General features: G+C 35.4%; 7 protein-coding genes across 11 annotated transcripts; 4 read left to right on the top strand and 3 right to left on the bottom strand.

Moving 5' to 3' along the window:
- Positions 1-13,997: 13,997 nt before the first annotated feature.
- On the top strand, positions 13,998-16,609 carry LOC131624060 (serine carboxypeptidase-like 27). Its single transcript, XM_058895054.1, has 7 exons — positions 13,998-14,574; positions 14,676-14,771; positions 14,888-14,980; positions 15,089-15,174; positions 15,334-15,695; positions 15,767-15,862; positions 16,018-16,609. The coding sequence occupies exons 1-7, from the start codon at positions 14,202-14,204 to the stop codon at positions 16,268-16,270; spliced, it is 1,359 nt and encodes a 452-aa protein (XP_058751037.1). The 5' UTR covers positions 13,998-14,201; the 3' UTR covers positions 16,271-16,609.
- Positions 16,610-30,228: 13,619 nt separating this feature from the next.
- LOC131624051 (17.9 kDa class II heat shock protein-like) lies at positions 30,229-31,169 on the bottom strand. Its single transcript, XM_058895048.1, has 2 exons — positions 30,578-31,169; positions 30,229-30,287 (listed from the first exon to the last, which is right to left on the bottom strand). The coding sequence occupies exons 1-2, from the start codon at positions 31,043-31,045 to the stop codon at positions 30,282-30,284; spliced, it is 474 nt and encodes a 157-aa protein (XP_058751031.1). The 5' UTR covers positions 31,046-31,169; the 3' UTR covers positions 30,229-30,281.
- A 2,416-nt stretch (positions 31,170-33,585) lies between these two features.
- Positions 33,586-34,723, bottom strand: LOC131624046 (17.9 kDa class II heat shock protein-like). Its single transcript, XM_058895042.1, has one exon. The coding sequence runs from the start codon at positions 34,573-34,575 to the stop codon at positions 34,096-34,098; it is 480 nt and encodes a 159-aa protein (XP_058751025.1). The 5' UTR covers positions 34,576-34,723; the 3' UTR covers positions 33,586-34,095.
- Positions 34,724-40,070: 5,347 nt separating this feature from the next.
- Positions 40,071-42,581, bottom strand: LOC131645002 (PHD finger protein ALFIN-LIKE 4-like). Its single transcript, XM_058915649.1, has 5 exons — positions 42,322-42,581; positions 42,153-42,185; positions 41,101-41,329; positions 40,884-41,019; positions 40,071-40,498 (listed from the first exon to the last, which is right to left on the bottom strand). The coding sequence occupies exons 1-5, from the start codon at positions 42,419-42,421 to the stop codon at positions 40,166-40,168; spliced, it is 831 nt and encodes a 276-aa protein (XP_058771632.1). The 5' UTR covers positions 42,422-42,581; the 3' UTR covers positions 40,071-40,165.
- Positions 42,582-61,958: 19,377 nt separating this feature from the next.
- On the top strand, positions 61,959-63,404 carry LOC131624034 (protein BIG GRAIN 1-like B). Its single transcript, XM_058895039.1, has one exon. It carries the CDS (start codon positions 62,137-62,139, stop codon positions 63,208-63,210), a length of 1,074 nt encoding a protein of 357 aa, XP_058751022.1. The 5' UTR covers positions 61,959-62,136; the 3' UTR covers positions 63,211-63,404.
- Positions 63,405-65,412: 2,008 nt separating this feature from the next.
- LOC131597178 (pyrophosphate-energized vacuolar membrane proton pump 1-like) lies at positions 65,413-66,226 on the top strand. The gene is made up of 3 exons (XM_058869889.1): positions 65,413-65,480; positions 65,675-65,761; positions 65,857-66,226. The coding sequence occupies exons 1-3, from the start codon at positions 65,413-65,415 to the stop codon at positions 66,224-66,226; spliced, it is 525 nt and encodes a 174-aa protein (XP_058725872.1).
- Positions 66,227-66,347: 121 nt separating this feature from the next.
- Positions 66,348-70,030, top strand: LOC131624007 (probable WRKY transcription factor 21). Of its 5 annotated transcripts, none has more exons than XM_058895025.1 (6): positions 66,348-66,644; positions 66,748-66,798; positions 67,418-67,543; positions 68,032-68,267; positions 68,384-68,424; positions 68,672-70,030. In XM_058895025.1, the coding sequence occupies exons 1-4, from the start codon at positions 66,409-66,411 to the stop codon at positions 68,108-68,110; spliced, it is 492 nt and encodes a 163-aa protein (XP_058751008.1). In that variant the 5' UTR covers positions 66,348-66,408; the 3' UTR covers positions 68,111-68,267; positions 68,384-68,424; positions 68,672-70,030. The 5 variants fall into 5 exon arrangements, with proteins under 5 accessions (XP_058751008.1, XP_058751004.1, XP_058751011.1 ...); XM_058895021.1 differs by having other exon boundaries at positions 68,384-68,443; XM_058895028.1 differs by having other exon boundaries at positions 68,127-68,443.
- The last annotated feature ends 2,059 nt before the right edge of the window (positions 70,031-72,089 follow it).

Genomic DNA, 72,089 nt, shown 5'->3' with positions numbered 1-72,089 from the left:
ACTTGTGAATAAACACTGGACATCAAGGAAGATCAAACAATGAACAACTGCAGAAAAGTTGATCGATTCCATGAGCCATTCACTCCAAAGGCTGATTACTCCAAGGGGCAAGTTGTGTGAAGACTCTGTCAACTGAGGCATCCATTCAAGTTTCCATCAATCTGGGGCAATCAAGTCGAGGAATCTCTTGGGTTCGACCAATCTGGGGCAGTTACGTCGAGATTTGACAAATCTCTCCAAGGATCCTTTGGGGCAAATCCCTTCATAATTCACGAATCTTGGGGCACAATCTTCTGAGTTGTATTGATTCTTCCCGATCATAGGAGTTTATTTCTCCTGGAACTATGGTTTCTCCCCAAGCACATGAGTTTATTTCTCATGGGAGTTGTTCCACTTCCCCAACCTGGTCTCCTTGTCTGAATTTCTCATCCTCAACATGGTGAATCGAGGGAATCTCCTCAAACTCACCATCCCCAAACAGTTCAAGGTGTAGGGAAAGTCAAATGAAGTCACTTCCTCCCCAACAAAGCTACATTCCAACCCTCAGTGTAGTTGCCAATGATCTTTGGTACTACAGGGTTTCCGACACCGATTCATGTTGGTAGCTCAAGACAACAAGCAAAGGACCCCAATAACCATGCTTCTCTATTACACTGATGCCTTTATTTGGCACTTTGCATATAGTTTTCATTGCATACGACATTGCATCCTCAAAAACGTAGCATATCCATTAAGGTGGATCATTACGCCATACAAAAATTCAAACATACATCAATGCATAAGCTAGTTTGTGTGTGCCCAAAAGGTACGAAGTAACATATATACCCTCAGAAGAAGTGTCATCTTCTCTCCCTAGTGTGGATCAGACACAATGTCTTTCTTTGTCAGAATCGTTGTCTCCGAGGTTATTTCCCGCGTGCTGCATGAAGATTAGAGTGCGAATGAGGGTGGGCATTCAACCCATCTCATTTTTCAACCGTTTGAATAACCATACTTGGTGTGTGGCAATTCGAACGATTGCCACTCTTGATGAGTTACACCCCGCCTTTGGCCTGAGGGATTAATGTAATTCTTATGCTTCGCCAGCATCAACATCTTCGTGAATCTCCAATGTTTACCGATGTCCTTTGATCGAGTCTAGTCGTCACTAGTCTCCGTGGTCCCTTCCCCCGTACGGAAAAACTTTTTAGACCCAACCCCCGTGTTGTGAACCATTTACCTTCCAACTTTCGAACAATTTCAAAGCCCAGTTCTCGCCCTGGCAAATCAAGTCAAAATCCAGTTCCCGTCCTGGTAATCATTTTCAAAATCCAGTTCACGTCCTGGTAATCATTTTCAAAATCCAGTTCACGTCCTGGTAATCATTTTCAAAATCCAGCTCACGTCCTGGTAATCGTTTCCCAAAATCCAGTTCCCGTCCTGGTAATCATTCTTCAAAGTCCAATTCTCGCCTTGGCAAACTTTTTTCAAAGCCCAATTCTCGCCTTGGCAAACTTTTTTCAAAGCCCAATTCTCGCCTTGGCAAACTTTTTTCAAAGCCCAATTCTCGCCTTGGCAAACTTTTTTCAAAGTCCAATTCTCGCATTGGCAAACTTTCTTCAAAGTCCAATTCTCGCATTGGCAAACTTTCTTCAAAGTCCAATTCTCGCCTTGGCAAACACTTTTCAAAGTCCAGTCCTCGCCCTGGCAAATCATTTCTTTCATTTTTTTATCCTCGGTGAAGTCAGTTCTCGCCTGACAACCACCATTCATCCATAATTCCTTACCGTAAAACCAATTCCCAATCCCCAGCAAGTCATTATTCTCTTTCCCCATTCAACCATTACATCCATAAATCCTTCCACCAAAAAAAAAAAACAAAATTCTCTTTCCCCAGCAAATATCAAAATAAAAAATGAGGATAACATTTACACCTTCTTCTCTTTAGGACAAATTTCTGGTACTTTGATATTTAATCTTCTTCTACCTCGAATGTTCGAAAGGCTAACGCCAATCTCACCTTCAGGTTTAAGACGATTAAATAGGGGCAGCTGTCATACCCCAAATTTGTCATATCCCTTATTTTTAACTGCCTTATAATTCCCATTTCATCTGCATACCTCCATTAGGGCATTAACATGATTTCGCATTGATTTCACATTCATCCATTAAATAAACATCTAAAAGCATGGGATCAGAAATCCTCTGGTGAATCGGGTTCTTACTGGTTTAAGGTTCCTACTACAGATAAGTTGGTTGAAATATGGAATTAGGGTCTTTGGCTCATGAATATTGGTCTCTTTCAATTACAAGTTAGTGACCCACGTTAATACTGCTACATCAGGGGAGAAAGGTGATTGCTTCTGAGAGGTTAAAAGTGCGAGCACGGATTGATTATCAATCGGGTACACTCATTCATTGAAGATTGTATCTATCCTCTATTTACAGTACAATTCACCTGGATGAAAGTTTGAATCTAAATATTGGAACACCTTAGTTTCAATTGCAAAAGGGAGACAAGGAAAATCAAAGCTACATGGGAATCAATATTCATATGGGGAAATCGACACTTGCATTCAAAAATCAATATCATTCCTTCACCATTCAAATGTCCAAAGAAAATCTCATTATTCAAACTCGTTACAAAAATCCGATTCATCTTACATTATTCAAAAGTTCCTATAAATCACATTGTACATATCATTCTATCTCAAATTCCATCACAAGCCATTACAAGTTATTCTCAATTTAACAAAAAAAGAATCATTCTCTAGTTCCATTACAATGTCGTTACAAATCCACTATACATATCCGTTACAAAAATCTCATATCATTAAACCATTACAATTTCAATCATTCCCATTACATCAAATTCCTAAATTCTAAAATTTCTAAACCGATGTTCTTCTTTGATTCTAAACTTCATGTTGATCTTCATCCAAACACTTTCAAAAGCATCGCTCACAAATTTCCTCCATGAACAAGCACCTGCATACAAGAAAACCAGTCACAGCTACTTCAGTACATACACAAACAAATACACTTCTTGAAAGAAAATCCTGCATACCAAAAAAAACAGTTACCATTCTAACTGCAACCTAACAGAATTTTATAACCAAAATCCCTAACCATGTGTAAACCTAACTAACTTTCTGACCCTCCCTAACTGTCACTAGCATAACAGAACTAACCCTAACTACCAGCAACTAACCTGTAACAGAATTGGGACCAGTTCATAACTAACCCAACCATCTCATAACTACCTTCTAGATTTCATAACTAACCCAACTGAATTAACAGAATCAGAGAGAACCAAGTAACAGAAATTCAGAGGAGAAACTAACCTGTAAAACTATATAACAGAGTCTCATCACTACTTCGGCTCTCTCTGGATTCATTCTTCTTCACCACACCTCTTCAACCTTCACCTCCATCAATCACCGATTCTTCATTCTGAAAACTCTTCCTTCTCTGACTCTCTTCAATCTTCAACAAACTCTCTCTCCATTCTCCCATCTTCAATCTTCCACCTTCATCACCTTCACCGTAGCCTTCAATCCGAATCTACCCCATTCACAATCTCCATTCATCTTCTTCCTCTGCCATGCTTCGACCTCCCTTTCCCGTTCATCTTCACCACCATGAACACTCTTCAATCACCATAAAACAACTCTACAAAAAAACAGAGAAAGGGGAGGAGATTCATAACAGAAGGTAACGGAAAAATATCCGAGAAAAAAATCACAACAAACCTGTAACGAACTTCTCTTCTTCCGCGAGTTTCTCCTCCAATTCACCACCATCTTCGCCAATTCTCAACAACCGAAATCACTTCAATCTTCACCTCGAATTCACACAGAAAGTCACCGAAACCTCCTCATTCTTCGCAAGCTCACACCATTCAACATTCTTCAAAGAAATCTCCCTAAGAACCAGCAAATCTTCACTCATCTCAGCATCATCTTCATCGCACCTTCGTTCTCGCCACTCACGATTCTACAATATCACTGCAACTTCAAAACAATAACAACACAGAGAGGAAATCAAGAAAAGAAGAGACGCATTCAGAGACCGTGAGATGAGAGACGGGAAATGAGAGTGTTGTGGTTGCGTAGGTTGATTCACGACGAAGAGAAGAGGCTTTCATCGGAGAGGCTTCGCCGGAGAAGAAGAGCCTCAGCGCCGCCGTTACGAGTGAGAAGAGGGAGAGAGTTTCGTCAAGGAATTTCAATAGTCACACCAAGTAAAACCCTAATTCCCAATCTCAATTGCTTTTTATTTTTATTTTATTAATTAATTGTTAATTCTCTACTCTTAATAAAATCTGAAAACATGATATTGGATCAGTACAAAATCTGTTGGGCCATAATTATTGTTTATACCCCCGCTAGGCCCGTCACATCATTTTTTTTGGCCATAGAGGAAGCTGAAACAAAAACATCACCGTGGGCCAATTCTGGCTGGGCTTTAGCGCCCAAAGTGTTGTATAGACCACCATTTCACATATTAACACCCTGGATCCATCCCTTTGAAAATGTTAGAATCAGGACTTACTTTAGTTTTTTTAGATAATAAAAAAGGCGTATAAAAATCACATTTTGGTTAGAGTTTTAGATATTAAGAACAAAAAAATCTCTTAACTTTTGTTAGATTTTTAGGTAATTGTTGATATAAAAAGGATCATAAAAGTAGTAGTTTTCTAGTTCAATTTTGCATTGATGTTTGAATTGTCTTCATACTAGTTCCATGTTATTTTTGTATGATGCTTGTGTGATTTTGTTACTTGTATCTTTGGCCATATCTTGGCCTATGTTGTTAATACTACTTTAATGCTTCTTTTAGAATCTATTCCATGTTAACATTAGGATTTAGACTTGTATAGACAACTTAGACTAGAATTTAGAAATGGTTCCCTTTTGCATTCTTTTTCCTTTCGACTTTTAAAATACTTAATAAAAATCGATGAAGATCATACCGTTACTATATTTCATAGTAGGAAAGAAATGATTGGGGTGCAGGCCCCGATGTATGTTCTTTCCTACTTAGCGGAGAAGAAATGATTGAGGTGTGAGGCCTTGATGTATTTCTTAACCGTTGTTTAGAGAAACGATCGTGGTGTAGGCCTCGATGTGCATTCTCTAAATATTCACAAAAGAACTCTTTTTGCATCTCCTTTACTTAGCGGAGAAGAAATGATTGAGGTGTGAAACCTCGATGTATTTCTTAACCGTTATTTAGAGAAACGATTGTGGCGTAGGCCTCGATCTGCTTTCTCTAAATATGCAAAACAAAACTCTTTTTGGTATGATCTAAGTCACAAATTAAAATCCCCATAAAAAACACCAACCAAAAACACATAAAGCACTAATAAATGTTTAGACTTAAAACAAAAGTGAGGAAGCGATGCGAGACCTTGTAGTGGGTTCTCGTCATCATGGAATTACCCTTAAAAGATACAAACCAATCTCTTTTTCTCCTTTCTAAGGGCAAGTTATTTCCGCTCCATTGCATCCTAGGCTGTCCCCTTGTGCAAGAGCGTGAGCGTTAACGCCGCCCAACTAAAAAACACAAAAACAAACAAAAAAACGTGAGCCGAGCTACGGTAACTCTGATTCCTGAAAAGGATACGTAGGCAGCGGGGTAGGGCCCGTGCGAGTACAATTCTTTATTTTCCCTACATTTTGCATTCATTTCGCATTTGGACATAGACATAGTTATACACCCTTTAGATAGAAACAGACATAGGTGGATACCATCGAGTACGATGGGCGCGAGGGGGGCTAATACCTTCCCCTCGCGTAACCGACTCCCGTACCTTGATTCTCTGGTCGTAAGACCCTGTTCCTTCCTTTGTTAGGTTTTCTGATATCCCTTTCCCTTATGGGATAAATATATTGGTGGCGACTCTGTTCATTTTTCGCGAGCGTGCGACAACTGGCTGCATTCATCTTCATTCGAATTTAACTCTTCAAATACGAAATCTATAGCCTTACCTGAGTTTTCTGCAGCCTGTGTGTTGGAGAAGACATCAGCCACCAAGGATGCTATCTTAGACTTTGATACCTATATTTTACTTGTTTTTTGTTATTACGAAAATATTATTAATGGCATACTGCATAACTTTTAATCTTAATTAAATCACCTAATACAACATCTATGGTTATTTCAACTCTCACTTTAGAGCACAAGTTCACGTTCCAGTTGACAAACATGTTCAATAGTGGTGGAACAATTCTTGATTTGGAATATGTTAAAAATGGTGCTAATATTAAAGCTAAAGGTTGAGGGAGTTTTCTTACTTATTCTAGTGAGTCACCTTAGAAGTTTGAAGTGAATGGCTGTGGTGTGGATTTTCCTTGGATTGAAGAGGTGCTGACAGAATACTAAGTGTTGCAGAAAACTATCATCAAAACTATCATGCTGGGAAAAGAGTAAGAGATATAAATGATAGCTTGTTATAATAATGGGATGTTCCATCAAATTATCTCTCTTATAGGTGTCGTGGTGCTGCAGTGTTAGTTTTTTTCAAAATGGCCTTGCTCGTTGAAAATGGTGCTGCAGTGTTATTTTTTGTAGATGATGTCCCACATCGTTGGATATAAAAACATAATTAGTGTTTATATACTGAAAAAACAAATAATTATATGAATAAAAAATAATGTGAGGATAAGTAGGGCACTAGGGAACTATGGAAATATATACAAGTTTGGACCTCAATGTGATATTTTGATAATTTTAAAAAATATTAATAAAAATAATTTAAGAAAATATAAAAAAAATATATATTAATAAAAAATATAGAAAAATTTAACAAAAAATTAAATAATTCCACGTGGCTTTTAAAAAATTAATCAAAAATAAAATAAAAATCCAGCATGATTGCCAGGTCACTCAGAATTGGAATCTAGGCTGAAATAGTGCATTCAGGGACTATAATGATAGAATCTAAATATTACGAGGGATGTTTTACAAAAAAAACTTTACCAGGGGCTAAAAACAAATCTCGCTAACATTACAGGGGGGTTTGTATATTTAACCCTAGAATTTACAAAGGCCATTAAATAGTAGTTCTCTTTTCCTCAAACAATTGCGCCTAGAAAGAAACTCTACTATTCAATTGTGAATTATTTAACTATTAAAAGTTTGTCATATAATCATATTTGACTTTTGGGTTTGACTGAGTCCTAGTTTTTTTTTTTTTTACAGAATCTTAGTTAGTTACTATTCATTTAGTTGTTGTTATGAACATATTTTTTTAGGCTAAGAGAAATAGAGAGAAAATACACTAAAAAATGTCAACAACTCTAAAATTAACTTTTTCATTCATTTCATTGACGATAAATACATTCACCAATCATCTATTTATAACATTGACATACACCAATTACTTACTATCTAGATTATTTTAAAAGATAGTGACTAAACACTATTAATCATAATGGACTTATAGATTTGGGCCTAATTCATTACGGTTGTTATGTTAGTTTATAATTAAATTCTCTCTAATGAATTAATAGAATTTTTAGTTCAATTGCTTTCTATGCACGATTTATTTAATGAACAGATGCTTGAAGTTAGATTGATGAAATTAGATTGATGAAATTAGATTGATGAAATTACTATCGAAAAATATGTTAATTAATCAAATTCAATTTACAACTAGATGCTTGAAGGAAATTATTGTGACAATCGCCACACCAGGAACGAAAAAAGACTATGAGAAAGATTGAGTTTTTTTAACAAACGCAAGAAACCCTTCGGTTTAGAAGAGAGAGAAAAGGAAAGAAGAATAACAAAAAATCAGGATTGGTTAAAACCGTTTTACTATTTACTTTCTCAATTAAGGAAAATTAATTGAAGCAAATATCAACTAATCTTAACTCTTTTTCACAACCTGAGAGAGCAGTCTATTTATAGACTACAAGCTAACTTAAACCCTAAGCTAACTTAAGCAACAACCTAACTTATACAATTGCATGCTAGAACACACTTAAACTACAACATGCACACCTTCGACACCTGCATGCTTGAACAAACTTTGACTACAACATGCATTTATCCTTGTCGAACCATGAAGTTATTCATATCGTGTCTAGAGTTCGATCCAGTATACCATAATTCTCCACCTTGGAACAAACTCTACAACATGAAGGAAATAAACTAGCTTTCATTATGTAGCTTTATCAACTGCAGAACTTGCTACATGATGATCATATTGGTAGCATTCTTATATGTCAACACCTTCATCACTTTAACTTATCCACTTTCAAAACTGTGATAGGTTGAATTCTTCGACAAATGGATAGCACTTTGACTATCGCATTTAATAGTGATAACTTGACCTTGAAATTTCAGTTTCTTGACAAACCCTCCAAACTACAATGCATCTTTCAAAGCTTCAGTGAAGGCAAAATATTCAGCTTCAAAGGTTGATAACGCAACAATATTTTGAACAGAAGTTTTTCAACAGATTATTGTACCAAACATAGTGAAAACATATTCAGAAAGAGTTTTCAGATATCCATACATCCTGCATAGTTAAAGTCGACAAATCATTAAACTTTGGCTCCGCCATCAGTTACTCCACCATAAACTAGGCCCCCTACTCATGGATCATTTTATCTATCTCAGAGTCCACTTCAAAGTTTGTCAGTATACCTTTCCATAATTGCCCATATACCTACTTACATGGCTCACTTTGTAGGCACTCTGTAGTCTAGCCTCGTACAGACCACAACATTTAAAACGCTGGTTGCAGTTATATTTTAAGGTTTTTGTGAAGGAAAATTCTAAGGTGAAGTCATCAAATTAACTTTTTTGATGAAGTCATAAGTTTGACCAATCAAAAAGCAGTATTGACTTAGTCAATGCCAGGATTATATGGTGCGCATCATTACCTCCGTGTACCTCATAGATCAAAATCTTTAATTTTCATCTTCTACATCTAAATCCAGATTTTCATGTTCATCTTGTACATCCATAAATCTCTAGATCAACCATTGCATGAAAAACACGTTTAATTAGGATTTTAAAAAAATCTGTTCAAGAACTTTCATGAACTCAAGAACACAAAAATGGAAGAAAAAAAACATTATTCTTAACTATTTCAAGCAAATGAATACACTCTTAGAACCAGAATTTTACAACGAGCATGATTCTATAATTAGTTTTTCATAAAAACTCAACCAAGGTGAATCGAGCATGTTTGTATTCGAATTTCACGCCACTTTTTTTCTTCGATTTATTAAATTCACGACATGTTTTGCAATTTGAATTCATATTTGAAATCAAGGTGAATTATGGTTCCAACGGTATATGATTTTTGAATTAATTTGTTGATTTTCAAATTTTTTGTTCAAAAACTCTCATGAAATCAAGAACACAAAAATGACAAAATCATTATTCTTACTTGTTTCAAACAAATGAATACACCATTAAAAGCATAATTTCACCGCAAACTCGATTTTATAATTAGTTTTTCATAAAACCTCATAATCAAGTCGAATCGAACGTGTTTGTGTTCGAGGATCACACCACTTTTTTCGCTTCGATTTGTCAAATTCAACGCTTATTTTGCAATGTTAATTACATATTTGAAATCATAGTGAAATTCCGGTTCCAACGGTATACAATTTGTGAATTAATTAATTGATTTGGTGATATTTAAATTTTTTGTTCATGAGATGCAATTGGGTTGAAGTGACCGGCTAAAAGTTGAAGATATTGATTAAGATTTTTTTATTATAAATAAAATATAAATAATAAGCTCAACTTTTGATTAATCCAAAGAATGAGAATTACACACCCTCTTATAACACATAATTCGTTCCTAAATAACTTTTTTAAAATTGTCATATTTACAATTTCGTCATAGAAGCTCCTTTTTGTGAATTATGGCAACTTTCTTTTAATTAATTTGCTTCTTTTGCCTTTTTTTTTAAAGAAAAAATAGTTTATCTAATAGAGGAGGTTTTCTCACTTTGTGGTTAGAAAAACTTCAATCTTTCTCCAGCCTTATATTTTCTTTTGTGCTGCCTATCAATATTATAGATTCCTTCTACAATGAAACTGCTTGCCATTGTCAACATATCAATTTATTTTGTTAGTGCAAACTTATTCATGGAAAAGATGCAAGACAGAGTGAACACTACATCCAAAATTGAACCACAAAAACAAAACTCCTAAATTGTATTACAAATAAAAGTTACACTCAACTCCCCAAAGATCCATGTAGTAGTACATCAAATCAAATTTACTACTACAAAAACAAATCACAAATACTAAACATAAAAAAGAACAACCTTGTACTTCTCAGTCCCAAAGATCATCACCACACAAACACATTATATTATATCATTATTCAAAACTAGGTTTGAAGCAACCTTAACCTCAATAGTTATGGGCTTCTTCGATTGAGGAGGAGGCAATTTCTCAACAGTAACACTCAGCACCCCATCTTGACATACATCAGAAACAGCATCAGTATTAGCATTTTCAGGAAGAACAAATTTTTGCATGAATTTTCCAACTCTTCTCTCCATTCTCAAATACTTAACACCTTCTTTCTCTTCTTCCCTCTTCCACTCACCACTTATCACAAGACATGAGATATTTCGAAGATGCATCTCCAGGATGCTTTCAAGGCAGTAACATCGTCCTTATATTGATATTTTTTAACAACTCATATTTTAAAAAATGGATATACTAATTGAGTCAAACATGCATTAAAAGAGTCGTACATTAATTAAAGTAAAATTGAAATGAGCAATAAATACATAACTTATTCTGAAAAACAATAAAATACAACCAAACATTATATATTGGTTCTATCGAACCCCCAGCTACTCCTCCGCTTGTACTGCAAGGCATTATGTTCCTTGATAATCATGCCTTCTACGAGGGTCAACTGGGGACTGTCTTCCTTAAAGAGTCTTGCCTCTATGCCTGATATTCTTATCTTCACAATATGCCGACAGACCACCGACACATCCTCGGTGTGGTCATCCCTATACTCAAGTACCTCCGTATTAGTTTGTCTATGTGGTCTTCTAGACGCGTCTGGTGATATGATATGGTGTGACACCCTATAGAACCATGTCATGAAGCATTCTGCATAAGCATAATATATAGGAACTGGAACCTAGCGATACTCCTCTAGTATCAAATAACTCTCGAAATCATCAAGTATTGCATCAATATATCTGCGGTGGACGGAAGGAGGAACAAACTCAAAGGGGGTCTCCAAATAATCTACAAATAGCCAAACTGGCGCATCACTTGCTAGTAAATATAAGGATGCATCAGAGTTGACATATATGTCAGTCATCCGGAATATAAGGATATTACGCCCAGTTGACGCATCTCGCAGTGACCGCCATATGGAAAGAAGGAAATATCATCCGGTACATGACGTTAAAAATACACTCTAAATGGCTTGATCTCATTATTACCCATGTATGAGGTAAACACGACAGCACGTGGCCAATCCTCAGTGTAGCTAGGCTTAACTTCCGACCCATTGATGCGAGGGAAGTGAGTGAGAATACATCCCTGAAAAGGGTTCAGATACAATATTAATAATAAAAGTAACAATGAATTACAAAAGTATTAGTAATAGTAAATTACCGTAAGCAGTGTGCAGCTTCCTGTCATCTACTTTGTCTTCCAAAGACAACACTCAGCTTCGAGGAAGACCAAATAGACGGTCCCCAGTTTTACTCGTGAATCTTCTTTAAGCTAATGAAGTACTTAAGATAAACCACATCGACGAAGGTTGCACTTTTTCCACTAAAATGGACATGAAAACCTGAAACAAGAGGTAAAACCTCAATGCACAATTCTGGTGGTACTCAGCCTGCATATCAGCGCCATCGGCCTCCACAATACAGCAGATGTGGTCATTATAGAGCTCTTACATAAATTTAAACCTAGCATGAGCACCCCTGGTAGCAACCTAATTTGCAGGCTTAGTTGGGTCAGCTCCAAAATGAGTGACCATCATTTCGACGACTTCTTCTCTACTGAGCCTTCAGTGGCCCAGTAATTTTCCCCTGATTGGAAGATGCATGAGGCACGAGACATCATCTAGGGTGGTGTTCATCTTGCAAATAGGAAGGTGGAAAATGACGTCTCTGAATTCCATTTCTCAACAATTTCCATCTATATGTCATGGTTTAGGGTCATGTATGCAGCATCACATAAATCGACAAGACTAGAATATCAGATAACATCCCTAAACAAATCAGCATTGGGTTGTACAAACTTCAATATCTTCCTATAGTGGTTTATCGATTTCAAACATGGACGATCTTGTAAAAAAATATCACCATCAGTCGCTATTTTATTAGGTTAAAATAGATGTATTGCAAAAGTAAATGAATATACCTCTCATTCTTAGACATGTCTTGCAGTGTGGTTTGCATAAAGAAGAAGCAAGAAGGTGTCATATAGGCCTCCTAGTTAACTCTTTAAAGGGGCATTAGCAGCGGATTCTTCCTGGGCTTTAGAGGCATTAGGGACTTCACGTGCTGCTTCATCATTTGGGAACTTGTGGTCCTTTGGGCGGCCCTCTCAGGTCGTGCAGAAGCGGTTTGGGACACACGGTCGAGCGTAATTCTGTGAAGGTTTTTTCAATCATTGCACCTATGTTACAAATAAACAGTCACATCACAAATTTATCCAGAATTCAGTCAGACACAAATTCGGATATGTATCTCCGAAATATTTTAGACAAAAATCGAAGATGCATCTCTAGATAAAGTTGCAATTTTCTCCGCAATGACAGAAACACAACTATTGTCCTAACCCTCCAAACAAATGTCAATCCATGTCCATTTAGTCTACCTATTTTGATTCTTCTACTATCTAATGTAGCTAAAACAACTTATGTTTTCTAAAACATCAATTGAACCACAAAGAAAGAAAGAAGTTTGAAAAACTTATCAAATCAAATGGATGAAAGAAAAGCTTGAATGGATGAAAAACTTGAATGAACGAGAAAGAGCTCCATTGGTATAAGCTTGAACAGATCAGAACCTTGAATGGATGTGGGAGCTGAAATGGTCATTTTTTTAGTACTTTTTAGAAAAGGAATGAGGAAGAGGGAAGGGAAATGTTTGATGCGAGTATACGAAATAAATATCCATATCACCCATTGAATTTTGAATTAATGATGTGTATGGATTTGTATCTCCGGACTCACCTTTTACGCATACGGAGATACATCTCATAATTAAATTTTAGTAAAATTAAGGTAGTTCATCAACTTATGATAAGGAGTGTCTAAAAAAAGGTGCGCTCGAAGTATCTCCAAACAATGTAGACAGTTGAGACTTTTCACCATGATGAGGGAGCACCCCTAATGATGAAAGAAATAACTCCTAAATTTTTGGAATAACAATTTTATCATGTATTAAAGTCCTCCCGACTTAAAGTTTCTATAGTGTTGTTGTGTAACTACTGAAAAAAATTACCATTGACTATGATAACGACACAATCACAAATTGAAATGTCAATAATGATGTTATTACCTCACCAAAAAAAAATACATCTTATCCCCAACAAAGACGGAAACTTGAGAAATTCCATCTACTCAACTTAATGAAACACGGACACAATAAAGATATTAGATACGATATGAATTTGATACGGGAATTGAGAAGTCATTGAAAATTCAATAATACAATAAATATATAAAAAAGTTAAAATTCAACATTAATTAAATGATTCTATAAGAAAAGTCAATTGAACTTGCAAAATTTGATAATAATTTATAAAGGAATTATGAGGAAAAAAATATCGTTGAAGTTCATAAAAAAGTAATTAAAGAAAATTTTGATTGTTGTAATAGAAAAAATGAAAATGTTGAGCTAATTAAAGTTGAGAAAAGAAAATTAAGAATGAGAAAGAAAGATTAATATTATAGAAATATGAATAGTCATAAGGTATGGTTAACTAGCCGTATACGCATTGCAGGGAAGACGTGTCTCTAGCGTATGGCGACGTATCATCGACGTGTCTCCGGTCAACATGCAACAGTGAGTCGAGAAACAGCAAAGAAAACTCAAACCATGCACAATTGATTTCAAAGACCAAATGGTAAGAACTCATTGTCACAAACATAAATTCATGCTCATTCTTGTTAATAAATACAAAAGCTTATAAATTGATTGGTTCTCTTCTTTTTTATTTTGGATTTTACAAAACTATTGATCGATAGAATAATGGGTTATTATTATTATAATTATTCCATATTGTGTGTTGTTTTGTTTTTATCCATTCAAATTTCTTTGGCTTCTTCAACTGAAGATCAAAAGAGAGATAAGATAACTGAGTTACCAGGACAACCAAAGAATGTTGGATTTGATCAGTATTCAGGTTATATAACTGTGAATGAACCGAATGGAAGAGCACTTTTTTACTGGTTGACTGAAGCACCACTGAGTAGCGAACCCGATTCAAAGCCACTAGTTCTATGGCTTAGCAATGGTCCCGGTTGTTCTGCTATTTCTTACGGTGCGGCCGAAGAAATTGGCCCTTTTCATATTAAGCCCGATGGCAAAACACTTTACTCAAATCCCTATGCTTGGAACAAACGTAAGTTAAATTGTCTGATTCAAGTCCTTGTCGTTTCGATTCGTTTAAAAAAAATAATTTTTCCCTGTATTGATGCCTATTTATTATTTTGGATGTTGCAGTGGCAAATATATTGTTCCTTGAGTCTCCTGCTGGTGTTGGTTTTTCTTATTCTAATAAAACATCAGATCTTTACACATTTGGTGACAAGAAAAACGGTAAAGTTACTGAGAGTCGAACTCAAAGACTGCTAACATTATTGAATTTAATTAGTAGTCCAATTTTTTTTTAGTAATGAGATTTTACATTTTAACTTGTATCCGGAATATTGCAGCTGAGGATTCATATATTTTTCTTGTTAATTGGTTGGAAAGATTTCCTCAGTATAAGCATAGAGAACTCTACATTGGTGGGATAAGTTATGCAGGTGAATCTATGTTTGATAATTCATACATCAGTTTTCTACTTTGCACTTTATTTATGAATTCAGTGCTTTGTACAATGAAGAATTTCTTAAAAGTTAAATGATTATCAGGTTATTATGTTCCTCAATTGGCTCAAATTGTTTACGAGAGAAACAAGGGAATCAATAATCCAGTTATCAATCTTAAGGGATTCTTGGTAAGATTGTTAGGTTCATGTAAAAATGATATACTTATTCAGTCGTTTATGTTAACATAGACACAATTAGAATCGTTCATGATTCGCTTCAAGAAGAAAACTGAACCGTTACAGCTTTCGGAAAATACCTATATGCTTATTAGTTGTTTGTTGCCACAGGTTGGAAATGGTGTTATTGATGATTATCATGATTTAGTCGGAACATTTGAGTACTGGTGGACACATGGTTTGATTTCAGATTCTACGTATAAACTTCTAGGAACTGCGTGTGACTCTGGATCTTCTTTGCATCCATCAGCGCAATGTACGCAGGCTCGTAAAGTTGCAACTGCTGAGCAAGGAAACATCGATCTATATAGCATTTATTTTCCGCTTTGTAACAATACATCATCGCCATGGATGTCTAGAGTAGATGATCCATGTTTCCAAACGTATTCTGATTTGTATTTCAACCGTCCGGAAGTTCAAAAGGCACTCCATGCCAATGTAACAGGGATTCCATATACATGGAAGGGATGCAGGTATGTTCTATTGAGGTCTGTGATTCTATCAAAGTTTTGATTTAAAATGTTTTTATTTTATTTCTTGACAGTGATATTGTTGGGAATAATTGGGGTGATTCGGCGTTGTCTGTGCTTCCTATATATCGTGAACTTATCAATGCTAGTCTAAGGATATGGGTATTCAGGTAACAACCTTAACAAGACATTTCATGTTTTTATAAACGACATTTGAAATCATTGACGCTCATCAAATTTGCTCGTTAGTGATAGCGCAACTTGTTGCCTGTTTGCCTTCTCTTTGTAACTGGAACTCTTGTTAACTCTCATATTTTTGTTGTAGTGGAGACGCTGATGCTATAGTACCACTAACCGCCACTCGGCGTTCTATTAATGCATTGAAGCTTCCAACCATCGTGAATTGGTATCCTTGGTATGACAGTGGCAAGGTTGCTGGATGGAGTCAAGTTTATAAAGGGCTAACATTGGTGACAGTAAGAGGAGCTGGACATAAGGTTGCTTTTCATAAGCCTCGCGAGGCGTTTACTCTTTTTAAATCATATTTGGAGAACAAGAACATGCCATCCTCAACTTGATCAGATGCATTCTAAAGAATAACTTCAATGTTCATATATAAATACATGGAACAGCAGGCGGATACAGAATAAGGAATGCATTTCTAATGAGTTCCATCTTGAATAAATGTACCCATACCAATATTTACATATAAAATAAGACCCTTTTGAGAATGCACATAATAATTTAAAGTGAGCTAGTTGAATGAATTAAACAAGCCATAGTTAATAATGGGTCAGGTTGATGTGTAGAAGGTATATCCTTATGCACGGTGCATAAGTTTCTACGAGTAATATTTAATTTGTTTCGAGTAACATTTTTATTAGAAACGAGTAATAATATCATAATCTATAAATAATATATGCATTATTTATACACATTTATTAATTATGAGTAATTATTAATTGTGATTAATGAGTACACTATTTAGAGTAATATTTACACAATTCTGAGTAATATCGAATTTTAACTATTTTGAATAATATATTCATTGTTCGGAGTAATATTTATACTATTTTGAGTAATCTATATACTATTTCGAGTAATAAATATAATACTTTGAGTAATATAAACAATATTTGAGTATTTATGCACCGTGCATAAGGATATACCTTATGCACATCAACACATTCCGTTAATAATCATTTTATGAGAATAAAAAGTTTTACTCCTCGAGAAAAAACCTATAAATTTTACAAAGTCCATAGCCAATAATATCAGTTGCCGAATTTAACAGTTAGCGGAGATAGCATCTAGTAGTTTTGAATAATAGTTCTCTTTTCTTCAAACAATTGCGCCGAGAAAGAAACTCTACTATTCAATTGTGAATTATTTAACTATTAAATCATATTAGAAGTTTGTCTTATTTGACTTTTGGGTATGACCGAGCCTTAGTTTTTTTTTGTTGACAATGAGTCTTAGTTAGTTAACTATTCATTTAGTTGTTATGTTGATATGTTAGTTTATAATTAAATTCTCTCTAAAACGAATTAATAGAATATTTAGTTCAATTGCTTTCTATGCACGATTTACTCAATGAATAGAACAGAAAATGCAATGAAATTAGATTAATGAAATTGTTATAATTAGATTAATGAAACTACTAACAAAAAAAATATGTTAATTAATCAAATTCAATTTACAACGAGATGTTTGAATGAAATTGTTATGACAATCGCCGCATCAGGAACGAATAAAGACCATGAGAAAGATTGAGTTTTTTTAGCAAACGCAGGAAACCCTTCAATTTACAAGAGAGAGAAGAGGAAAGAAGAATAATAAAAAATTAGGATTGGTTAAAACTATTTTACTATTTACTTTCTCAATTAGGACAAATTAATTAGAAGCAAATATCAACCAATCTTAACTCTTTTTCAACAACCTGAGAAAGCAGTCTATTTATAGACTACAAGCTAACTGAAACTCTAAGATAACTTAACTAACAACCTAACTTATACAATTGCATGCTAAAACACGCTTCGACTACAACATGCCCACCTTCGACACCTACATGCTTGAACAAACTTTGACTACAACATGCATTTATCTCTATCGAACCATGAAGTTATCCCTATCGCGTCTAGAGTTCGATCCAATATACCATAATTCTCCACCTTGGAACAAACTCTACAACATGAAGGAAACAAACTAGCTTTCATCATGCAGCTTTATCAACTGCAGAACTTGCTACTTGGTGATCATATTTGTAGCATTTTGATATGTTGACACCTTCATCACTTTAACTTATCCACTTTTGATTTTCTCCATAACGAAAAGCATCTTAAAGAATAATGTGCTTTGTTTTCACATGATAGGCTGAATTCTTCGACAAATGCATAACACTTTGACTATCGCATTTAACAATGATAACTTGACATTTAAGTTTCAGTTCCTTAACAAACCCTCCAAACTACAATGCATCTTTCACAGCTTCAGTGAAGACAATATATTCAGCTTCAAATGTTGATAACGCAACAATCTTTTGAAGAGAAGCTTTTCAACTGATTATTGTACCAAACATAGTGAAAATATATTCAGAAAGAGTTTTCAGATATCCATACATCCTACATAGCTAAAGTCGACAAATCTTTCAACTTTGGCTCCGCCATCAGTCACTCTACCATAAACCAGGACCCATATGAAGGATAGAAAAACACTTAGAAAGGGGGGGGTTTGAATAAGTGTAGCTTTAAAAACTTGACAGATAAAAATAAATTGCACAGTTATTTTTATCCTGGTTCGTTGTTAACTAAACTACTCCAGTCCACCCCCGCAGAGATGATTTACCTCAACTGAGGATTTAATCCACTAATCGCACGGATTACAATGGTTCTCCACTTAGTCAGCAACTAAGTCTTCCAGAGTCTACTGATCACACACTGATCACTCCAGGAACAACTGCTTAGATACCCTCTAAGACTTTTCTAGAGTCTACTGATCCACACGATCACTCTAGTTACAACCTGCTTAGATAACCTCTAAGACTTCCTAGAGTATTCTGATCCACACGATCACTCTAGTTCCTTACAACTTAATGTAATCAATTCAAGAGTTTACAAATGCTTCTTAAAAGCTATAATCACAAACTGTGATATTTCTCTTATCGTTTAAGCTTAATCTCACTAAGATATTACAACAGCAATGTAGTGAGCTTTGATGAAGATGAAGATTCTGAGCTTTGGATTTGAACAGAGTTTCAGCAAGTTAATAAGCGTTGTTTTGTTCAGGATCGTTAACCTTGCTTCTCATCAGAACTTCATATTTATAGGCGTTGGAGAAGATGACCGTTGAGTGCATTTAATGCTTTGCGTGTTCCGTACAGCATCGCATTTAATGTTATACGCTTTTGTCAACTACCTCGAGCCTTGTTCACGCTGTGTCTACTGACGTAGCCTTTAATAGCTTTTAACGTTCCTTTTGTCAGTCAGCGTAGCCTGCCACTTGTACTTTCTTCTGATCTGATGTTTGTGAATATAACGTTTGAATATCATCAGAGTCAAACAGCTTGGTGCATAGCATCTTCTGATCTTCTGACCTTGAAGTGCTTCTGTTGCGTGATACCATCTTCTGAGCTTCAGTGCTTCTGTTCTCTTGTTCTTCTGATGCTTCCATAGACCCATGTTCTGATTCTGCTTCGACCATCTTCTGATGTCTTGCCAGACCATGTTCTGATGTTGCATGCTGAACCCTTTGAGACAAAGCTTCTGAGCGCTGAATTATGCGTACTCTTTTATATATTTCCTGAAAGGGAAATTGCATTGGATTAGAGTACCATATTATCTTAAGCAAAATTCATATTATTGTTATCATCAAAACTAAGATAATTGATCAGAACAAATCTTGTTCTAACAATCTCCCCCTTTTTGATGATGACAAAAACATATATAAATGATATGAATTTGCGATCAGAAAGAACAGACGGCAAAAGACAAATTACACAGCTATAGCATAAGCATATGAATATGTCTCCCCCTGAGATTAACAATCTCCCCCTGAGATAAATAATCTCCCCCTGAAATAAATACTCGAAGAACTTTAATAAAAGACTTCCCTGATTATTTCGGTAGAGACGATCATATAAGCTTCTGCCTTCAGAGAATTCATAGCTTCTGACTTCTGCTTCCATTGGACAGCTTCAGAACTAGAATTTCTTTAGATCCTTAGAACACTCACAGCTTCTGATTCCTGCTTCCATCTAGGACAGCTTCAGAACTTGAATTTCTTTGATCTTCAGAACATTCACAGCTTCTGATTTCTGCTTCCATCTAGGACAGCTTCAGAACTTGAATTTCTTTGATCCTCAGAACATTCACAGCTTCTGATTTCTGCTTCCATTCAGGACAGCTTCAGAACTTGAGTTTTCTGGATCTTTTAGAACATTCACATCTTCTGATTTCTGCTTCCCTCGGATAGCTTCAGAACTTTGAATGTCTACTAACATCACTTCATGCTAGATTTGTATCAGAACATTGTTGAATGTACCAGAGCATCATCAGCGCATCTCTACATCCTGAAATGTTACAGAACAAAAACTAAACGACAAAAGTCAGCATGAATGAGTATCAGAGCCATATATATATCAGAGCTATATAGGCTAAAATAATGTATCAGAGCAAATAGAATTTTGTCAAAACAAATAGACAAAAAAATGGATCAAATTCTATTATCAGTGCTTCTGATTCATTCTTCTTTCTTGCTTCTGATCTCTGAAGCTTGACAGCACTCAGCTTGCTTCAGTTTCCATGAGCTTATTCTTTTTACAGAATAACGCTTCTTATGGTTTTGCTTCTTGTGTTTGCTTTGAAGATTCTCTTCACTTCTTTATACCTGCAAAACACTTAAACCATATAGAACTTGCAGTTCTTGTTAGTAAATGTGTGGGAGCTTTACCCAGCAACTGATAGATTAATCAAATCATTTATCATTTATCTTCTCCCCCTTTTTGTCATAACATCAAAAAGCAATATTTCAAAAGATTCAGATGCATAAAACGACAAATAGAATCACTGGAATGTAAAAGCAAAGAAACTTTTCATTGATAATCAAAAGATATTACATGAAGATGTTTAACAAGCAGATGCAACAAGAAAAAGAAAACTACAAAGACCAAAACCTAAGACCCTAGCTAAGACAAAGTCTGTGCCAGCATGCCATGAAGGAGTGAAACGCCTCATTGACTGCTTCTTGGGCTTCCAGGCGAGGGGTCAAGGAGACTTGGTTCTGATGCAGATCTTCCACAATCTTTATCAGAGACAACATTCTCAGCGGGTGAAGATGAAGAGATTTCTTCGGAATGGGTTAAGGGAGAGGAAAGGTTAGATGAAGAGGAAGTTGAGTCTAGAAGGAAACAAGATGAGGAAGAAGATGGAGATGATGGAGGGCTTTCACCAGGGGGTTGAAACACACGTCTGGAATAGTTTCCAAATAACATTGCTTCGAATGGATTCACCTTGAGAGGATCATAGGTGATTTTTATCTTTTTGGGTTTGGAAGGTGATGTTTCAACAGCTTTTCTTTTGTTGTTTTGATCATATTCATGATTTCCTGGGCTTGATGAGGAGTTCATGATGGATTTGCAGAAAATGAACAGGTAGGGTTTGATATGAATGCAAAAAAAAATAGAGTGAATAGAGAAAATATGAGAGAGAAGGAGAAGTGTTTGAAGAGTATTTAAAAGAAAATAAAATGAAACGACTGATGAATAGCATTTAATGTTACGTGACGTGAGGAGAGATAATAAAGACAAATGAGGTGACTAGCACAGTTACCTATGGTCGGCGTCCCTTCAACTGCACGCACGTTTATCCATGAATAGTAACGACAGGTTTACCATCCCGAGACAAAAACGTAACAGCTGTTTTGCTTTAAAAGAGGTTCTGAATCAACTTAGACAATGAAACGTTAGTAATAACCGAATCATAATTTCTAAAAGATTTCAATCAGAACTTCTGATATATAAAAAATAATCCATTTTCATTTCAGAAGATACTCATACATAAGAACTTCTCATCTTCTCATTCTGGGCATAAATCCATACTGATGTTCTTCAGAATGAACTTAAACCTATCTTCAGCCAGGGGTTTTGTAAAGATATCAGCCCATTGATGGTCTGTATCAACAAAGTTTAAAGATATAACACCCTTCTGAACATAGTCCCTTATGAAATGATGTTTAATCTCAATATGTTTAGCTTTTGAATGAAGAATAGGATTCTTAGATAAACATATAGCAGAAGTATTATCACAGAATATAGGAATGTTACTCTCAAATATCTGATAATCTTCTAACTGACTCTTCATCCAGAGCATCTGTGTACTACAACCAGCAGCAGCGACATATTCTGCTTCTGTTGTTGATAGAGCAATAGTTGCTTGCTTCTTGCTATACCAAGAGATCAAATGACTTCCAAGAAATTGGCAACTTCCTGAAGTACTTTTTCTTTCAATTCTGTCTCCAGCATAGTCAGCATCGCAGAATCCTACTAAGTTGTATTCTTTAGATTTTCTGTAAACTAAGCCAACATTAGTAGTACCTTTCAGATACCTTAGAATTCTCTTAACAGCAGTTAAATGAGATTCTCTAGGATCTGATTGGAATCTAGCACACAAACAAACACTGAATAGAATGTCAGGTCTAGAAGCAGTCAGATATAGAAGAGATCCAATCATACCTCTGTATAACTTCTGATCTACCTTCTTACTTACCTCATCCTTACCTAGGATGCATGTTGGATGCATAGGAGTTTTGGCTTCTTTGCAGTCTAGAAGATTAAACTTCTTCAGAAGTTCCTTCACATACTTGGTTTGGTGAACATACGTTCCTTCTGATGTTTGATTTATTTGTATTCCAAGGAAATACTTGAGTTCTCCCATCATGCTCATTTCAAACTCAGCCTGCATAGACTCAGCAAACTCCTTTCCAAGTGTAGCATTAGATGTTCCAAAAATAATATCATCTACATATATTTGACAAATTAAAATATCCCTTTTAAAGGTTTTACAAAAGAGAGTAGTGTCCACTTTTCCTCTAGTGAAACCATTATCCAGAAGGAAAGAACTTAAGCGTTCATACCAAGCTCTGGGAGCCTGTTTCAATCCATACAATGATTTTTTAAGTTTAAAAACATGATTAGGAGACATAGAGTCTTCAAAACCAGGAGGTTGATAGACATAAACTTCTTCATCTATATAACCATTTAAGAAGGCACTCTTAACATCCATCTGATAAAGAGTGATGTTATGTTGAGTGGCAAATAAAATTAATAGACGAATAGATTCTAACCTGGCCACTGGTGCAAAGGTTTCTGTATAATCAATCCCTTCTTGCTGACTATAACCCTGAGCCACCAGTCTGGCTTTGTTCCTTACCACTTCACCTTTCTCACTGAGCTTGTTTCTGAAGACCCATTTTGTACCAATTATATTGAATCCATCTGGTCTAGGAACAAGATCCCAAACATCATTCCTTGTAAACTGATTCAGTTCTTCTTGCATAGCAATTATCAAGTCTAGATCTTCTAGAGCATGATCAACAGAAGTTGGCTCGATCAAAGATACAAGACCTAATTGACAGTCTGCATTGTTCTTAAGGAATGCTCTTGTTCTGATTGGATCATCCTTCTTTCCAAGAATGACATCTTCTGAATGACCAGAGATGAGTCTGGATGATCTTCTGACAGATGGTTCTTCAGAAATGCTTAGATCCTCCAGAGAAGCTGATACTTGATCTTCAGATTCTTTGCTTCTGAGAAGCTCTGCTTCTGATGCGTTGCTTCTTGGCTCAACAACTTCTGATATATCAATATCACAATCTGCAAAATTATTAAACTGCTTTGGTTTTTCAGAACCAAGCTTATCATCAAACCTGATATTGATTGATTCTTCTACAATCAATGTTTCAGTATTGTATACTCTGTAGCCTTTTGAGCGTTCAGAATATCCAAGAAGGAAACATTTTTGTGCTTTGGAATCAAACTTACCAAGATGATCTTTAGTGTTCAGAATAAAGCATACACATCCAAAAGGATGGAAATATGAAATGTTGGGCTTTCTATTCTTCCACAATTCATAAGGAGTCTTATTTAGAATAGGTCTGATAGAGATTCTATTCTGAATATAGCATGCAGTGTTTATTGCTTCTGCCCAGAAATGCTTAGCCATATTGGTTTCATTGATCATGGTTCTGGCCATTTCTTGCAGAGTCCTATTCTTTCGTTCTACAACCCCATTTTGCTGTGGAGTTCTAGGACAAGAGAAATCATGGGCAATACCATTTTCTTTGTAGAATTCTTCAAAGGATCTGTTCTCAAATTCACCACCATGATCACTTCTGACCTTTATGATTTTACACTCTTTTTCAGATTGAATCTGAATGCAGAAATCAAAGAACACTGAATGAGTCTCATCCTTGTGTTTTAAGAATTTTACCCATGTCCAGCGGCTATAATCATCTACGATGACTAATCCATATTTCTTCCCTCTAACAGATGCTGTTTTGACTGGGCCAAACAGATCAATGTGCAAGAGTTCTAATGGCCTTGAGGTAGACACAACATTCTTGGACTTGAATGCAGGTTTGGAGAACTTGCCCTTCTGACATGCTTCACAAAGAGCATCTGATTTGAATTTCAGATTAGGGAGTCCTCTGACCAGATTCAGTTTGTTAATCTGAGAAATCTTTCTCAAACTAGCATGACCTAATCTTCTGTGCCAGACCCACTGCTCTTCAGAAACAGACATAAGACAAGTCACCTTCTGACTCATAAGATCTTGCAGATCTGTCTTATAAATGTTGTTCTTCCTCTTGCCTGTAAATAGGATTGAGCCATCCTTCTGATTTACAGCCTTGCAAGACTCTTGATTAAAGATTATATCATAACCATTGTCACTCAATTGACTGATAGATAAGAGGTTATGTGTTAATCCTTCTACAAGAAGTACATTAGAAATGGAAGGAGAGTTACCAGACTTTATAGTTCCAGAGCCAATTATCTTGCCCTTCTGATCTCCTCCAAACTTGACTACTCCTCCAGACTTAAGCACCAGGTCTTGGAACATAGACCTTCTTCCTGTCATGTGTCGTGAGCATCCAGAGTCCAGGTACCATGACATGTTGTGCTTTGTCCTTTTTGCAGTCAAGGATATCTGCAATAGGAATAATCTTATCCTTAGGTACCCACATTTTCTTGGGTCCTTTCTTGTTAGATTTTCTCAAGTTCTGATTGAACTTGGGTTTAACATTGTAAGCAATAGGAGGAACAACATGATAATTCTTAATGTGAGTTTCATGATATTTCCTAGGTTGTGTCACATGCTTTTTGGTGTGTGTTATGTGAAAGCTTTGAGCATGTGAAGTGTGCCTAATATCATGGGAGTGGCCATACTTGAACTGATCATACAATGGCTTGTATGTGAATTTCATTTCATCAATAGGTTCAAGTTTGTATGGGGTTTCACCCTCAAAACCAATGCCTACTCTTTTGTTTCCAGACACAGCATATATCATAGAAGCTAGCTGTCTTCTGCCAATACTTCTAGATAAGAACTTCCTGAAACTTAAATCATATTCTTTCAGAATATGGTTTAGACTAGGAGTGGATTTTTCTGAATCAGACGGAGATCCAACATTATTGGATAATTTTAAAAGTTTTTCTTTTAATTCAGAATTTTCCAACTCAAGCTTCTTTGTTTCAAATTCAAATAGCTTTTTCAGCTTTTTGTATTTGAGACTAATCTGAGACTTGAGTTCCAGAAGTTCAGTTAGACCGGAAACTAACTCATCTCTAGTAAGTTCAGAAAATACCTCTTCAGAATCTGATTCTGATGTAGATTCTGATTTGTCATCTTCTGTCGCCATCAGCGCACAGTTAGCCTGCTCATCTTCAGAGTCTGAATCATCTTCTGACTCATCCCAGGTTGCCATAAGACTTTTCTTCTTATGAAACTTCTTCTTGGGATTTTCCTTCTGAAGATTTGGACATTCATTCCTGAAGTGTCCTGGCTCATTGCATTCATAGCACATGACCTTCTTTTTGTCAGATCTTCTGTCATCAGAAGATTCTCCATGTTCGAATCTCTTTGAACTTCTGAAGCCTCTGAACTTCCTTTGCTTGGTCTTCCAGAGTTGATTTAGCCTTCTGGAGATCAAAGACAGTTCATCTTCTTCTTCAGATTCTGATTCTTCAGGATCTTCTTCTCTAGCCTGAAAAGCGTTAGTGCATTTCTTGATATTAGATTTTAATGCAATAGACTTACCTTTCTTTTGAGGCTCATTTGCGTCCAGCTCAATTTCATGGCTTCTCAAGGCACTGATAAGCTCTTCCAGAGAGACTTCATTCAGATTCTTTGCAATCTTGAATGCAGTCACCATAGGACCCCATCTTCTGGGTAAGCTTCTGATGATCTTCTTTACATGATCAGCCTTGGTGTATCCTTTGTCAAGAACTCTCAATCCAGCAGTAAGAGTTTGAAATCTTCAAAACATCTTTTCAATGTCTTCATCATCTTCCATCTTGAAGGCTTCATACTTCTGGATTAAAGCAAGAGCTTTAGTCTCCTTGACTTGAGCATTTCCTTCATGAGTCATTTTCAAGGACTCATATATATCATAGGCCGTTTCCCTGTTTGATATCTTCTCATACTCAGCATGAGAGATAGCATTCAGCAAAACAGTTCTGCATTTATGATGATTCCTGAAAATCTTCTTTTGATCATCACTCATTTCTTGCCTTGTCAGCTTTACGCCATTTGCATTTACTGGATGTTTGTAACCATCCATCAGAAGATCCCATAGATCACCATCTAGACCAAGAAAGTAACTTTCCAGTTTATCTTTCCAGTATTCAAAGTTTTCACCATCAAATACCGGCGGTCTAGTATAACCATTGTTACCGTTGTATTGCTCAGCAGAGCCAGATGTAGATGCAGGTGTAGACTTTTCACTTTCATCAACCATCTTTTACTAAAGCGTTTTTCTCTTCCTGAATCTTTTCTAAACACGGTTAAGTGCTTGCACCTTAGAACCGGCGCTCTGATGCCAATTGAAGGATAGAAAAACACTTAGAAAGGGGGGGTTTGAATAAGTGTAGCTTTAAAAACTTGACAGATAAAAATAAATTGCACAGTTATTTTTATCCTGGTTCGTTGTTAACTAAACTACTCCAGTCCACCCCCGCAGAGATGATTTACCTCAACTGAGGATTTAATCCACTAATCGCACGGATTACAATGGTTCTCCACTTAGTCAGCAACTAAGTCTTCCAGAGTCTACTGATCACACACTGATCACTCCAGGAACAACTGCTTAGATACCCTCTAAGACTTTTCTAGAGTCTACTGATCCACACGATCACTCTAGTTACAACCTGCTTAGATAACCTCTAAGACTTCCTAGAGTATTCTGATCCACACGATCACTCTAGTTCCTTACAACTTAATGTAATCAATTCAAGAGTTTACAAATGCTTCTTAAAAGCTATAATCACAAACTGTGATATTTCTCTTATCGTTTAAGCTTAATCTCACTAAGATATTACAACAGCAATGTAGTGAGCTTTGATGAAGATGAAGATTCTGAGCTTTGGATTTGAACAGAGTTTCAGCAAGTTAATAAGCGTTGTTTTGTTCAGGATCGTTAACCTTGCTTCTCATCAGAACTTCATATTTATAGGCGTTGGAGAAGATGACCGTTGAGTGCATTTAATGCTTTGCGTGTTCCGTACAGCATCGCATTTAATGTTATACGCTTTTGTCAACTACCTCGAGCCTTGTTCACGCTGTGTCTACTGACGTAGCCTTTAATAGCTTTTAACGTTCCTTTTGTCAGTCAGCGTAGCCTGCCACTTGTACTTTCTTCTGATCTGATGTTTGTGAATATAACGTTTGAATATCATCAGAGTCAAACAGCTTGGTGCATAGCATCTTCTGATCTTCTGACCTTGAAGTGCTTCTGTTGCGTGATACCATCTTCTGAGCTTCAGTGCTTCTGTTCTCTTGTTCTTCTGATGCTTCCATAGACCCATGTTCTGATTCTGCTTCGACCATCTTCTGATGTCTTGCCAGACCATGTTCTGATGTTGCATGCTGAACCCTTTGAGACAAAGCTTCTGAGCGCTGAATTATGCGTACTCTTTTATATATTTCCTGAAAGGGAAATTGCATTGGATTAGAGTACCATATTATCTTAAGCAAAATTCATATTATTGTTATCATCAAAACTAAGATAATTGATCAGAACAAATCTTGTTCTAACACCATACTCATGGATCCTTTTATGTATCTCAGAATCCACTTCAAAGTTTGTCAGTGTATATCTTTCCATAATTTCCCATATACCTACTTACATGGCTCACTTTGTAGGCACGTGTCACTTTAATTTGTAGGCATTTTGTAATCTAGCCTCATACAGACCACAACATTTAAAATGCTGGTTGTAGTTATATTTTTGAGGTTTTTGTGAAATAAAATTCTAAGGTGAAATCAAATTAACTTTTTTAATGAAGTTATAAATTTGACCAATCAAAAAGCAGTATTGACTTAAAAATTTTCAGTATTGACTAAGTCAATGCCAGGATTATATGGTGCACACCATTACTATGTATCCTCCGTGTACGTCATAGATCAAAATCTTTAATTTTCATCTTGTACATCTAAATTCAAATTTTCATGTTCATCTTGTACATCTATAAATCTCTAGATCAGTCATTGCATGAAAAACACGTTTAACTAGGATTTTAAAAAATTATGTTCAAGAACTTTCATGAACTCAGGAACAAAAATGGAAAAATCATTATTCTTAACTGTTTCAAGCAAATGAATACACCCTTAGAACCAGAATTTTACCACAAACATGATTCTATAATTAATTTTTCGTAAAACCTCATAACCAAGATAAATCGAACATATTTGTATTCGAGTCTCACGCCACTTTTTTGCTTCGATTTATCAAATTCACAACATGTTTTGCAATTTAAAATCTAGGTGAAATTATGGTTCCAACTGTATATAATTTGTGAACTAATTCGTTGATTTTCAAAAAAAAAAATTCAAAAACTCTCGTGAAATCAAGAACACAAAAATGACAAAATCATTATTCTTAATTGTGTCAAACAAATGAATACACCATTAAAAGTAGGATTTCACCATGAACTCGATTCTATAATTAGTTTTTCATAAAACCTCATAATCAAACTGGATCGAATGTGTTTGTATTCGAGTATCACGCCATTTTTTTGTTTCAATTTGTCAAATTCACAGCCTGTTTTGCATTTTTGAATACATATTTGAAATTGTGGTGAAATTTCGATTCCTACGATATATAATGTGTGAATTAATTGATTGATTTGGTGATTTTCAAATTTTTTGTTCATGAGATGTAATTGAAGATGATGAACACATCCATCTTGACAAAGTCTAAGTCAGAGTCTAAATGATGATTGCGAGTCTTAAACCGAATTGAAATAACGCCCGCTAAAAGTTGAAAATGATAATTATCTTTTTTATTATAAATAATGAACACATCTTTTAATTAATCCAAAGAATGAGAATTACATACCCTCATATAACACAACAGAATCCATTTCTAAATAACCCTTCGTCATAGAAGCTTCCTTTTGTGAATTATAACAATTTTCTTTTAATTAATTTGCTTCTTTTGCCTTTTTTTTTTTAAAAAAATAGTTTATCTAATAGAGGGGGTTCTCTCTCACTTTGAGGTTAGAAAAACTCCAATCTTTCTCCAGCCTAATATTTCCTTTTATGCTGCCTCTCAATATTCTAGGTTCCTTCTACTAGAACTGTCGATATGAACTACCCGACCCTAAACAGGCCGACCCTGGCGGGCCCTGGACTTTTCAGAGCTGGACAAAAAAGACCCTGTGTAATATGGGCTCGAGATTTACTACCCGAGTCCGGCCCTAGATGGGCTTCAGCCTACCCGGCTCTAAATGAGCTTTTTTATTTAAAAAATTAAAATAAAAATTCCATAATATTTATTATAAATAAAATTAAAAACTATGTTATTTTAAACATAATACAATTTTTAAGTACTATATTATCTCTTATAGACACTATAATGTATTTCTAAATATAATATATGTATAAAATAATACTTGAATATTTATTATAAAAGAAAAACTAATATAATACGATGAAAAAATATTGATTATATTAATGTATAATATTTAAAAGAGAAAGATTGAATAAAATAGAGATAAAATTTAGTGAAGTGAGAAAAATTAATATGCTATTTTGGAGTAAGATAATATAAATATAAATATTTTTTAAAAAAAATTATAAATATGCAGGCCTAATGAGCTACCCACGACTCATTTGAGCTAGTCCAAATGGGTAGCGGACTTTTCAGGGCTAGGCTGAAAAGGCCCTGAAAAATATGGGCTCTAATTTTAAAACCCAAGCCCTATGATTTATCGGGCCTGATAGGCCGGCGCATATGAACTAACCCATTTTGACAGCTCTACCTTCTACAATGAAACTGCTTGTCGTTGTCATATCAATTTATTTTGTTAGCGCAAACTTATTCCTGGAAAAGATGGAACAGAATGAACACAACATCCAAAACTGAACCATAAAAACAAACAGCTACTATGTTGCAATTTCATTCAAAGTTACACTCAGCACCCCAAAGATCCTTGTAGTACATCAAATCAAATTTCCTACAAAAAAAAAAAAAAAAAAACAAATCCCAAATGCTAAACATAAAAAAGAACAACCTTAAAATACAACATTGTACTCCTCTGTTCCAAATATCATCAACACACAAACACATTATATTATATCATTGTTCAAAACTAAGTTTCAAGCCACCTTAACCTCAATAGTTCTGGGCTTCTTAGGTTGAGGAGGAGGCAATTTCTCAACAGTAACACTCAGCACCCCATCTTGACATACAGCAGAAACAGCATCGGTATTAGCATTCTCAGGAAGAACAAATTTTCGCATGAATTTTCCAACTCTTCTCTCCATTCTCAAATACTTAACACCTTCTTTCTCATCTTCCCTCTTCCTTTCACCACTTATCACAAGCACGTTATCGTCTTCAACCTGAACCTTTATGTCTCCAGATTTCAAACCTGGCATATCGATCACAAACACGTACGAATTTGGATATTCCTTCACGCCCGCCGGAGTTGCAGCCATCGCCTTCGCGTCTCTAACGTACGACCGTGTCGGAGCATTGTGTGATGATGACTTGCCGGAAGAATTGTCGTCAGAAAGGTCCATCATTTGGTGCAGAGCATGCAATACAGGAGCATCCAAACCTACCAATCTGAAATCCATCTTCGCACACTTCCTCTCAATTTTTTATCTACTTTGATGAAATGATTTTCAATGTCTTGTGTGGTGATAGAAATGGTGAATTGGAGTATTTAAAGGGTGAAAAGGAAGAAGAAACTGGAAGGTTCAAGAAAAATGATTACAAGAAGAAACGCAGGTGTTGTGAAACTTCGAGAACCATTTGACCATGTGGTTTTTCTTAACATTCTCTTTGTTTAGAGTTCTTTTTATTTCTAGTATCTTCCCGAACCTTTCCTATAGTCTGAGCAAATAAAAAACCTTTTTCATCTTTTCATTCTTTTTCAATATAAATTCAATCAAATTTTTTAACATTCATTAATGCACCTCTCCATATTCGTATAGCTCAGTTTTAAAATTGTTTAGTATCATATAATTTGAAAAATTATATTTTAATCTCATACTTTTATTTTGAAAAATAAATACATTTATGCTGATGGATGTGTAAAATTTAAATTAAATTGAAATAATTAAATAAAAGTTTTAAGTAAATTTTTTGGTTCTCATTAGTTTAAGTTGGATACTATTATCTTTATTTAAAATTATTTTAAAATTTTAATTTATTTTAAGCTTAAATTAAATAAAAAAGTGACTTGACATTAAATTAAATGGTTTGATTGAATGAGGATATAATATTCAATTAAATTTAATTAAATTTAAAGGTATCGAAATGTTGTTTGATTGGCTAAGAGTACTGATACTCAGCTAAATTCAAAGGTATCGAAGTATTAATTTAATTTTTATCTCAAAGTTGAATAAACATTGTCTATAACGATTATTTTCAGATAAATTAAATGTGTAACGGAATGGATAAAGGTGACAAATAGGCATGTCCGCTCCTTTTAGCCTAATCTAAAAAAGTCTGTAAAAAATAGAATAGGACATCACGGACTTAATTAAAGGTGCGAGTTTGAGTTGGTTGACTTGAGAGATCCTAAAATATCTAGAAAAGTGCCAACGAAATTCACTTTATAAGTTGATAAATTTCTTCTTCAATCTCCTAAACTAGATCATGGCTCCAAACTTGAGGGAGAGGAAAAACAACTCACATTAGTTTGGCCCTTGTACTTTGAAAATTTAGAAGGATGTCAATCAATTCCATGTGCTTATCAGGTTCAATTGTTTCGTCATAAGTATTCATTTTCTTTTTTTCTTTTTGGAAGTTCTCGATTGATAAGGTACTGATCCTCCTAGTGAAAGAATTGAATTAGAAATTCTTCTTCTCCAAGAGGAAGAGGAATTAATGGTTCTTTGATGATGTCAACCATGAGCCCTTAGGCATAATTTTTCTTGTTTGTAATGTACTCTTCCGTCTTATATTATAAGCAAATGTTTTTTATGTTCATTGAATAATTAATGTATTTGATCTACATATATATCAAATACATTAATTATTTAGTAAACTTAAAAATGACATTTGCTTACAAATATAGGACAGAGAGAATACGGAGAAGTCCCTCTTAGTTTAGAGAGACCGTGTTTTTTTACCTACGATGACCCTGTCTACCCTTCATGCATGGGCCAGGTTGGTTACCATGTTATTGTGACGCCATGAAGTTTGAAAACGGTGGTGATTCAAAACTCTATCCTCCCAAAGTCATTCGTTCTAAAGTTCAAAAACTATGAATTGTCAGTTAAATATTATCACTAGGTTTCTCTGCAAAGTGTTTGTTTCATTTTTTGCAACTTGACCTGAGAATATGTTGTGAAGTGTGCTGTTTCCTTTTTGAGGTGGATCTACAATAAAAACTATACGCGCTTGGATTTCCCCGTCCATTAGACGAGGTGCAAGAGCGTCAACCGTCTAAGGTTGGATCTAGTATTATAGGCCAAAAGATGAAGCAGTGGATTATAGACGACACTAATGTTCCTTCGTGCATGGAAGCTTCTTTTAAAAGATGATCAAATGTTAGTCGTCATCGATATCAAGATTGATTTTTTTGAACTAGTCGATTGATTTGGTCGGAGTAATAGTTGCATATAATTCATGCTAATTGCAATTTTGATCATTTTTTTTTTTTTAGATTTTCGTCCCCCATTTTTAAAACCACGATTTTGATCCCCTTTTGAATTTTCTGATGAAAATGTGACTAAAATAAGAATTAATAAAAAAAAAAGTAAAATATAGAAACAAAAATTACACAAAAAAAACTTTAAAAGAAAACTAAAATGCTAATTTTTAAAATAAAAGAATCAAAATTTAAAAAATAATAATAAAGGGACTTAAATTGCAATTAAATCTCTTTGACAACTAAAAACAATATCACAATTAACATTCTATACTGAATATATGTATAAATAGCTTATTGAAAATAAAATCCCAATTAACACAACTATTGAAGGATATTTTTATTAGGGCATTTCTCTAATTCCCAGCATGTGGTTTATATGATGCACAGTGGATTTCCAAGTTCCACCATTATTCTAGTATGTCAAAAGTCATTATTAAAAAAAACATACGAATTTAGATTGCGATACTTCTCTTTATCACATTCTCTGATAAAGTAATGCTTGTGTAGATTTCCTTGACAAAAAAGAGATAAGTTTCTTAAGCAATCTAGTTAAGCTATATGACTAATTCTTGAACTCAGAATTTATTTGTGTAACAAAGAGATAGGAAGTCTCTAGTATGTCACTCCCTTTATACACTGCCTCTCAATACATTCTAGATTCTTTCATACAATGGAACTGCTTATCACCATGGTAATTTTCAGATACACTATCCAATCATAGGTCTTTATAATATGAACACTTTATTTTCCACCTGAACAACTAATTTTGTTACCAATAACTCATTCTGGAAAAAATGCAGAGAGAACAGAGTGAATCCAAAACAGAACCACTTCATTGCATTACAAATCAAAGTTACAGCTGATTCCGTACAACAATCTAAACATCCTCCTGGTGCATCAAAACCAAACTAACTCCAGTAATAATTCCAACAACAAAATATAAGAAAAAAAAAACAACCTTAAAAAACCACACCGTGCTCCTCTGCCCCAAAGATCATGATAATTCAAAACAAGGTTTCAATTTCAAGCAATCTTAACCTCAATAGTCCTAGGCTTCTTAGGCTGAGGCGGAGGCAATTTCTCAACCGTAACACTGAGAACCCCATCTTGACACACTGCCGAAACAGCATCTGTATTAGCATTTTCAGGTAGAACAAACTTTCGCATGAATTTTCCAACTCTTCTCTCCATTATCAAATACTTAGCACCTTCTTTCTCTTCTTCCCTCTTCCTTTCACCACTTATCACAAGCACGTTATCGTCTTCAACCTGAACCTTTATATCACCAGATTTCAACCCTGGCATATCGATCACGAACGCGTATGAATTCGGATATTCCTTCACGTCTGCCGGAGTTGCAGCCATCGTCTTGGCGTCTCTCACATAGGATCTTGTAGGAGCATTGTGTGATGACTTGTCGGAAGAGTTTTCGTCTGAAAGGTCCATCATTTGGTGCAGAGCATGCAATACCGGAGCATCCAAACCTACCAATCTCAAATCCATTTGCGCAAACTTCCTCTGAATTTTTTTATCTGCTTTGATGAAATAATTTTCAATGTTTTGTATGATGATGGAGATGATGAATTGGAGTATTTAAAGGGTGAAAAGGAAGAAGAAACTCGAAGGTTCAAGAAAAATGAAACAACACAGAGAAACAAGGTGAAACTTCTAGTAGTTTCAAGTTAGAAAGGAGAACATTAATTTGATTTACCATTCTGTTTATTTCTAGTAGCTTCCAAAATTTTATGTGTTTCTGTTTTTTTTGTAAGTGTTTTTTATTTATTTATTTATCTTTATTTCAAAGATACTTATCAATGATTTTTAATAATTCCATTTTATTTGTAATATTTATTATCCTAATATATATTTTCAATCATTTATTTTTTTTAATCTGTTTATCGAGGGCATATCATATGAGAATGCCATATTAATATGAGAATGTGAGAATGAATCTGAACCGTTGGATTTTAAAATAAATGGTGGAGATTATGGCTGAATCTGTTTTTTCTCTCTCCTACATTTTAAAATAAATGATGTAGGAGAGAGAAAAAAAATATTCACTCATAATCTCCACCATTTATTTTAAAATTCAATGGTTCAGATTCATTCTCAAATTCTCATATAAATATGACATTCTCATATTTTAAAATATATATCTTTAAAATATGCAATTTTGAAAATAAATCATGTTTATTATATATGATTGATAAATATTTATCACATTTTTTTATATTTTATTAAGAATAATAGATATACTAATTCTCAAAAATACAAAAACAATACGATGTTGTTGATTTTATATATTAGACATAAATATTGAATGATAAAAATTAATGTTTTTATAATAAATATAAATTTATTATAAAATATATATTTTTAATTGATTTATATTTATTCTGTTTAAATAAATATGTATTTTTATAATTGAGTATAAATTAAATAAAATAAAAAATATTTCTAATATACTCCTTCCATTCCAAATTATAAGAGAAAAACAAACAAAATCACGTTTATTAAGAAAAGTAAAAACACAGTCATTTGACTTATGGTTTTCTTAAAATAAAGTGCTTTTGAAGATGTAAAAAAAATTTAATTTGTTGTTAGTTATAAAAATATGAGAGAGAGTGTAAGTTAAATGCAATTTGCATTTAATTTTATCTTAAGATGATTTTTTTCTCTTATATTTTGAGACAAGAAAAATAATTTTTTTTTTATATTTTGAGATGGAAGGAGTATAAATTTTTTTTATTAAAAAATTATTTATATTTTATTATTCTCATCAGTAGAGTAGAATTGAGTTTTTCTAATATATTATTATTTAGGTTAATAATATTTTTTTGCGAAGTCCAAGAACAGAATTCAAAAATTATGAATTTATAAATAAAGGTGAATTCTTATCTACCCAACACAAAAAGTTGGGTAGAGTTACCTTTAGTGTAAAATGCTTTGGAAACAACCAAAAAATATACTATTTAATAATTAATTAAATATAACAAAATTAAATGATGTAATGCGATTGGTGGAAAGTATACTACCTAACTTTTTGTAATAGGTAGAGAAGTTGTCCCCATAAATAAATTCTTAAAACTCAACAATAAGACTTTAAATAAACAAATTCTTAAAACAATGGTTGAAGTAACAAAAAGAAAAATAATCGTTATGCCTTATGCATCGTAATTTATTAAAACAAAATTGAAAACTTAAATTAAAATAGCAAAAGATACTAATTATTATTCTCCCCGACTCAAAATAATTGTCACATTTAAATAAAAAAATTGTTCCAAAATACTTGTCACTTTAGATTACCAAGGCAATTTTATATTTAATCCTCCAATTATACTCTCTAATAAATACTCTTAATTTATTGTTTTCTCACTTAACATTAATACTAATTACCAATAGTTAATTAGAATAATTTGGTTAAGTCGTTATTCTCTCTCTTCCATTTATTATTGTTTCTTAATCTATGTGAAATGACCAAATGTGACAAATAATATAGGACGGGGGGAGTACATAAGAACCTCAAAGGGTTAAATAAACAACAAAGAAATAAAAAAAATAAGAGACTTCCTCAGAAGAGGTGCAACATTATTATCTCCTTGATGATCTTGAATCACCTCGGCATTAGTCTTCTCGAGAGGCTGATCTTTGGCGACGATTCCAGCTTTTGAAAAAGGATCAGAGTCGGGGGTTGACTTAAGGTCAAATTCTTCTACCAGGCATCCATCCACCACCTCCTTGAAATAATCCAGTTCATATAAGTCGAGATTAAGTAAGAGGCATAGAACATGTTCTTTGGATTTTTCAAAACCTTAGTCCCCGAACAGAAAGTCATTCATGCGCTCATACTCAAGGTTTTTCTTGAGCTTCTGGATAGCTTCCCTTGGCAAAGTTACCTCTTGTTCGACCTAAGAAAGCTTCTCCAATGTGACTTATAGCAAAACTCCAGAAGGATATCCACGAACAAACATTTATGAGCAACTATAAGTATGTTCAGACAATGTCTCCCGCATAATGGTTATCGAATAAATGATTATAAATTCTCATTATACTGATGAATGGTATTAAAAGCCTTTGTCTTGGATCAAGCGGGAAAAATGAGAGTATAAAAGAGGTACATATCAAACCAAATAAGACAGACTCAACTTTTTGATAGAGTAACATCCATTGCGACTCTTACCAACCATTATCGGTAGAGTTATCAAATAAGTTCTTGCATGAACATATCCAAAAGAGAGAAAGAGATTACGAGTAAAAAGCGGGAGTGAGAAAAATTAAAAAGAGGGTCTAAAGTAGTATTTTATATTTAAATAACACAACTAAAATATTAATTAATTTCTTTCATTATTATGCTTATTTTTAGGAGTGTTCATGGGTTGAATTTGGTCAATTTTAGTCCAATCAGTAATCTGATACAATTACATTTATTTAGTTATAAAGAAGGCCTAAATCCAAAATGAAATAGAAACTACCCCACCATCCTAGGAAAAACGGTACCCCTTGCATCCCTTTCAATCAAAAAATTGATGAAATTTGGCGCCTTTTCTCAAAAAACTACTCGTTGCATACTATTAATCTCTGCTTTAGCAAGAGTGTTCGCACATGCGTTTGCTTCTCTATAAGAATGCACCACCCTCACGTTTTCATGCATCTTAAAGAGATTATGGATTTGCTTGACCAAAGTGTACCCTTCCATGTCTCTAGACACGCCCGACTCTAATGCTTTAACAAGCGATAACGAGTCCACTTTGAGCTCCACTTTTTTTATACCTAGTCGCTTAGTAAGACCTAATTCTGCAAAAACTTCCAAACGCTCTGCCCTAAAGGCATTACAAATTCCAATGCCTATGAAGAAGCCACCTTTGCACCCTTCCCTATTGTTAGGAATAATTCCTCCACGCCCCACTTTGATATTAATATTGCTAGCTTCATCCATATTGAGCTTAAATCGATTCTCCTCTAACGTTTTCCACCCCCACCATGATGATAGTTTTCCCGTGGCTATATCTTTATTTCTTTTAGCTTCATCATACTATTGTATCTTCCTCTGCCCAGACAATAGGTTTTTCAAACTATTCCCCTCACATTTTCATGCATCTTCAAGAGATTATGAATTTGCTTGATCAAAGTGTACCCTTCCATGTCTCTAGACACGACCGAATCTAATGCTTTATTAAGCGATAACGAGTCCACTTTGAGCTCCACTTTTCTGATACCTAGCCGCCTAGTAAGACTTAATCCTTCTAAAACTTCCCAAAGCTCCGCCCTAAAGGCACTACAAACTCCAACGCCAATGAAGAAGCCGCCTTTGCACCTTTTCCTATTGTCAGGAAAAATTCCACCATGCCCCATTTTGTTATTAATATTGCTAGCTCCATCCATATTGAGCTTAAACCAATTTTCCTTCCTCTAACGCTTTTCACCCCACCATGATGATACTTTTCCCCTGGCTATATTTTTATTTCTCTTAGCTTCATCATACTCTTATATATTCCTCTGCACATAACTACCCAAACAAGAGGTCTTTCAAACTATCCTCGTGTAGCTCCAGTTTGTGTCAATACCATAAACAATGACATCCCACTGTCAAAACCCGACTTCACTTCTTCTTCTGGCCAAGGTTCAGTTGGAACCACTCCTTGTAGTCCATAGTGAAAAATTCATCAAAATGTTATCTTGAATTCTATTCACCCAAAACTATTTAGCTTTTTGACAATCTATAAACATACAACATCAATTATCAGACGCAATAACACAACATACACGCCGCACCACCTAGTCCTCTCAAGATTTTTTGAAGATTCATTAATAATTTATCATATCCTAATAGTCATAGAAAACTCTTGATGCGCTTTTACATGTTCAACTCCCAGATTTCCTTCCATATACCATCAATATACCATCAGTATTCATATCCTCTCTTCTAACCAAGTTTACATACATCTCCTTTACCGCGGTTGTTTCTGGTACCTAAACAGAATAGTCATATCTTTCATAATCTATATTTGGTGGTGGCTGCGCTTTAATTTTCTGGATGATTAAATCCGGCAGCCACTAATCTAGAAGCTGCCAGTTCCATTCACCATTGTTCCCCGCCAGATCAATCAGTGTAACCATGTTCAGCTGTTGAGGAATCTGCACATTCATGTCCTTGATCACCAATCCAGACTCTATCCAACAATCATTTCAAAGTTCTATCTCTTTGCCATCTCTAATACACCATCAGACGTAGACGTAGTTAAGCACAATCAGGCACTAGCCTTGATATATCCTTCCAAAGCTTAGAAATTAGAACCTTGTATTTGCCTTTTAGAACAGAACACCACAGGTCATCCGCCCCACTTATCACAGATCATCCACCCCACTTATCAGTTTCCACACGCTGAGAGAAATACATTTTATTGTTTGAATTTGGTCAAAATTTTGTATTTCTCACATCAAATACAAACCAATTCAACTTCGATGATGAGCGAGTGGGTTGAATTGCATAATTATGTTATTTTAAAATTAAGACTGTCAGATATTTAAGATGCTAAGTTCAAATATTCTTAAGAACGATTATTATATGACTGTTCTTGCGATGGTGGAGACACAATCCCACTAGCAGAAGGCACCGGAGCCATTTGATAATGGTGGTATACAAATTGAGATGAAGATGAAAAGGATGTAGAATTTCAGGTGGTTTTGGGAGGCTTCAAGAAAATCTCGAATCAATTTCATGGTGAGATTGCAGCACACCGTGCCAAATCGCACAACTCATAAACTTGGAAAGGACTCCTTCCACTTCTATGCTGAGTAAAACAAGATCTTGTTGCATGCTCAACTCAAAGATTCTGAGAGATAACATGAAATTTACTAAAGTATAAACACCAAGTACAGAACATTAAAATCTAAGAAAACAGGTGACAGAACATTATGTCAAATTCTGTTTCTGCAATAAATATCCTGATTCTGAATAATTCGATAGTAGCATATGTACCTAATATAACTAACATACCTTAAAATTAAAGGCAAGTTTTATGAGCCTGATCAACTGAACAAATTAGTAGTCATAAAAGCGAGAAAAATTAGAGTCACCAATCTACACAAACTCCTATATCAAACTACTAGGGCGAGCTCTCTTGCTGCTGCAAGATGGACATTTGTACTGTTTGATATGATCTGCTCTTGCTTGAGTAATCTTCACGCATTTTCCATGAAACCACACCTCACAAATGTCACAGCAAATCCAGAACTGGTTAGTTTCATAGCTCTCTCCGCATGCCCCACAAAAAGTCTCTCCGTTCTCTTCGTCATCTTCCACAACTTCCTCATCTTCCTCATCTTCCTCGTCCACACCTAGACCGTCCTCGTCATTTTCCTTTGATTGCATTTGCATTTGCATTGCCATTGGTTTTGAAAATTTTGCCTGAGGTTCAGAACCTTGCTGCATGTGTAAACCCAAAAGAATTAATAACGTTAAGTTATTGAATATCACATCAATCCTAAACCAGATACCGTTTCAAAACACACAAATAAAATTATATCCAAAAAGACAGAATTTCTCACTCCAAAAAGAGGGATCAGGGTCCCTTGCGATCAAGGTTTATGCTATCACACAATCACGCAAACTACACTCTCAAATTAACCAAGTGGTCGGTCTCAAGTGGATAATGAGTTTTAAACTTTTAATTAAGGCCGAATCACGGGAGAACCCGATCCAAGTTTGATTACATGAACTCAACATAATACACTACTAAAGCCTATGAAACTAGAAAATTATAACTGCCGGTGGACAGTGATTGATTAGTTTGATTTTCAAGCTTGCTTACCTTGGGGTTTGCTTTAGATTTGGTACTGCTATTATTAGAAACCGATGACGACTTTTCCTTTCCTTGTTTCTTGACAACCCCCGCAATAGTTTCAAAGACTGTTGGAAGATCATTTATCATATCAAATAGTTTCTTCCTGCAAGATAACAACTCAAATTAATCACCATCTTGAGAAGAAGGCAAACAATCACTGTAAAAGGTTAAGGAAAACAAATACCTATCAGCTTTACTGAATCCAAACCGAGCACCGAAATAAAAAGCCACAGACATTAACCAAGCATCACTGTGTACAGCAACCAAAGACAACCAATCCTTTTCTTGCATCCCATCTCTCGCAAAGTTAATACCCAATGCAGGTTCCGGTATCTCAGGCGGCACTTCCTCAGCTGGCAGGTTCACCTCCCACTGCTCACTGGGAGATCCATAAAGACAAAGGTTTTCCTTATCTGCATCAAAAAGATCATGTAAATTAACTAACTTACATTAACCAAAATCACAAAATACATTCTGCTATTTCAACTATCGAATTATGACAGTATGAATGACACTAATTAAAACAACGCAAAAAAAAAATAAAACAGACTAGAAGCTGCATTAGATACAGAGAAAAATTAAAACTCTAAAGAAAACTATTGTATTCATCACAGTATTGTCAAACGCAGAACGTGGAAAATTAGTTTCTTCAAATATATGAAGCACAGACACCTCTACGGAGTAGAATTGTCACGGTATTTGATACTTGTATGACACCCATAGACAAGTGTGAAAAAGTCAAACAAGTGTTGGAAAAGTCAAACAAGTGTAGAAATAGTCAAAGAAGTGTCCCCAAATATTTGGTTTTTCTTTTGCTTGGGCACTCTTTGAATCAATGTCTAAAACTCGTACCACATATCACATATGTCAGACAATTCAGATAAGCATTACAGACAAAATTTTGTTTTTATATTATCGGTGTCAGAGTGTCTCCGTCGCGTGCTGTGTCCAAGTCCTCCGAGCTAAATAGGTTCAAATTCCACATGCAACAGTGATATAGACAGCTAAAGCCACAATTTGACTACATATTAAGGAAAACATCTCATGCAGCTGTGAAAAAATAAAAACGGAAATACAAAATGGCGTAACAGAAGAAAAAAACCGTGAAACGTGAAAGAAACAAAATAGAATAAACAAATTTAAAACATAAATTAAAAAACCTACGTCCGTAACGGTTTTTTTTTACGAAATTAAAACAACAAAAAAACATAAACATTATAAGAACATAAATGTTACCGGGATCACACTGCCGGAAGAACTCGTCGACATCTGGTGAAGAATACAAAACAAAAAACTAAATTAGGTTTTGATTTTTCCAAAAAAAAAACAGAGAGAGAGAGAGAGAGAGAGAAAAATTATTTCAAAAAATTGAAAAAAAAAAAATAGTAGGAAGACAAAGACTGACCAGTAGATAGGGCTTTGACTAATGCAGTTCTGCGACCTTTGAAATCCCGAAAGACTTCATCGACAGTACGAGGATTGTAAGGAATATTTAGTCCGTCCATGGTTGTGTTGTTTTGGAAGTGAAAGTGGAGAGAGATTGAGTTTGTGGAGGGAAAAAAAAAAGTATATAACCCTTGTTTCTGTTTCTCGTGTGTGGGAAGAAGAGGGTTTGAAAGAGAGTGTGGTTTTGTGGTAATTCAGCGGATTTGAATCGGGGAGAACTGGATCTTGTTAACTGGATTTTATAAAAGCCCATTAAGTCCGTCAACCCGGTTACAAGGTACTCCTATAATTGTCTATTTTTTTAATAAAAAGATTTTTGGTATCCTAGTACCAATTTCACCTTCCTTTTAAAAAAACTATTTTCAAATTTAAGTTTAAAAGAATTACAATTTTTATTTAGAGAAATGATATTTCTACAACTCAATGTGACAACTACACAGTATATTATACAGTTTTGTTTTCTTAATATATTTAATAATTATTATTTTATATTTTATGATACAATTAAACACATGCACGTGATGTATTTATTATGGTGTAGGCATACGGTGTATCATTTTGAGTGTACAAATAGCAATGCTCTTTTATTTATTTCCAATAAACTTTGTTTTAGGGGTTCTTTGTTGATAAAAAGGAGGATTGATCCTTTTAATATTTCTTCTCTTATTCGCCTTCCTTACCTCGTCTTGTCTCATCACAGTGCTTTCTTTCTAGATAGTGTTTTCTTCTCATTTCGTTTTCGATCTCGAACGTCTTTGTGGTGATATATGTAGTCTCCTCCTTTTTTTTCGAGTGAGTGTCGAGATTTTCCGATGAAGGCTATGCTTCAGTTTTCTGGTGCGGTGGTGATCTCTCTCTTCACATGGTTCTCTCTTTTCACGTGGTTCTCGGCGATTGGTGTTCCGTTGGTTACTCTTGTAAGGTCAAAGTTTATTTCCATCATCTTCATTTCTATTAGCCTCTTCGATGTTCTGTTGGTTACTTTGGGAAAGTTCTTATCCGATAAACCTATCCATAAAAATTCTCTTACTGCTGATCTCTCAAGCATTTGATGTGATCTTGAGGGGCTCAAAATCACTGAAATTGAATCAGGGTTTTTCTGCATATCTATGGACAGCTAGGGTTGGCAACGGGTCGGGTCGAGTGCAAGTTTTGCACTACCCAAACCCGATAAAGTTTTGCAAGTTTTGCATTACCCAAATATTTTCCTCTATATCAGATTATAGACTTTGATTTTAGAATTTGATAATAGCTTTTTACATAAGAAAGAAAAAGCTAACACAATTTTACCCTCTTTTTTATGTTTTTCTCACCTTTAGTTGGCATCAGTCTCTGGTCTGTGCTTTAAACACTAGAAAAAATCCTGAGAAAAAGACATGTCCATTGATAACTCTGGTGGTAATGGTGGTAAAAATGTTGTGAACTATTATTATAGTGCTTCTGAGAAGAACAAATGTATTGCTAAACCTCCAACCTTCAGTGGAGATTTTACAAAGTTTGAATGGTGGAAAAGTAAATTGTACACTCACATCATAAGCCTTAATGAATAGTTGTAGGAAATTCATGAAGATGGCATTGATATTCCAATTGATGGAGTAAGAATGGTTACTGATAGAAAAAGTCTCACACCTGCTCAAAAGAAGATATATATAAAACATCACAAAGTGCATGGCATTTTGGTAGATGTTCTACCTCACTCTGAGTACCTCAAGATAATTGACAAGTCTACTGCAAAACTAGTTTTGAATCCTTGTGTGATACCTATGAAGGTAGTCAACATGTTAAAGAGGCAGATGCTACTCTTTTGGTCCAACAATATGAGTTGTTCAGAATGAAGGAAGATGGAGATAATAAAATCATGTTCTAAAAAATTCAAGTTCTAGTATCTAGACTTCAAGTTCTGTACAAAAGCTATACAACTTATGAGAATGTCAAGAAGATTCTTAGGCGTCTTCCTGTCAAATATAGACCAAAGGTGACAACCATCCAAGAAGTTAAGGATTTGAACAAAATAAGTCTTAAAAGTTTGATAAGAAATCTCCAGAGTCATGAGATGGAGCTCATGGGAGATGAACCTGCAAAGAAATTTAAGTCTTTTGCCTTAAAATGTGTTGGCCAAACTGCTCAGTCTCCTCAAGTGTGGGAACCTGAAGAAGCTACTCCTGCAGGAGGTTCTAAAGAAGGATCAGATGGTGAAGAGATGGCACTTATAATCAAGAGGTTTCAGTAGTTGGCTAAGAAGAATAGAAGGTCCTTAGGAAGAAGCAATGACTTTAAGAGATCAAGTTCTACAGATAAGAAATATGACCAGAAGGGGTGCTTCAATTGTAAGAAGCCTAGTCACTTTATTGTTGATTGTCTAGAGCTGCAGAAGGACAAGTTAAAGAAAAGAAATTATCAAAATGACAGCTTCAAAAACAAAGTCAACAAGAGTCTCATGGCAACATGGGATGAACTTGACATGGAAGAAAAATCTGATAAAGATGAGGAAAAAGCCAATTTAGTTTTGATGTCTCTGACATCTTTAGGCACAAAATATGACTCAAAATCTAGTTCAAATTCTGAAGAAGAATATGAGGTATTTTCTAAATTATCTTGTTCTGATTTGGTTACTCTTATTTAAGACCTTACAGGTCGTTGTCAAGATAAAGTTAGAGACATCAAAATTTTGAAAAAGGGATACGAGCTAGTGACAAATGAATTAAAATATTTTCAAAATAGAAATGAAGTTTTAGAAAAAAAATCATATTGCTCAAGTGTAAAAGATGTCTGATAAATCTCTAGATGTGTATGAAGTTGCTCTTAAGGAATTTATCATAAATAGCTTTGATAGGAAAAACCTTAAGTCTATGATTTCAATTGGTGCAGAGATAAAGATTATCGTAAGTCTACAGCTGGATAGATTTATATGTTCGGTGGAACACCAATCTCATGGTGTTCGAAGAAGGAACCGGTGGTAGCACTCTCGTCTTGTAAGGTCGAGTATATAGCTGCTTCATTATATGTGTGTGTCAAATCGTATGGCTAATGAATTTATTGAAGTAGATAGGCAGTGGGACTATTACACTCTTGGTTGATAACATTTTTGCTATTGATCTTGCTAAGAACTCAATTGCACATGGGAGGAGCAAGCATATAGAGAAGAGGTTTCACTACTTGAGGGAACTTGTTAGTGAAGAAAAGTTAAGATTGAGATATTGTATAAGTGAAGACCTATGGTAAGTGAGAGATACAAACTGCGCGTAGCTTGCCAGAACTATGGTAGGTGAGAGATACAAACTGCGACGTAGCTTACCAGCACTGTGGTAAGTGAGAGGTTCACAAACTGCGAGTAGCTTACCAGTACTATGGTAAGTGAGAGGTTCACAAACTGCGAGTAGCTTACCAGCACTATGGTAAGTGAGGGGTTCACAAACTGCGGAAGCTTGCTGACCATAGCAAGCCAATTACACGACCAACAGAAGGTCTTCGCTATTCCTTTTCAGGAACCTTTCCAGGAAGTCTTCTTCAAGACGTATTCCATCCTTTCTAGGAGCTTTTCCAGGCATACAAGATTTTTCAAACGATTCCTCAATTGGGTTTATCACGTTAGTCCCTCGGCAGTGATATCTTCCAAAACATCATCAACAAACAATCAAAGGTGCTATCTTTCTTTTCAGAATTACTAACATACTTCGATTAACGTAACTAACAATCATGCATCATTTAAACTAACTTACCTCATTCATACATGTTGCATATACATACACCGCTCTCATTTATTTTGAGAAGCTCACTGCATCATGCATCGCATGCATCATAAGCATTGCATAAAGTCAAAACTGCCTTTTCAGGCCACGCTACGATCAAAATGCGTAGCTCCTCAAAAAAAAGGAGCATCTGCTTCGCAAAAAAAAAAAGAGAAAAAAGAGAAGAAGGAGTGATATTTACCTGGGTGGCATCTGTAAGCCCATCTCCCACATAACTTCTTCCCAACAAATGCAAATTTCGGGGCATTCTCAGTGTCCAATCATCTTCTACCTTTAGATCACGATAGGCAGACGTGCCTATCTGACTCATCAGGTTTAAGAAGATTGAACAGGGGCAGCTGTCATACCCCGAAATTTGCCCATCTCATTTCATCTGAGGGGTACAAGAGATTATAGGTCCTCCAAAAGTCAACAAGAAATACCTTTTAGGTCAAAGCTCATAACTTGAGCATGGAAGATCCAATCGAGGTGAAAACCAAAAGGAGGTTTTAAAGGACTCATCAGGCTTTCTAAAAAGTCCTGGAACATGGTTACATGGCAAAGATTGAAGGAGATACAAGGCTTAGAAGTTGGTCGATTTTGGAGAAATATATAAAACCCTAATTAAGTGATTTTGGTTTTCTTGATCAACGAACCTAAGATGTGGATTTCAAACTTGTCTATGAGCTTTGCGATGACTCTTAAAATAATTATTTTATTTTTATAATGTTTATTTTTATTTATTTGAATTTTAATTCATATAAATATGGATAAATCATATAAAATTAGAATAATTTGTTTTAAATCTAAGATTTGATTTTTCAAATAGTTTAAATGATCCAACACACCCGTAACATGAATAATATTTCTAAACCAATTTTCATATTTTTGTGACTTTTTGGAATTTTTATTCAATTAAATCTCAAATATAAAAAAAAATATAGAAAGAATGGTGCATGGCTTTAAGACTTGGATATCTATCATATTGGCCCATTAGTAACCCTAAAAAAAATAATATACATACTGGTAATATATGTAGACCGAAAGAAAAAAGAAAAGGCGGCAAGAAAAAGGAGAGGTCTCAAGATTGCAAAAGTGAAGAAACTAGGGCAAGGAGGATCTTTCAATAGGGCCTCTCTCACTCAATTATAATCGTGGAATCATACTCCTTGAGGTCCCAGGATTCATTACCGATCATCCTCCAAGCCAAGAACATGGCAAACCGCATCCTTCAATGAGCATTATCGTGGTAAAAACTTTCGAATCTAAAATCTTTAGTTCATACATTATGGATCAATTATATGCGTATATTTAGGCTCAGGTGGAAGTTTATAACCGTTTGGAGTCATCGTTCACGAGTTTTGGTGTAGCTTTGAACAATTGCCATGGTTAGGGATCATAGTTGATGAAGCTTCGTATTCGTAGATTCGCTTGTTATTTGTAAAAACTAACGGTTCCATTGGATTCCTAGCGTCAAAATTAGTGGTTCTGGGCGGATTTGGCTCTCGTTTGATGTTGTTTCGCAGGATGTAAAGAGGGCTTCTCGTCGGAGAAGATGAAGATTCGCCGGAGCTTGGAAATCCATGGCGAAACGTGCAGATATCACAATATCGTCGCGTCTCGTATACACGACTTGCAGCTAGCGCGCTTGGTTAAAGGGTGGTTTTCTCAACTGAGTTCAAGGGCCTGGGTTCGAACCCTACCCTTGACACTCTAATTTTTATTAAAATTTGTTCTAACCTGTTCACAGATCCAGTATGGCTTCTCTATGCGTGTCTACGTGTACCCTCTCATCCTGGCCATTGGACACGCCTCCAGCCGGATCTAACGCCTGTCAACATGCAGATCTACCATAGGCACTCAAGAACATGCTGCACATGATCAGGGCCCAGGTGTTTCATATATTTTTATTTTCTATTTTTTATTTAGGTTAAATCTAAATTATGTTTAATTTATTTTATTTAATTTAGGATTTGAATAATATAATCAGGGTTAGATTTTATAATTATTTAGAATCATCCCGATTAGTCAATTACGTCGATTATTCGACTTAATTGATTTAATTTATTTATTCTTAAATTATAAATCATAAAGAATCCGAATATTAGGATTTGCCCAATCCCATTGCCATTTGGCAAAAATATTAAATCAATTAATTCTTACTAATTCTCTCCTCGACCCGACTAAATCTATTAGTCGCAGTAGACGAGAGATAAAAATAATAAAAACAATAAACTCTAACTTCCCCTTTAACGGATAAATGGTGGATGAATATCTATTTCATCCCGCCTTCGAATTAGTCGACTCTCTATGTCTACTGATCAAATATCTGAATAAAGCAATAAAACATTTAATTAATCCTTTATTTTAATTCTCTCCTCGACCCGACTAAATCTATTAGTCGCATTAGACGAGAGATAAAAATTAATTATAAATCTAAAACACATTCAATTTGCTGCCCGCGACGATCAATCTATCGATCTGAGTAACCAGCAATGCCCATTAATCTGTTAGCTATACTGATCAAATCTATTGATCACTGCATCTAACAGTGCCATATCAAATCAGGGTTGTACGCCCAAGTCTAAAACACTCCAAACACTTCAAATCAAACTACGGATTTTTATCCTAGGCAACTCAAAATGCCTTTCAAAACAATTTCAAAACAACTTCAAATACAATCAAATTCTAATTCTAAGGCGTACAATCCTGTGCCCGAACTACGTAGACTCTGATCCTCCCTAAGGAGGTACGTAGGCACTTGGATAACCAAGGCGAGTCCCCCACCCTAAAATCTCAATTTTCCCCTATTCAATTCTTTAGCCATTAAATCCTAATATTTTAGCCATAAACCTTTACCTTAGATTCAAAGCCAACAGGAAAGGGTTGAGGGTGCCTAACACCTCAGGTTGCTACAGCTGGCGACTCTGCTGGGGAATATACTATAGGTGAATTATTATGCTCCTAAGGCTTGAGAGGGTTTAGGTTTTGGCAAACCTTTCTAGGTTTTTGGCGAACTTTTTCAGGGTTTGGCAAATTTGTCAAAAATAGGGTTTGGATTAGGATTTAGGTTTTTTAAATATTTAATTTTTTAATTAATTATTTATTTATTTACAATTCCCGTTTACAATTAATATTCACAACAATTTAAATGAATATTTTCGACGTTAATATTTATTGTTGTGCTTCTGGAGCTACAAATGACCGGATTTGGGGATCAGGTTCTTATAAATATTTAAATTCAATTTTATTTATTTATTTACGGTTTTTATTTACAGTAATTATTTATAGTAATTTAAATAAATGTTTATTTAAATGATTACTTGTTTTACTGTAAATTTTGGGGATATATAAATTGTTGTTAAACCTAAGCGTGGGAATTATAATAATGACCAGAGGGGAATTACATCGCCTACGAGTCTTATTATAATTCCACTCAGAGTGGGTTGAATATCCGGAAAGGTCTGATACGAGGCTCGACCTTGTTGAGGGCTGGACTTGGTATTTGGCTGATCTCTCTGGGAACCTACCCCTAAAACTCGAACCTCATGGATCAATGAGTTGTTCCAAAATCCAAAGAGACAAAAAGTCTCGGCGGCTACGAACGACCCCATGAGACCTTCTAGAACATACCAATGGGAAGGGTAGGCACCCTAAGCCGTTACGTCGAACCTATGAACCTAGGACTTATGTGCTTACGTGCTTATTATATATACTGCGAATGCCTTGCATTTTAATTTTTGCAGGTATCCCTACGTGTTCCCTAGCCTGTAGGGACACTAATTCCAAGTCCACGTCCTTCCCACGAAGGACATCTACCTTTATGCACGTTGATTGGCCCCTCGATGGCCATGAGACCTAGTGACTGTCATGAACGGTCACTATACGCCTGTATCTACGCACTCCCTAACCTGTGGGGAGTTTCCTTTTGTATCCTTGCATTTTACAGCTACGTGTCCTACCCACGAAGGACATCTTCGTTTACGCACGTCGATTGGCCTCTCGATGGCCATGCGATCCAGTGACTACTTTGAACAGTCACCATGTGCTTACATCTACGAGTTCCCTAGCCTGTAGGGATCATATTTCTAAAATCGCATCCTTCGTACGAAGGACATATTTGTTAGCATACGTCAATTGGCCTCTCGACGGCCATGCGATTCAGTGACTGTCTTGAACAGTCACCCCGTGCTTACTCCTACGTACTCCCTAGCCTATAGGGATTTTCTTTCACACCCGTGTGTTTTCACAACGACGCGTCCTTCCCCGAAGGACAACTTCATTAGCATGCGTTCGATTGGCCTCTCGATGGCTATGAAATCTAGTGACTGTCCTGAACGGTCACTCCATGCTTATTCCCGCGCACCCTATAACTTGTAGGGTTTGGATCTCCATTTACACATCACATCCCTAGCCTGTAGGGATTGCTCTTCGTCCATATCGTCCTTAGATAGGTTGTGTTCCGCATAGAGAACCTTCCCACGAGGGACAAATTCATTGGTACACGTTGATCGGCCTCTCGATGGCCATGAGATTGAGTGACTGTCTTGAACAGTCACTAGCCTCTATCTTCTGCATACTCTCGAATCCAAGGGATTTCCCTTAGCGTGTCATAACATTTACCCTGTAAAGATTCCAAGAGGGTCTAATGTCGCCTCTAAGGCTATCCCTAGGATCATGTGTTACACGTATGCATTGCATACACAGAGTTACAATATAAGGAGTCTCTCGCTTACGCGTGCATTTGCATTTTCATGCATTCATACATTCACATTTGCATTTCTATCTTCGCCCGCATCCATACCAACCATGCTAGCCGGTTTCCCGAAACTCCCAAAAAAACCAAAGGATCGTAGACTACGGAGCAAGGAGGATAAAAGATCTTAGTCTTGCTAAAGAAAAAAAGATGCCTTTCGCCATGCCAGCCGCATGTCCATGCCTTGTCATAACAGGATTATGAATACAATGAAGGTTGTCATCGAGCAAGGATTAGTTCAACAAAGAGTTCCCTCATAGATATACTCAAGATGTATCTAGTTATAAAGGGGTTCATCTTAGAACATATCAAACTTTCGAGGACGCTCTACGATAACCTGGGGGCAAGGATTAGTCCAACTGGGGCAATATCCTGAACAAAGAGGCATAATTACGATGGAGGGAATTAGACATATGTCAGCCTCACACCAAGAAAAAAAAGGGTCATAGGTGATACTATCCTTAGGAAAAACAAAAGAGGTTCAGTCAAAGGAAACTCATGAAGTTCCGATACGACGAAAACCCACCGCTAACGATTTATTCCCGCCAGGTTTGACATGTCCAAGGAGAATTCAAGGTTGCCCTTACTTCTACAAGTCTAAAGAACTAAGGAGTGAAACAAGGTCAATGGATCAACAAAGGAGATTGTCCCTAGGATCAATAGGTGTTTACCGTGCTCACAATTTCAACCCGTACGACCGCTAAGTGTTACTCAAGATAAAAGTTGTACCTTCGGATTAGTAATTCTAATGGGACAACCATGCAGGTTTTGGAGTCAATTCATTCACTCACTACCATGACTTTCCAGTCACACATTTCTATTTTTAGGGTTATTAACAAACTTGAGGGAGAATGACGAATACAAATGATTAAGTCCAGCTAAACGTATGCTTTCAAGGTAAGACCAAGCCGAGGATGTACAGGCATTGTTTCATTTCCCAAACAGTGGAGATATAAGGATGTTAATCCCTCGTCACCCCCCTCGAGCCAGGAGTTGGAGTTTGTTTCTACTTTTCAAAAGAACCTTGATTTTAACCAGGGGCAGGGTAGATGTCAACTAATTCAATGATGTATTTTGGTTGCCAAGAGAATCAGTCAATCCAAGCATAAGGTTCAAGCATATCTTCTTCCTCGCATTCATCCAAGATTGAGGAAGCAATGGGGGTAACATTTACAACACCTTCTTCCTCATTACATCATTCAAGATCGAGGAAGTATCAAAGGCGAAGCTTGCAAATCAAAGTCGACATGGCAGTCACAATACTCAATATCCAAGGATCAATCTCAAAAGGAGTATTCAAAAGAAAAAGGAGAAAAGTGCCCGCTAAGTCAAAAATTCCATGAATAAAAAAAAAACGACTTAGGCAAAATTTAGGGCATCCCGATGGATCAAATTCAAAAGAATTGGTTCATGCAGAAATAAGGGATAAAAACAAAGGCGAAATACAAATGATAATCTTATGACTGCCAAACCATCAAAACTTCACAACAATGCTTGGATCTGTACAATATTTTTTATCAAACGCTTGGGTCTTTGTTAAAGGCTCTTACTCAACATCAGAACTGATTCTCTTACAAACAAGGCACATCCATTAGATTAGGCGAATTTTTAGGATCTGGAGAACATCAAGGAGAAAGGGGTGGGATAAATAAAATTTTGAGCCTTATATCCATTGTTTCTTAAAACATGAACCAGGCCAAGTTACAACATTTAAAAGTCCTAATTGAGGCAAGGTCAACTACGAAAGCATATTAAGCAGGAATTTGTTATACTGACTCCTATGTTTGTTAAAACTACTTCTAATCACTGTGCTTCTTCAAGCATTCTTTTCAAAACCATCCAGTCCTAATTCATAACGGACTTCGATTTCAAAACTTGCATACGCATTCCATTGGAGCTACTTCTCAAAAAGTACAACACCATCTACGAGTATACACTTAGCATCGAGGAAATCTCGAAATGGGTTAATCAAAGGTGATCATTTCTAATAAAGACCCTGGAGTCGGGGAACCACATCTAGGGGGTTCTCCTAAGCAGGGGCAAAAATTTCAAGGAGCACAGGGACATACAATCGAACATCCTATTAACTAGGGGCAGTCTTCCTAAGGTTCAATCGACTTGGGGCACATCTCAAAGCAATCTCAAACAGGGGCATGTCAAACATGGGAAGAATTCAAATTCAGAAGGATAACACACTATGGATAGTCCTCCATATCATGGAAACCAAGGGCACACCCTTTAATCTAAACGGCAAAGCATCCGACGAGGCTATTTCCTGGGGCACTTCCCTCATAAGCATCTTTCTCCATGAAAATACTGGGGCAATGGATATCAAATCCGCAAGACACACGACAAAAGGAAAAAAGCGTTCTCGCACTTTACAACATCGAACAAATCTTTCTCCTAACTACGATCTTCAAAGTTCAAACAAAACAGGTATTGGGAAATCGCGCTAGCATCACACCCTACCTTATCCAACAACCTTACAACATTAGCAAAATATACACGCTTTGGTTATTAACAACCTGTCATTGGAGCATCATACAAATACATATAAATCATGCATTTACACACATTGGTTGATACATTACACCACACCTTTTCGGGAAATCTTCTTTAAGACAAATTTCTATCTACTCTAAGAGCCTTTACAGGTGGTTTTCTCTAGGACAAATTGCTACCATTTCGATAAATCATTTCAGATAGTCTTCTTTAAGACAAACATTCACTTCCATTCCAAAAAGACCTTTTCAGGTAATCTTACAGAAGACATTACTTCGTTCCACTCATTACATCAACCAAACATACGCATAAGCATAAGCATACATAAACATTACAAAGCCAGCATAAGCATAGTCAGGGTATAAGTGCAAGCATGGAGTAAACAAGATCAATGGGTTTAAGGAGATTAAATCTCGGGATTGCATCATCATTAGCATACATACATACGCATTAGCATACGCATATCATCTAGTGCATTTACACATCACAAAAAGCCCAATTTCTATTGGCAGTCCAAACCATCATTAAACCCAGTTCCCGTCTGGTAATCAGTTCCCGTCTCACTATTACATCAAAATTCAAATCATACTACAAAAGCCTAGTTTCCAACCCTCGTGTTGTGATTGGTGTATTTTCTCCGACCCTCGAGTCGTGAGTCTCCGAACAGGTGAATCTTTTCCATGCAGGTAAATTTTGCTAGAACTATAGCAGGCGATCACTCTTATGCAGGTACGCTTGTCAGAACTATGGCAGGTAATTCCTTTGGTGCAAGTGAATTGTCCGAACTAGGACAGACGATCCTATTGGTGCAGGTGAACTTGCTAGAACTATAGCAAGCAATCCTATTGGGGTCCACAAACTGCGAGTAGCTTACCAGCACTATGGTAAGTGAGAGATATAAACTGCGAGTAGCTTACCAGCACTATGGTAAGTGAGAGATACAAACCGCGAGTAGCTTACCGGCACTATGGTAAGTGAGAGATATAAACCGCGAGTAGCTTACCAGCACTATGGTAAGTGAGAGATATAAACTGCGAGTAGCTTACCAGCACTATGGTAAGTGAGAGATACAAACCGCGAGTAGCTTACCAGCACTATGGTAAGTGAGAGATACAAACCGCGAGTAGCTTACCAGCACTATGGTAAGTGAGAGATACAAACTGCGCGTAGCTTGCCAGAACTATGGTAAGTGAGAAATACAAACTGCGAGTAGCTTACCAGCACTATGGTAAGTGAGAGATACAAACTGCGCGTAGCTTGCCAGAACTATGGTAAGTGAGAGATACAAACTGCGCGTAGCTTGCCAGAACTATGGTAGGTGAGAGATACAAACTGCGACGTAGCTTACCAGCACTGTGGTAAGTGAGAGGTTCACAAACTGCGAGTAGCTTACCAGTACTATGGTAAGTGAGAGGTTCACAAACTGCGAGTAGCTTACCAGCACTATGGTAAGTGAGGGGTTCACAAACTGCGGAAGCTTGCTGACCATAGCAAGCCAATTACACGACCAACAGAAGGTCTTCGCTATTCCTTTTCAGGAACCTTTCCAGGAAGTCTTCTTCAAGACGTATTCCATCCTTTCTAGGAGCTTTTCCAGGCATACAAGATTTTTCAAACGATTCCTCAATTGGGTTTATCACGTTAGTCCCTCGGCAGTGATATCTTCCAAAACATCATCAACAAACAATCAAAGGTGCTATCTTTCTTTTCAGAATTACTAACATACTTCGATTAACGTAACTAACAATCATGCATCATTTAAACTAACTTACCTCATTCATACATGTTGCATATACATACACCGCTCTCATTTATTTTGAGAAGCTCACTGCATCATGCATCGCATGCATCATAAGCATTGCATAAAGTCAAAACTGCCTTTTCAGGCCACGCTACGATCAAAATGCGTAGCTCCTCAAAAAAAAGGAGCATCTGCTTCGCAAAAAAAAAAGAGAAAAAAGAGAAGAAGGAGTGATATTTACCTGGGTGGCATCTGTAAGCCCATCTCCCACATAACTTCTTCCCAACAAATGCAAATTTCGGGGCATTCTCAGTGTCCAATCATCTTCTACCTTTAGATCACGATAGGCAGACGTGCCTATCTGACTCATCAGGTTTAAGAAGATTGAACAGGGGCAGCTGTCATACCCCGAAATTTGCCCATCTCATTTCATCTGAGGGGTACAAGAGATTATAGGTCCTCCAAAAGTCAACAAGAATACCTTTTAGGTCAAAGCTCATAACTTGAGCATGGAAGATCCAATCGAGGTGAAAACCAAAAGGAGGTTTTAAAGGACTCATCAGGCTTTCTAAAAAGTCCTGGAACATGGTTACATGGCAAAGATTGAAGGAGATACAAGGCTTAGAAGTTGGTCGATTTTGGAGAAATATATAAAACCCTAATTAAGTGATTTTGGTTTTCTTGATCAACGAACCTAAGATGTGGATTTCAAACTTGTCTATGAGCTTTGCGATGACTCTTAAAATAATTATTTTATTTTTATAATGTTTATTTTTATTTATTTGAATTTTAATTCATATAAATATGGATAAATCATATAAAATTAGAATAATTTGTTTTAAATCTAAGATTTGATTTTTCAAATAGTTTAAATGATCCAACACACCCGTAACATGAATAATATTTCTAAACCAATTTTCATATTTTTGTGACTTTTTGGAATTTTTATTCAATTAAATCTCAAATATAAAAAAAATATAGAAAGAATGGTGCATGGCTTTAAGACTTGGATATCTATCATATTGGCCCATTAGTAACCCTAAAAAAAATAATATACATACTGGTAATATATGCAGACCGAAAGAAAAAAGAAAAGGCGGCAAGAAAAAGGAGAGGTCTCAAGATTGCAAAAGTGAAGAAACTAGGGCAAGGAGGATCTTTCAATAGGGCCTCTCTCACTCAATTATAATCGTGGAATCATACTCCTTGAGGTCCCAGGATTCATTACCGATCATCCTCCAAGCCAAGAACATGGCAAACCGCATCCTTCAATGAGCATTATCGTGGTAAAAACTTTCGAATCTAAAATCTTTAGTTCATACATTATGGATCAATTATATGCGTATATTTAGGTTCAGGTGGAAGTTTATAACCGTTTGGAGTCATCGTTCACGAGTTTTGGTGTAGCTTTGAACAATTGCCATGGTTAGGGATCATAGTTGATGAAGCTTCGTATTCGTAGATTCGCTTGTTATTTGTAAAAACTAACGGTTCCATTGGATTCCTAGCGTCAAAATTAGTGGTTCTGGGCGGATTTGGCTCTCGTTTGATGTTGTTTCGCAGGATGTAAAGAGGGCTTCTCGTCGGAGAAGATGAAGATTCGCCGGAGCTTGGAAATCCATGGGAAACGTGCAGATATCATAATATCGTCGCGTATCGTATACACGACTTGCAGCTAGCGCGCTTGGTTAAAGGGTGGTTTTCTCAACTGAGTTCAAGGGCCTGGGTTCGAACCCTACCCTTGACACTCTAATTTTTATTAAAATTTGTTCTAACCTGTTCACAGATCCAGTATGGCTTCTCTATGCGTGTCTACGTGTACCCTCTCATCCTGGCCATTGGACACGCCTCCAGCCGGATCTAACGCCTGTCAACATGCAGATCTACCATAGGCACTCAAGAACATGCTGCACATGATCAGGGCCCAGGTGTTTCATATATTTTTATTTTCTATTTTTTATTTAGGTTAAATCTAAATTATGTTTAATTTATTTTATTTAATTTAGGATTTGAATAATATAATCAGGGTTAGATTTTATAATTATTTAGAATCATCCCGATTAGTCAATTACGTCGATTATTCGACTTAATTGATTTAATTTATTTATTCTTAAATTATAAATCATAAAGAACCCTAGATAGATCCGAATATTAGGATTTGCCCAATCCCATTGCCATTTGGCAAAAATATTAAATCAATTAATTCTTACTAATTCTCTCCTCGACCCGACTAAATCTATTAATCGCAGTAGACGAGAGATAAAAATAATAAAAACAATAAACTCTAACTTCCCCTTTAACGGATAAATGGTGGATGAATATCTATTTCATCCCGCCTTCGAATTAGTCGACTCTCTATGTCTACTGATCAAATATCTGAATAAAGCAATAAAACATTTAATTAATCCTTTATTTTAATTCTCTCCTCGACCCGACTAAATCTATTAGTCGCATTAGACGAGAGATAAAAATTAATTATAAATCTAAAACACATTCAATTTGCTGCCCGCGACGATCAATCTATCGATCTGAGTAACCAGCAATGCCCATTAATCTGTTAGCTATACTGATCAAATCTATTGATCACCGCATCTAACAGTGCCATATCAAATCAGGGTTGTACGCCCAAGTCTAAAACACTCCAAACACTTCAAATCAAACTACGGATTTTTATCCTAGGCAACTCAAAATGCCTTTCAAAACAATTTCAAAACAACTTCAAATACAATCAAATTCTAATTCTAAGGCGTACAATCCTGTGCCCGAACTACGTAGACTCTGATCCTCCCTAAGGAGGTACGTAGGCACTTGGATAACCAAGGCGAGTCCCCCACCCTAAAATCTCAATTTTCCCCTATTCAATTCTTTAGCCATTAAATCCTAATATTTTAGCCATAAACCTTTACCTTAGATTCAAAGCCAATAGGAAAGGGTTGAGGGTGCCTAACACCTTCCCTCGACCTGATTATAATAACTTATCCCGAATCTCGTATCTACGTAGGGTTTCCTATTCGCCCTTCAGAATAGGTGGCGACTCTAAAACTTTAAATTTTTAGGCAGGTTGCTACAAAAGTCTCTCTACACAAGAACAAGAAATAGAGCTATTTACCTCAAGATTTCTTTTTGGCCATTTCTTGGCAATTTCTAAAAGAAAAATATATGATTGGGGTTGTGTGGGTCTCATGCTAAAAACAACTATGTTTTCCTTTTACCCTACCAACTAAAACTCCTCCTTTGCTCACATATCAAATATTGCATTAATGTAACGAAATGTTCTATATTTGACTCCAATCCTTGACCACACAATATCTCAAGCATCGACCCTACCAAATATTAAATTCCGTTGAAGATCAATTAACCATAAGAAATCGAAAGTACATTAGATCATTGTCTAATTGTTGGTGGAATCCAGCCTCACATTTTCTCATTTTCTAATTATTCATCACATTACATGCACTTGAATTCAAAGACCAATTCAATGACCTTTCTATGTCACGTTTTTTCATTTCCTTCAACTAAGGGTACATAGTGGGTCATCATGGTTGTATATATCATAGTTAATGTCTTGAAATTCATCAACATTGAGGAAACCAAATATTTGAAGCATGTGGTGATGACAAGTGTTTTGGGGGCAAATCGTTGATTTTCTTGGATATAATAGCTATGGTGGGGTTTGATGGATCTTAGTGTAAGTCCAATATATCATTCTCAATTGGGTTAATGATGGAGTTTTGATTTTGACAGGGGCGGAGCCAAGGCCCAGCTAGCCCGGGCAGGCGCCCGGGCTCTATCCCTATTTTGTTTGTACTCTCCCAATTTAATAATCGATTTTTAGACAAAATCAGGGGAAAAATTAGGGGCAAAATTAGTAAAAATAGGGTGTGAAAATTAAAACAGATGAATAATCAATGGTGTAAATTTTTTGCCCAGGCTGCCTAAAATTTCTGACTCCGCCACTGGATTTTGATATAGTTGATACTTGGTCACCTTGTGAAATTAATCAATGACTGTAGCAAGCAATTGTAATGGTAATGAATGTGAAATTTGTGTATTATTTGATCATACCCATGCGCACAATAATTTGATTTCATTAAATTTGTCAGTTGGAGGGGTTTCATATAGATAGTTACATGACAAATAACCGATTTAGACATTTTTCTTTGCGTGGAGCAAGGTGTTTCGTTTTAGTTATGACAAAAGTCCATGTCACCTTAACCTTATATGCTTACAATATATTTATTAACTCGTATTGTTTTAAATATGTAATGTGATGGAGTTTTTACCAAGCTCGAGCAAGAACTAACATCTTTGGAAATTTTTTACCCTATATTCCATACATTTAGGTTCATTTACACCATTTGTTGGATTCATTTCACATAATTTATTATTTAGGGGTTGGGGTTTTGTGTAAGTCTCTAGTGTGGAAAACTTCTCGCCGTATATGTTTTCGTGTGGCATTCAAGGGCATGAATTCGCCAAAGGTCTTATGGAAGGCTAAAAGGTTCTCATTTCCCTAATTGGTATGATAGTTGTTTATCTTTTGGATGAGGGAGTCAGATCCTTAGTAAATGCATTCTTGTGCGTCTCTTTCTCTCTTCTATGCTTTGTTTTCCACATCTTTTACATAACATTCCTCTATCACTATTATCTCTTTCATTGAGTCTGCAAATTTTTGGACGGGAAATTCGTTGAAGTGGTTGACCTTGAGTTTATTCTGAAAGGCCATCATTAATGTATTCTTGCAAGGACTCTGAATGCCTTCGAAGTACATTGAATAGGCTTGAATGGATACCTCACGATACTTACTCGCTGAAAAATGATGGCTTAGTTTTATGGACAAGTTGTGACAGCTGATTATAGAGAATTTGAGAGGGATCATATACTAGCACATGACCGCCTCATTCAAGGTTTTGAAGAAAAGCTAACACTTGAGTGAATCCATGGCACCTATAATAGTCATTTGTGTATTGAAGATAGTGACATGCTCTTGAGGATCTTTTCTCTGTCAAATGTAACCAAAGTGGGGTTGAATGTCCAAAACTTCTATGCCTTCTTGTTGCTCGTTTTGTCGTTGTTGTTGAATGGTTTGGACAATGGTGTGTAGGGTTTAGTTCTGAAAATGCAATTCGTCCATAACAACCTCTAAGGGTGGTAAATGGGCATGCACGCCCCATTTAGGCCTGCTTCCCAAAAGCCTGCAAAAAATAGGGCGGGTGGGGCGGATATAGTTAAGGTACGGGATTAAAACATTGACCCTCCCTGCAAAAAAATGAGGGTGGTGTAGGGTGGGTTTGCGGAGAATACACTTCTAAAGCTAAAAAATTGCAAAAGTTTATGATAATGTTTGCGCCCGCAAAAGTCTACGAAAAATGGGACAGGGCGGGACCATCATATTAGAGGATGCAAGCCTAAAATCTTGGTCTACCCCTTGAAAAAATATGGGCAAAACGTGTATGCCTGATGAGGTAACTCCGTTTTGCTACCCCTAATGACCTCCATATTTGTAAGGACTCTTGGTCGCCAATACTGGATGAAACTCGTCTGGCCACCATTGTGAAACGATGACGAGGGTAACAAAATTCTTGAAAAGGTGTTGTCCATGAGTGTTTTAATTAAGTCACACGGTACGCGCTAACTATACTTATTGTGGGTACAATAGTAGAGACCCTGTCTAAGATAAGCCAATCAGATGTATTTAATTCGTGATATGAAAAAGTGATCATTAGACCTAGCCTTTGAGGTAAATATATATAATCTTTTGTGACCAAGTGAAATGCGTAGAGTCTTGGACTACATTCTTATTTTTGACTCACATGACCTCACTCCATCAAGAAACGTGGTTGTTGACTCATCACATAGAATACAACAAGATACGACGAGATGACCTTAATGACAAACCACATGTTCATATCATCGAGTCCATTTAATTTTTCTTTGCTCATGTCATGTGGTCATCAGTGAATGAACCTAGGTTGTTAATCTCAAGTAAACTTGAGCCACAATAAACATAATAATTCATAACACTCCAAACACAAAGCGTGTAAGAAGAAAGTGATTAAAAAGAGATATAACAATCCAATTATTTCTTAAAGCTAGTATTCAATGAACATCAATTTCTTAAAACCCAACACCTCAAAAAATTATTACATAAACTTCACAAATAACTTATTCAAATATTTAATTGCATTCATGTATACCCAATTATAACTATAATATATTTTTTAGGATTTAAAATACATTAATATAAAAATAATATTATCATGTCTATGTGTACGATTTAACAAGAGACGTGTCATTAAAGTTAAAAAAAAAAACCAACTCATCATAATATTTAAAAACATAAACCAATCAAACAATTCATAAATAATTAATATATAATAACTATTGATCATAACTAGTACTACTATTAAGTATTGGGAAATGATAACCAGTGTTCCAGGGGCACTGTTAAGAATTTGAAATGGTATGTTTAATTTATTAAAGACTTGTATTTAATGGAATGAAAATAGAAATAATTGACTTTTTTTAAAAAAATAAAAGGTATATTTTCTTAAAACTACTTGTATTTAATGCATTGTAAATTAAAATAATTTATTTATTTATAAAATATTATTTATATTTGGAATCTTTAACAGTGTCTCTGGAGCACTACTTAGCATGACCCTTAAATATTAACAATAATTTATTAACTAGTACAATATTTTCTCCATTATCATTTTTACACATGAGGATGATATATTTCCTCATTGGGAAAGCTCTCCTCACTAACTCAATATGGCATACCACACTACTTTTGCCACATCAGCATATGTACAACATGACACTCACTCACTCACTCTTTCTACCCTTTATAAACTCACCCTCTCCCCTTCTACCCTTCACTCAAACTCCTCTCACAACCCATACACATCTCTTCTCCTTTTCTCATACAATTCTCATACAACTTCAATTGATTTCAACACCTCCCAAACTTCCCATATCCTTCTCTTTTTCACCCCTTCCTCATCATTTCCTAGTTGCTTCTTATTTTCCCACCAAATTCACTGCATGGCCAAAATGTACAAATTGGAAAAAACATCTACAAAACACGACAGGTTCCTAAACCCTTCATTCTCTTCCACTCTCCTAGACCAAATTTACCGTTCCATCGACGATGGAGAAACAACACCAACCACATTTTACAGAGAACAAAAGCCAACGGTTATCAACAAACTAGTAACAACCGATAGAAAACAAAACTACAACAAACCAAAAACCGAAAAAGCCATCCCTGTCGTGAAAAAACCCGACAGCAGAAAATTCCATCAACGCGACCACGAACAAGATGCTCTGTTCTTCAGTTCCACTTCCATTTCTTCCGATTCTAGCTCCGGTGGATTCTCCTCCGATACAGACTCCCTATACGGCACGAAGTCACGTGCCTCGTCGGGTTTCATTCCACCGAGACCTAAACCCGTAAGAACAAGCGCCTCGTTCAGATTCGAAGGCGAGAAACAGAGGAATCACGTTATCGACTGTTTTCATCGAAGTTCAGAAACCAAACTGCGCACAGAAAATCGCGGCGAGGAAGCGATTTTAATAAAAAGCAAATCAAGAGCGGTAAAGATTTACAACAATTTGAAGAAAGTGAAGCAACCGATTTCACCAGGAGGAAGACTCACGAGTTTTCTTAACTCTCTGTTTCATAACAATAATAACAATAATGAGAAGAAAACTAAAGGTTCTTCTTGCTGTAAAGACGAACGAAACAAAGTAGCTTCCACTACGTGTTCTTCTGCTTCTTCGTTTTCGCGGTCTTGTTTGAGTAAAACGGCGTCGTTTTGTCAAAGAGATAACTACAAGACGGTGCGTTTTTGTGGCGTGGAAGAAGGTAGGGTTAAAGTGGAGGAAGCTACTAGAAAGTTTTTGAATGAGTATCGTTGTAATAGCTACAACAAGAAGAATAATGATTTAGTTTTGTTAAAGGATTTGCGTGTTAATCAGAATGATGATGAAGATGATGATGACGTGGCGAGTTGTGCGAGTTCTGATTTGTTTGAGTTGGATCATTTGGGTGTGTTGGGAGATGGTAGGTATTGTGAGGAGCTTCCTGTGTATGGAACAACTCGTGTTAAATGTTAATTAATTAGTACTAATCATGTTATTAGTACTAATGATGTTATTAGTACTAATAAATTATTGTTAATGATGGAGTCATTATAATCTAGAAGTCTGTCATAGATATAGGAATAACAGAACCATTTTGATATTTGTTTGGTTGTTTTCTTAACTATATTTGTATGATTAAATACGAATAGAAGAACCATTTTGATATATGTTTGGTTGTTTTCTTTAAGTTCCTTATGTTTTCATGATTAAAGTTGGCAAAGAATGATAAACTAATTTTGTAACTTGATGGTTTAACGGTTGCAACCGCGTAAAAAATTTCGTGACTTCGATAAGTACAATTGTTTCGACATTGATTACGGTCGTCACAATATGAATTAATCATAATTTATTCTCTATCACAAAAATAATAAATTGCAGTATCATTATTAACTCCTTTTGATACAGTTTTGCCGCAGTAAGAGACCGATCTTTAAAATCTTGTAACATGTTTTGGTGTATGTGTAATATTGTTGTAGCTGTCATAGAATCTGCTGTATTTTTTGAAATGATCAAGAATATGATGTAAAGAAGAGTGAATGGGATACTTGTGAAAAAGTGTTGTGGGGATACGTTAATTTTGGATGATCTCTCATGATAAAGCATTTTCAATGGAAACTTAGTGAGAGAATAGGTTTAAGGGAAAAGGAAGAAAAAGAAGAGGGAAAAACGAGAGATTCGAGATTGCAATCACAAGCAAACTGAGTGAAAGGGTTTTGATGCTGATGGTAAAGGCAAAGGCAGATCTTCATCCATCGGAATAGATAAAGTCATCTAAGACTAATAAAGCTTTTGCTTTAATTTATCTCTTTCTTTATAAAAAAAACAAAATTTCTTTCATTTTAAGTTCTTCTTACTTACTAGCACTAGTACAAAAAGAACAATATAATTTTAAAATTTACACCCAATATTCTAAAAACGGGTGTAAATAAGAAATTTGATAGCAATTTTATAAATAAAATTTTATTTTAAGTATTAACATGTAATAAATTACACTCTATTTATTAAAAATCGGGTGTAAATTAAAAATATTATTATAATCCTATCTCAATTACTCCCATTTAATTTAAAACGGGTGTAAATTTTGCTTAAAAAGTTAATTAATTTTATAACTCAATTTCACACCACAAATGGACATATCACGATCTTCAAACATTCGTTCCAACATACAACTATTCAGATCGCAGCAAAGCAACACACAAAACCCATCATCCATCTGCAGCACATCGACAGATCCTCCGTCTTTAATATCAACTTTCAGCACTGATTTCCTCTGATCTTCAACGCGAGCTTCACCTCACAGACCACATCATCATCATCGGCGGAAACTGACACACACAACTGCAACGATTCGAGAACGCAGCTGAGCTCAATGCAGCAACGTCATCGATCATCATTATCTGATTCAATCAGCAATAACGATTCAGGACACTTCTCCGATGATATTTTCGCTCATTTTTAACCAAAACCAAAGCCACCCTAATTCTCACCATCAAAACGAGGTTGAGATTCTATCTGATTACTAATCAAGTGTTAGTTTTCTCGCGTGCGTGTATCACACCCAAGTAAGTTCTCACTGTTCCTCTTGCATATTTAACTCCGAATTTTATGATTCTTTTTTCTTGTAATTTCTCAACAATTTGTTTATGCTAAATGTAAAATTAATAGGTAAATTTGAACTTTCAAGTGTGAGATGCATCAGATTCATGGAAAGTGTTTGTAAAAATGTATGTTTGAACTTTGAAGGACCTCTTCATATTTACTATGTTTGGGTAAGCTGCTCATTATATCATCCATTTATTTGTTCACTATCTTAGGTATCAGTTACTAATATTCTTTAAGGATGTTGAATTAATAACATTAGTTGACCCACTTGTATCTCTATAATTCTAATCATTTGCTCTAAGGTTTGATGAATTGCATTACTCTTTACTATGTAATCTGAATATTGTATACTATCGAATCTTTTTAGGTATATGTTATTATTTTTTCAATATTAATCAACTGCGAAACCACTCGGATAATTTTCGAGCCATGCAATGCATTTTGAATGTAGCTAGTTATACTCATACCTGCTACTCTGAAAAGATCTTCAACTGAATCTGGTAGAATTGTGAGCTTTCATGTTGTTCCAATTTCGCTTTTCCATTGGGGTGGTGTCCGTGGATTTTGACTCTAATGGGAACTAGGCTTGACGGTGGGCTGGAATTTTCTGTTTGTCCTGCAGAAACCTTGAATGTCAGATGGTTTTTGTTTTAATGCTCCTACACAATGTCTACCCACTAGTATAGTGTTAGCATCTCTTACTGTTTATACTAGACATAATATTAAGGTTACCTTCTTCATGATACTCTGAAGCTTCTTCATTTACTAAATAATGATTTAAATGATAAATTTTGAACAGTCTTGGTACTTAATGGATTGGTTTTGGCTCTTGCAGGCAGCTATTCTTGTGTGTATCTGTTGGTCTTTGGGCAGGTCTTATCATTGGATTTGTTACTGAATACTATACCAGTAATGCATACAGGTAAGCAATTATGAATCCTATTTTGCAATTTCACCTTCATTCATCCAATTGGTTAGATACTAACAGGACTTGCATTTTCTTTCTGGTTTTTGCAGCCCTGTGCAAGATGTTGCTGATTCCTGCAGGACTGGTGCTGCTACCAATGTTATCTTTGGCCTTGCCTTGGGATACAAGTTTGTTATCATTCCAATTTTTGCCATTGCAATTAGTATTTTTGTTAGTTTTAGTTTTGCTGCCATGTATGGTGTTGCTGTTGCCGCTCTTGGAATGTTGAGTACCATAGCAACCGGATTAGCCATTGATGCATACGGTCCAATCAGTGACAATGCCGAAGGTATTGCTGAGATGGCTGGAATGAGTCACAGAATTCGTGAAAGAACCGATGCTCTTGATGCTGCAGGAAACACAACTGCTGCCATTGGAAAGGTTCAGTTTTCCACTTTTTTCTTCTTTCTTTTCACCTAGTTCAATCTGAAGAATTTCTTAATTTAAGAAGCTTTTCTTCTTTTTTCCTTCACTTTGTTCCGCTTCCTCAAAACATGTTTATAATTGAAGGATATTCAATATATTTGGGTATTTCAGGCATAACTCTGTACTTGTGACGACTATCTTTCTTCCACACACTAATTGTTTAGAGTGAATTACACATGCCTAAAACCAAGAACAAGAGCAATGGACATAAAACCAAGTTCGGAGATGACAAGGATGGAAACACCTTGCCTTCAGGACCAGTGAAGCGGAAAAGGATGCGTCCTGCTAATCAGAAGAGAACAGCTGCATCTGAGATGTCTGCCTCAGCACAACTCGTGTTAGATGCAACAGGGAGCAGGTGCAACCGGAAAAACAGTCCTATTTGGTTTACTTTAGTTGCTTCAGAAGACCAGTAAGTTACCTTTCTATATGCAATCTCTATTCTATTGATCTTATAAATCATAAGTTATTTATTTCTATGGATCCTAAAGCATTGCATTGACCTTGTTATTCAGGAATGGAGAAATTTCCTTGCCACAGATCTCTGCTTGCTATTTAAAAATAAAGTAAAATTTTCAACTCATGTACTCTTTCTGCTTCTCTTTTTCATTCTCACCATTTTTTTCTTGAAATTTAGCAAGCAAATTAACCTGTGAATCAACATGACAGAAATCACCCCTTTCCACATTTTTTCAGTTCGTGCTAGATGTTTATAAAATGATATGAAAATGTGGTTTTGTATGCTGATTTATAATCTCATAATAGAACTATAATATAATGTTTGTAAGTCTAATTAACCACTTTAGTTAGGCTGAAATTTAAGTTCCCAAGGAGTAAATTAAACGTAAAGGTAAAACAAAAAGATTGTTTTTTTACATATGAAAGATGTCTTAGATAAAAAAATCACCTTTTTAAATAGATGATTGTTGAATGACACAAATCTAATTTCGTGAAATGACTGTGAGTGAAGTTAAGTGAAAAATGAATGTTTTGTTATTTCTTTATTGTTCAAACTTTCGCTCTCTTTAACACTCGTATTCATAACAATTTTGCTATAAAAGCTAATATGGTCTTTTCTCGCATCCAAATTTGGCTTGTGTTTGTTGAGTTCATAAATTTAGACTTTAGAGTTTCAAGAATCTCTTATAATATGACATTAATAACTTTATATGTCTTTATTCACAGGAAGCATAGAGTGAAGATATCAATTAAGGCGCCTGCTATCAGCAACAAACTTGCTGATATCCCTCCTGATGATTACTCGTGGAGGAAGTACGGGCAGAAGCCGATCAAGGGCTCTCCTCACCTAAGGTATATTCAAGTTCAACCTTTGCTTCTAGAAAATTGATTTTATGGTGTTATCTTTCTCTGTGGGATATTATAGTTTGTTAACATGATCATGATGTACTAGCCTGTTGGGATTTTGATAATTCTTGTTTGTGTATATGTTGATTGGAGTTTTCTAAGAAATTCTCGGTCGAGTCATTCCGATTTCTCCTAAATTTTTGTATGTGGTGTCAAATGCAAAATAGTATCTTTTCATTTTGTACGATAAATCATGTATCGTCACTGGATTGAAAAGTAAACCAACTTATTCAGATATGTTGGATTGGTGATTATATTAAAGCTTTCATGTACAAGTTACTTGCTATATAAGTAACCATATTCACCTGTATGAAAGGATGATGATGAGTAATGAAAATTCTGCAACCTATCTTTCTTCTTCACTCTCTTTTTTGCATTTTTACATGCTTAGCTTGATTCTTAATACTAAAATATTACCTGTATATATATTTTAGGACTGAATCGGATTTGATCGAAGAGATTATCAAAACAGTTTTACTAAAATTGAGTCACAAGTATACAAATGAACTCTGATGCTTGTTCTTACCAGATGAAAACTATTCAAGCATTGAGTCATTAGTAAAATATGATTCAGGAGAAGTTAAAATAATTGGAATATGGGGCATGGGAGGCATAGGAAAGACAACCCTTGCTGCTGCCATATTTCAGAAGGTCTCTTCCCTATATGAAGGTAGTTGTTTACACTATATGAGGTGATCATGTATTCTAGTTTTGAAAGTTGTAGTGCCACAAAAATCAACCGTTGGAGAAAACTCAAAGCTGCCTCTTCTACATTTAATGTGTTAGATTTTGGGGCGAAAGGTGATGGACGCGCCGACGACAGAAAGGTGACTGAAAATAAGACTAGTATGTTTGTCTATTTATTTCTCTGTCTATCTGACTGTTGTTTAATGTGAGGGTGAAAAGTGTTAACCTAACGGTTTCTACGACTATTGTACCGTAAAATAGTTGTAGAGGATTCTAACACGATTATCCGATATACACTTGAAATTTATTAATGTTTATGAGTATTTTTAATCATATAGATACTCAATTACTTAGAACTATTCTCATTTTTGTTTTACAAAATGACAGGCTTTTGAAGATGCATGGGCAGCTGCTTGTAAGATTGAGGCTTCAACAATGGTTGTTCCATCTGGTTCTGTTTTTCTTGTAAAACCAATTTCATTCTCTGGCCCTAATTGTTAGCCAAACATTGTTTTTCAGGTGAATTTTGAGTTTGTCTTATTCACTTTTCTTACATTTTCATGCATTCTATGTCAAGTCAAATACATAATGTTTTAGAATTTAATTCATCAAATTTTTTACATTATAAACTAATCATCTAGGCCGGTCTAAGGCCAAGCCAATAAAACAAGGGCTTTGAGCCTAAAAATATATTTTACTATATAATTTTTTAAAATTTTAATTATGACTACATAAAATTACACATACGATTATTAGTTTAAAATTTTAAATTCAATATTCTTATATTGAACAATTAAAAATCACATTTAAACTTAGATTATGATTGTGAATGGACGTATGCGTGAATGAGGTGAATTTGATTTGAATATTTTTACACTAAAAATGTATAAAATTAAAACTCTATTTAATATATTGTTGTATGTGAAAACAAATGCAGTTAGAGTCGGGGTGTACCCAAAGGAGCCTTAATCGAAATCTTTCTCCTCTCTTGTCTACACTTCACCTATAATTTATTTTCTATTCTATTATCAAGTGTCTTTTTGCGTCATATACGACTCATATTCATGCTAGAAATATCCAGCAGGGTTGATTGTTGTATTCTTTTATTCTTTCTTTGTGGCCATTCTATCTTCCGTGACCTGTTTGGTTGTGAAAAGAGACGTCAATGCTTGGAGCTTGGAACCCAAGCTAAGGTTGCTAACTAACTATGTATTGTATTTGTTTTGGAATCTGAAACTTCACTGTTAAATATTTCCAGGGAGTGTTTGGCTCTGCATTTCAAGTTGGTGTGACTACTTGGTGTTTGCACCAGACAGGGCCTGTTTTTGTTTCCATGTTTAAGCCTATAGGAATTGTGATATCGGTGGTTTAAGACTAAAACCTTTGTTAACATTTTTTAAGAAATTAGAGGTTTGTTGTGTGGCTCTGAATTGCTATATAATGAATAATTTTGTAGACTTTGCTTGAGAAGATGAAGTCGGTGTACACGAATGTAGAAGGTTTTCCTCCGGATCGAATTGTGGAAAGCAATTGCTTCTCCAGGGCGTGGTATTTTGGCCATGGATGAATCCAATGCTACATGTGGAAAGCGGTTGAATTCAATTGGACTAGAGAACACCGAAGCTAACCGTCAAGTATGGCGTAAAATTATATATGAAGAAAGTGTTATGACTTGGTTAAAATATAATTTTTATGTGTATGATTTTATAGTACTTGAAATATTATGAATGCACATGATTTTGTATACTTTTTGGTTAATATTAAAAATATTTTAACTTAGTTAAAATATGATTTTTATGTGTATGATTTTATAGTATTTGCAATATTATGACTGAAAATGAAATATAACTAAATGGTGTATATGAAATAGGGTGTAAATAGATTTAAATATAATATAATTGTTCATTCATAAATGACGTATTTACACCCGATTTTTATTAAAATAGGGTGTAATTAAGAAAGTATCTACACCCAATTTTAATTAAAACAAGGTGTAATTAAAACGTAATTACGCCCAATTACACCCGATTTTTATTAAAACAGGGTGTAATTAAAACGTAGTTACACCCAATTACACCCGATTTTTATTAAAACAGGGTGTAATTAAAACGTAGTTACGCTCAATTACACCCGATTTTTATTAAAACAGGGTGTAATTAAAAAGTAATTACACCTAATTACACCCGATTTTTATTAAAACAGGGTGTAATTAAAAACGTAATTACACCCGATTTTTATTAAAATAGGGTGTAATTAAAAACGTAATTACACCCGATTTTTGTTAAAATAAGGTGTAACGTAGAACATATTTACACCCGATATTCTTAAAATAGGGAGTAATTACGAACGTATTTACACCCGTTTTACACCCGTTTTAAACGGGTGTAAATGCGTTAGACATTTCTCACCCTGTGGATATACACCCGATTTTTATTAAAAATAATGGGTGTAAATTTAATAAAAAACGGGTGTAAATTAACATTTTTGTACTAGTGTAGTAAAACTTTATACTATTTTGAAATTCACATATTCCTCTAAACTTGAAGATTGAGCTACCACTCACTCTCTTGTGTATGCAATATTAGGGACACCCTTCTTTGGGAAACTCGTAAGAAGCTTTTGTTGTTGGAAGGGTTTTGGTTAGTTATAAGTATCCATGTGATTAGTAGGTCTCTCGAAGACTGCACAAAAAAGTGGAAAATTGGGTTGAATGAAAGAAAACATTGGGTTGCTAATGTTGTTTGTGGTTTGTTTATGTGGTCCACACTAAAGTTCTCAAACAATCTTTGTCTATGTTATGCTGGAAAAGACAAAGTCATGGACATTGGTGATCCCTAGAACTAGAAAGAACAAGTGATCAAACTGTTATCATTGCCTTGATTAAAGATTTTTTATTTTCACATTCCAACATTTTGGTTTGGGTCAATATCAACACCTTTTTTTAGTGGTGAAAAAATGATTTAGATCATCTACTTGTGGTTTTGTGAGTGTGATAAAAGAGATTGAAAATATGAGAAAAAAAAGTTGAGAAAAAAAACATATTTTAGTATTTTAATAGAAATTTCAAGAAAAAATTCTTGAGGACTAGAATATACCAAAATAATTTACGTTGATTTATAATAAATCTCCATACTCTAGTGCAATTTTTTATTTCTAATCTCATTTAGTACTTTCAATTTTTTTCTGATGTATTTCTCTATTCTTTTCATAATTGTACTATATATATTTTTTAAGTACAGAGTTTTTTTAAATTCTATTTATTGTAATGATGATTTTATATGGGTGGTTCCACTAATGCACCTATTAAAAATCAAGCTTCCCTTTGACGTCCATTATCAAAGTGACGGTTCTGGCTATTTTTTGTAATTTTTACCATTTATTTTTTAGAATATTGGAGATTGAAGAACCATGTCACAAATTGCAACATGTGTCGGATTCTTTATCATCACCATCAATTTTGCATCCATCATTAAGGTCAATGTAGGCACCATTGTTGTTGTTGTTACCATTGCAATGTTTTCTATCATTGTTGTTGTTACAACCTCCGTCATTGTCGTTATCGCAGTCTCTTTCACTGACATTGTCGTGGCCTCTACCATTGACATTATCGGGACCTCTTCCACGACTGATGCTAATTAGTGAAAAACGTCGTCACCATTGCTTATAGTCGAACTAGTCAGGGTTAGTGGCCATCAAATAGAATATACGTCATTGAATTGGGTTGGGTCATAAGAAGTCAATTTATAGTACAAATTATCGAAAATTTTACTTCGTACCCCTACAATTGCCCTTCTACCCCTACAAT

This window comes from Vicia villosa, linkage group LG1, assembly GCF_029867415.1.
Source record: "Vicia villosa cultivar HV-30 ecotype Madison, WI linkage group LG1, Vvil1.0, whole genome shotgun sequence".
Taxonomy (NCBI): Eukaryota; Viridiplantae; Streptophyta; class Magnoliopsida; order Fabales; family Fabaceae; genus Vicia; species Vicia villosa.
Note: the sequence above shows the minus strand (reverse complement) of the source record. Positions and strands in the feature narration are given on the sequence as shown.

Coding starts and splice junctions, on each gene's coding strand:
- LOC131624060 (XM_058895054.1), top strand. CDS start 14,202: ATGGGTTATTATTATTATAATTATTCCATATTGTGTGTTGTTTTGTTT. Junction 14,575..14,675: donor TCCCTATGCTTGGAACAAAC/GTAAGTTAAATT, acceptor TGGATGTTGCAG/TGGCAAATATATTGTTCCTT. Junction 14,981..15,088: donor TGGTGGGATAAGTTATGCAG/GTGAATCTATGT, acceptor AATGATTATCAG/GTTATTATGTTCCTCAATTG.
- LOC131624051 (XM_058895048.1), bottom strand. CDS start 31,045: ATGGATTTCAGATTGGTAGGTTTGGATGCTCCTGTATTGCATGCTCTG.
- LOC131624046 (XM_058895042.1), bottom strand. CDS start 34,575: ATGGATTTGAGATTGGTAGGTTTGGATGCTCCGGTATTGCATGCTCTG.
- LOC131645002 (XM_058915649.1), bottom strand. CDS start 42,421: ATGGACGGACTAAATATTCCTTACAATCCTCGTACTGTCGATGAAGTC. Junction 42,186..42,321: donor AGTCAAAGCCCTATCTACTG/GTCAGTCTTTGT, acceptor ATTCTTCACCAG/ATGTCGACGAGTTCTTCCGG. Junction 41,330..42,152: donor CTTCCGGCAGTGTGATCCCG/GTAACATTTATG, acceptor TTTTTGATGCAG/ATAAGGAAAACCTTTGTCTT.
- LOC131624034 (XM_058895039.1), top strand. CDS start 62,137: ATGGCCAAAATGTACAAATTGGAAAAAACATCTACAAAACACGACAGG.
- LOC131597178 (XM_058869889.1), top strand. CDS start 65,413: ATGGGAACTAGGCTTGACGGTGGGCTGGAATTTTCTGTTTGTCCTGCA. Junction 65,481..65,674: donor GAAACCTTGAATGTCAGATG/GTTTTTGTTTTA, acceptor TGGCTCTTGCAG/GCAGCTATTCTTGTGTGTAT. Junction 65,762..65,856: donor TATACCAGTAATGCATACAG/GTAAGCAATTAT, acceptor TGGTTTTTGCAG/CCCTGTGCAAGATGTTGCTG.
- LOC131624007 (XM_058895025.1), top strand. CDS start 66,409: ATGCCTAAAACCAAGAACAAGAGCAATGGACATAAAACCAAGTTCGGA. Junction 66,799..67,417: donor GCTTGCTATTTAAAAATAAA/GTAAAATTTTCA, acceptor CTTTATTCACAG/GAAGCATAGAGTGAAGATAT. Junction 67,544..68,031: donor AAGGGCTCTCCTCACCTAAG/GTATATTCAAGT, acceptor TATATATTTTAG/GACTGAATCGGATTTGATCG.